General features: G+C 35.9%; 1 protein-coding gene across 1 annotated transcript; it reads left to right on the top strand.

Moving 5' to 3' along the window:
• The first annotated feature begins 34,278 nt into the window (after positions 1 to 34,278).
• LOC131851055 (organic cation transporter protein-like) lies at positions 34,279 to 54,905 on the top strand. Its single transcript, XM_059201476.1, has 10 exons — positions 34,279 to 34,314; positions 34,976 to 35,145; positions 36,019 to 36,265; positions 42,653 to 42,753; positions 47,472 to 47,620; positions 48,514 to 48,842; positions 50,241 to 50,395; positions 50,653 to 50,804; positions 51,737 to 51,918; positions 53,807 to 54,905. The coding sequence occupies exons 1-10, from the start codon at positions 34,279 to 34,281 to the stop codon at positions 54,020 to 54,022; spliced, it is 1,737 nt and encodes a 578-aa protein (XP_059057459.1). The 3' UTR covers positions 54,023 to 54,905.
• Positions 54,906 to 72,089: the final 17,184 nt, after the last annotated feature.

The following is a 72,089-nucleotide window of genomic DNA, read 5'->3' as shown; positions in this document are numbered from 1 at the left end:
ATTGAAGAATTCGTTAACGATAATAATGTTTTTATAGAAAAACTTTAAATCCATAGCACTGACAATATTATCTGATTACACTAATAATGTGTGCGTAGCGATTTCTATGTTGATTATCGCATGCCTCTTACTTGATATACTGTAATTATTTATATAAAAAAAACATCTATTAAATAGAGCAACACACAAGGAACTTGTCCTTGCTCATTCTTCTTGTGATGAATCTGCGGTGCGAATGAGTGGTAGAATCAAAATATGACTATTCAAAAGTGCTTGTAATGAGTTTATTTGAATAAAGATTATTTCTATTTCTGTTCCTCCTGGAAACCATCGTGATAAATTCGTCACGATGGGCTAACTGACCTGACCTCATGCTCATCTTTCATCCTCCACTGGTGCCCCGTCAGCGTAAACCGTTAGCGCAGGTGGTCCATTATCATCCATAAAAAAACTATCTGCCACGGCAGGCGCCTAGCTGCCACGAGAGAGCGATGTTTGCCCCTTGCACTAGTCGTGGCGTGTATGTCTGGCTTTATTTACATTATGCGTTCTATTATTGTATTGTGCGTAGTCACATCAGACGTAATAGTATGCAATTTAAATGCATTATTAATGATAACTGCATGTTAACGTTTCAGCGGTGGATAAATGCTACCATACATACATACATACATGGTGTTTACATACATCTGATGACCTCGGTGGTCTAGAGGTTTAGCACTCGATGATCGCGGGTTCGATTTCTCGCACGGTATAAACATTTGTATTAGTGAGCATATGAAAGTTAATTGCATTTACGTTAGTTACAAAAAAAAACAATTTTTTTTGTCTGTCTGTCTGTTCTTGCTAATTAAAAAGGAGGAGTATGAAATTTCGCACACGTATCGTTTATATATATGAAGAAAGAGTGCAGAATGCTAATCTATACATATAAATAAAATTGTAGTGTTTGTTTGTAATATTGTAATAACCGTTTTTTACTACATGCATATGAATATAAATACGGTACATACACCAAAATAACATTTCTTACAATTTTTGTCTGTCTGTCTGTCTGTATGTTCCGACTAATCTCTGAAATGGCTGGACCGATTTTGATAGGACTTTTTTGGCAGATAGCTGATGTAATAAGGAGTAATTTAGGTTACATTTATTTTAACAAAATAAAGTGAAATTCCACGCGGACGAAGTCGCGGGTACAGCTAGTATTTATATAAAATATGTATAAAAAATACATGAAATCCATTTATATTTATTATTATCCCATACTCTTTTGTTTATTGTTAAAGTCTGTGGTCAAATTGGTAATACTTGTGTGTTGCTATTTAAGAGCTCGATCGAATCCGAATTTAAGTCTATAATCACTTGAGGAATGATAATGGTTAATAACCCTATGAACCATTATCATTCCTCAAGTGAATCCTGAAGTGGACAGCAGATCCGAAGGGGAAACCAGAAGAGCAAAACGCAACAAGGGAGAATCGATCCCGGCTCTTCCAGGGGAATATACGACGATCCGGCTATGTGTAATAATAATAATAATAATATAATAGACATGTGGTTTCGGGTTGTTCAGCTCTTGCCAACACTGAGTACTTGCACAGATACAACCAGGTAGCCAAAATACTCCATCAAGAACTTGCTCTGAAGTACGGCCTCGCGAATGAGAGGTTGCCGTACTATAAGTACGAGCCCCAGCCGGTCCTCGAAAGCGACAGCGTCAGGCTCTACTGGGACCGATCTATCATCACGGACAGGACCGTTCTTGCGAACAAACCTGATATCGTGGTGATGGATCGGGCACTCTCGAGGGTGTTTTTGGTGGACATCACCATACCGCATGACAAGAACCTCGTGAAAGCCGAAACTGAGAAAAAGAAAAAATATCCCGACCTGGCTCACGAGGTGACCGCAATGTGGGGGGTGGTGTCCACCGAAATCATTCCAATCGTTATATCGGTGAACGGTCTTATCCCAACCAGTCTGGAACAACATCTCAGACGGTTGGGATTCCGAGGCGGCTCACTCCCGGGAAAGATGCAGAAAGCGGTGCTCTTAGATTCTGCCCGCATTGTACGCCGGTTTCTCTCCCTGGGGCCCTGAACCCCGGCCGACTGTGCTTCTGCCGGGGGTAAGTTGCCATCTCCTCTCCTTAAGAGGGGAGATGAGATTTCTTTTGGAAATATAAAAAAAAAAATATTAATAATAATCTTTATTTACTGCTCACAAGGAAACTTACAATATTGAACAAAGTAACAAAAGTATGTATTTAATCTTACAAGCTATTCCTTGTGAGAGTCTGGAGTCTGAACTAAGTCGAACACACCACCTGTACTACAGATCTCCAGGCTCTCTCCGAGAACTTACTGGTATTTAATAAATCTAATAAATGTTTTTGTATAATGTGTCGCTAGTTGCGGTATATAATATAGTTAATGATATGTGTGTGTGAAATGAATGTGAGTGTCTGTATGAGAGAGGGTGTGTATAGAATTTAGATACTACCGAAAATCTCTTGTCCACCCCACCAAAGTGATGTAAGTAGTGCTTGGTCTATATCCTTCTACAAAGACTGGCGTGTGTGATCGTGTTACATAAGGGTCTCCCAAAGTGTCATCGATTCTACCTAATTGATACAATTTTTCTATTTAGTCATAGTATGACTCGATATAATTAATAGGTAGTTATTACTGACTGCTGTCAATATTATCATTTCAAATAATTGTGGTATTTAGTTAATTAATTGTTATGTTAATGAATGCAAGCGATTTATAATTAACAATATAGGGCGAGCAAACAAATAAAGTAAAATATGTCAATTGTCCATGTATCATATTATATATATGTACCTAATTATACATATATTATATAGCTGTACGCGCGACTTCGTCCGCGTGGAATTACTTTATTTTCATGAATGATTTGAAAGATTTAAATGTCAAATATAACACTTCCTTTGAAAAAAGCTTACTATAAAATTGAAGAATTCGTTAACGATAATAATGTTTTTGTAGAAAAATTTTAAATACATAGCACTGATAATATTATCTGATTACACTAATAATGAGTGCGTAGCGATTTCTATGTTGATTATCGCATGCCTCTTACTTGTTACACTGTAATTATTTATATAAAAAAAAACATCTATTAAAAAGAGCAACACACAAGTTTCTTGCTCATTCTTCTTGTGATGAATCTGCATTCCGAATGAGTGGTAGAATCAAAATATGACTATTCAAAAGTGCTTGTAATGAGTTTATTTGAATAAAGATTATTTCTATTTCTATTTCTATTTCATTTTTAAAATAAAAGTAGGCTAAGTTACTCCTTATTACATCAGCTACCTGCCAATAAAAGTCCCGTCAATATCGGTTCAGCCATTTCAGAGATTAGCCGGAACAAACAGACAGACAGAAATTGTAAAAAATGTTATTTTGGTGTATGTTCCGTATTTATATTCATATGCATGTAGTATAAAACGGTACACTCAGAGCTCAGAGTCACTCAGATGAAAAGTTGCCAGTTTTTTTTCAGCCTATAAGGGGCTAACCCTTAAATAGGTAAAAAAATACAGGAATTTAGTTTTTTACCCTGGATAAATTGACGACCTCGGTGGTCTAGCGGTTAGCGCTTTATGACCAATGGTCGCGGGTTCGGTTCCTCGCACGGCACAACAATTTGTATTCATAAATATGATTGTTTGTATTGGTCTGGGTGTTTTCTATGTATAATATGTATTTACAAAAAAAAAATTATGTGTATATATCAGGTATCAGTGGTCTAGTACCCATAACACAAGCTTTAGCTAGCTTAACTTGGGTATAGATGGCGCTGTGTGAATTATCCTGAGATTATTATTATTATTACAAATAAAAAACAATATTATATAGTGACATTGTTTATTTTTTTATACATATTTTCTGAGGAGCAAGTAAGTTTTAACAAGTACGGAAGTACGGGACGTCAGGCAATGCTACTCAGAGGGCAACGGAGAGGATATCCCTCTCCCTCTCGGAGTTTCTCTGCGTGATGGAATCAGAAATTAGGAGATCCACAGAAGAACTAAAGTGACCGACATAGCACAAAGAATTGCGAAACTGAAGTGGCAATGGGCAGGGCACATAGCTCGTAGGACAGATGGCCGTTGGGGCAGTAAAGTCCTCGAGTGGCGACCGTGGACCGGAAGACGCAGCGTGGGAAGGCCTCCAGCAAGGTGGACCGACGATCTGGTTAAGATCGCTGGAAGGCATTGCATGCGAGCGGCGCAGGACTGATCGTCGTGGAGATCTTTGAGGGTCTTATTGTTCAGCAGTGGACGTCTTCCGGGCTGAGATGATGATGATGATGAAGCAGGGTGACGACTTTATACAAAGTCTAGTCTCGATTTAATCGGTTTGACACGTGTCGCATAATTTGCAAGTTTTAATGTTGTTGCTTTCATTGGAATTATAAACATCCCTGTAGTTGTGTGATTACATACAACACATGTATGTATGAATGTATGTATGTATGTGTGTTGTACGCGTACAGTACGCAGGGTTGCCAATCGATTTCTAGATTCTTAATAGAGTACGAGATTTTTATCTTGTCTACGAACTACGAGATCATTGCCCTCATATAATTTGATAAGAGATTTTAGAATGACGGCCTCGGTGGTCCAGTGGTTTAGCACAACTATTTACTTCTAACGGTCGCGGGTTGGATTCCTTCCAAAATGCAAACATTTTCGAGTAAGATTGCTTGTATCAGTCTTAATTTCCTTCCGATGATCGCGGGTTCCATTCCTCACAATAAACATTTGTATTCATGAGTAAAATTGTTTATATCAGTCTGTGGGATTACAACTGATATAAATACATAGATATATATTCTTTACAAAAAATATTGATTTTTTTATATCAGTTGTATATATGTAATACCCATAACACAAGCTCTGCTTAGCTTAGGATTAGATGGTGCTGTGTTAATTGTCTTGCCTTATTATTATTCACTTTTTACTAATTAATATATTTGGCGATTACTTAGCAACAATTTACACAAAGCAATATAGTCCCTAATTAAAATTCAAAACTCCTTTATTAGGACTAATTAGTCGCTTATGAACGTAAATTTTTTTATATTAAATTTTTTCCCTACCGTCCAGTTCAGTATATAGATCCAATTGAGAAGAACTGGCAAGAAACTCAATTGAATATTTTCTTTATTCTTCTAGTCCAGTCCCTAGTTATTTGTATCGGTCTGGATGTTTTCTATGTATATTAAATATATATTTACATTAAAAAAACAATATATTTATATTAGTTGTCTAGTACCCGTAACACAAGCTCTGCTCAGCTAATGCCTATACCCATAACACAAGCTTTGCTCAGCTTGGGATTAGATGGCGCTGTATGAACTGTCCTGGGTCATTATCATTACATAGTATAAAACAAAGTCGCTGTCGCTGTCTGTCCGTCCATATGTTTGCTTAAATCTTTAAAACTACGCAACGGATTTTGAAGCGGTTTTTTTAACAGAGTGCTTCTAGAAGAAGGTTTAAGTATATAATACTTGTACACTTAGGAGAAGGCGGGGCAAGTAGCTAGTTATTACTATATAAGAAAAAAATATATTTTCTTCGATAGGTATCTTAAAACCCTTCAACATTTCATGATTAAAGGTATTTTTTCATTCAAGAACTAAACTTATATCTTGAAACCCTTAACAATTTTACTAAGACTTTAAAATCATTTCATGACAAACGGGGATTTTTTCAGTCGCGAATTAAACTTATAAAGCTGGTAACCCTGACACTGTTCACACGCAGTCGAGTCCACAGATCAGTGTTCTGTGGTCGTTCAAACACCCGTATAGTCGGGACGCGGCGCACGCGCAGCCGACTGTCGTAGCCAGTCGAGTACCGCGCCATCCAATATTAGAATTTAAATCAAACATATATATAGGGATTCGTTTTTATTAATCAAAAATTATATCTAATAATATTATATATATTGTCATTAGTCCGATCGTGACCACGGCTAGTGCAACCTAGTTCAAACATCGGGAGAGGTTTATCTTTATTTACCACAAAATTGTACGTGTTAAGATCCAATTAATAATATAAATAATGTGCAATAAACACGTAAATTTAAAAATAAATATCTAATAATAACTAATTAAAATTTATTTGGTAAAGTGTGAAGCAAATATCATAAAAAGTGTAAACAAAGTAACTCTAAATTTGAAGGAATAAAACGAGTTTATTGTTAACATATATACCGTTATATACTTGTATAAAAGTGATGAATTAATTGTGATGAAATTCAAATGTGATATCGATTTGATTATTAGAAATTGTAATTAAAATTATTAATTGTATATAACATTAATTACTTAATTAACAAAAATATTACTTCTATTCTACGAAGCTAATTGGACAGTACAAGTGAATGATCATGAATTGAAAATAGTTAAATCTTCTAGCTTTAATATCAAGTAAGTAATACATTTTTTTATACCACAACAGTGGGAAACTAGCATACGGCATATCTGATGGTAAACGGTTACTGTAGCCTATAGATGCCTGAAACTGATGGAGATATTCAGTCATTCATATACAGCAGTATATATAATTTATTCTCGTTCCGATCAGTTCTACGTTACATATAAACTGTTACTTAACAACATGATTACTTATTTTAAATGTGATGGATAAGACCCTTTCTACAATCAATGTGCCTAATAGAAACACCAGGTGTGTAGAAACCTTATAAGAAACCTCAATATACCCTTGGTAAACAGACATCAGAAGTGAATTACAAGGGTAGTAATCATGAATTGAAAACAGTTAAATCTTCTATCTTTAAGATCAAGTAAGTAATACACAATATTTTTTATAATATAACAGTGGGAAACTAGCATACGGCCCATCTGATGGTAAACGGTTACGGTAGCCTATAGATGCCTGAAACACCAGTGGATCACGTGCGCGTTGCTGACCTTTAAAAAACCTTAATATACTCTTCTTGAAAAACCTCAAGTAGTCTCGTGAGAAAACCTCGGCAGGTAGTTCATTCCACAATGTAAGTGTACGCGGGAGGAAGCTCCTCTGAAACCGCACTGTCCGAGATCACTTAGGCGTCGTTTTGATTTACAAATTGACTTTTAAAATTGTCGCTTTTAAAAAATTGAAGTTCATGGTCTGATGGTATTCCGGGTAGGCCATACTTATCATTTAGATGTATACTAGATAACAATCTGTTCTCAGACCTACCGAGCATATATATAAAATATAATCAAATTCAAATTATTTATTTATACCAGTTGTCTAGTACCCATAATACAAACTCTGCTTAGCTTGGGATTTGATGGCGTTGTGAAATTGAAGGAAATTGAAGTTCATGGTATGATGGTATTTGAGATTGGCCATCCTTATCATTTAGGTGTATAATAGACAACAATCTGTTCTCAGACCTACTGAGCACGAATATAAAATTTAATCAAAATCGGTTAAGCCGTTTCAGAGAGGTATGGCAACTAACATTCGAGAATTTTTCAGTTACGAGCACTGATTAGACCATTTTCTTTAGCAATAGCATATGCTGGTGGTCACTCTATTCTACTAAATTTGTTTTTAAAAATGACTCTGTATTATTGTAAACATGTACAACATTTATTTGAAAAGAATACGAGCTGAGTTTCTTGTCAGTTCTTCTCATTTCGAAATCATTCCGAACTGACGGTTGATATATCATAATAGTCTGTAACAGACCTACATGAATTTTGAATTTAAACTTGAATTTTATATATGTATATATAAACAATGCATGTTATATTTATAATTAGCTGTACCCGCGACTTCGTCCACGTGGAATTTAACTTTATTTATTAAAATAAAAGAATTTTCTAAAATAAAAGTTACTCCTTATTACATCCGCTACCTGCCAATAAAAGTCCCATCAAAATCGGTCCAGCCATTTCAGAGATTAGCCGGAACAAACAGACCGACAGACAAACACTGTAAAAAATTGTTATTTTGGTGTATTCACCGTGTTTATATTCATATGGATGTAGTAAAAAACGGTTATTTCAATATTACAAATAGTTACTCCAATTTTATTTATATGTATAGACTAGCCATCAGCCCTGACTTCACACGGGCAGTAGAACATTATATTATACACTTAAACCTTCGTTACAAATTACTCTATTTATAGATTCGGTAGTTTTTGAGATTATCGCGAATATACACACAGATGCGGAGGCTTAGCTTTATGATATTTATAAATAGATATAATTATTATCCAAGTGGTAATAATTTCAGAATAACAGTTGGTTAAGCCTTACATTTTTTTAATTTACCATTTCTATATTATTTACATTTATATATTATACTATAACAGATGTTTATGTATGTATGTAAATGATTCATAAATGTCAATGACCTTAATCCAACGATTTATTATATTTATACAGATGTCTCTAATCTCTAATATTTATCACACTTTTGTGGTTTATTGTTTGATGCAAGTAATTAATTATTCCAAGAATAATAATATCTCTGGACAATTCACACAGCGCCATCTAGACCCAAGTTAAGCTAGATGAAGCTTGTGTTATGGGTTCTAGACAACTGATACAAATACGTAGATTTTTTTTCGTAAATACATACATATTATACATAGAAAACACCCAGACCGATACAATCATTCGTACCGGACGAGGAATCGAACCCGCGACCATCAGATAGTAAAGCGATATGCTAAACCACTAGACCACCGAGACTGTCAATACTGTTATATATAAATACTAGCTGTTTCCGCGACTTCGTCCGCGTGTAATTTAACTTTATTTTTCTAAAATAAAAGTAAATTAACTAACCCAAGTTACTTATTATTAGATCACCTACCTGTGAATAAAAGTCCTATCAAAAATCGGTCCAGACATTTCAGTGATTAGCCGGAACAAACAGAACGACAGACAAAAATAGTAAAAAATGTTATTTTGGTGTATGTACCGTATTTATATTCATATGCATGTAGTAAAAAACGGTTATTTCAATATTACAAACAGACACTCCAATTTTATTTATATATATGTTTAGATATAAATAATAATTACTTTGTAATCTTAATATTACTCAGACTTTAATTAAAAATGCGTATTTTACTGCAATTTTACAACACATTTTCGTATCTTAAGTTTAAAACCGATTTTGGTTTCTGTTGTGGTCATACAGCTTGCTTTTTAAATCAAATATCACTAATTTATTCATGTAGGACATTTTAGCTGCTTATAAATGTTATTTTTTTTGCCAGAAAGAAAATTCAAATGTGTTATAAAATATTTTCTTTCTAAAAAAGCTTATTATAAAATTGAAGAATTTATAAATGATAATAATGTTTTTGTAGAAAATATCTAACTTAAAATTCATAGCGCTGACAATGTTATCTGATTGAACAGAGATTAAGTGCGTAGCGGTTTCTATGTTGATTGTCGCATGCCTAATCCTTGTTGTTAATTAAATATAAGTAAATCAATATTTATTCAAAAGAGCAACACACAAGTTTTTTGGTCAATCTTCTTGTGTGCATTCCGAATGAGCGGTAGAATCAAAAACTTGACTATACAAAAGTGCTTATATTAAGTTTATTTGAATAAAGATTATTTCTATTTCTATTTTTGTATTAATATTTTTCCCTAACATCCAGTTCAGTACACTGATCCAATTGAAATGAACTGTCAAGAAACTCAAAGATTTTTTTAAGTCATTGGGCACCCTAAAATATGGTCGAGCGCAATGAATAGAAAATCCTTGTGAAATGAATAGAATAGAATAGAAAATCCTTTATTCAAATAAACTTAATTTAAGCACTTTAGAATAGTCATAACATGTTTTTTAATCTACCGCTCATTCGGAAAGCTGTCTCATGACAGGAAGAACGAGCAAGAAACTTGTGTGTTGCTCTTTTAAATAATCATTGTAAGTTTACATTTACAAGTCGCAACGTGTGAATACAAACTACCAACCAGCACTAATTTACTAGGGTCAAATATAACACAATAAGATTAAATCAGTCGTAGTGATAAGAGCAGACCAGTCCCTACAAGCAGCACTCGTTCACGAGTATGACGGATGAGCCAGCCATCACTGCGCTGACTATACTGACTGAATATATTTTAAGGAGCTCAATGACTATGCCCATTGCCCAGTGACATGCAGTCATGTTCATCGACACCATAAAGAGAAACGTTTTCTGTCAGTTTTTCTATCACCTCTTCATCTTCTGTTTCTTTCTTATCCCATTCTTTTTTCGTCGGCGTTTTAATATATGTAAAAGGAAATAAAGCAAAGTAATTTTAAGAAAAAAGTCACTGTAGCAAAGTAATGTAATGTAGGTTGGACTCCATTTTCCGCAATTGGCCTCTCATTTGGGCTGTTGTGCGTGTAGAGCCAGGCTACTGAAGTGGCCAGCCAAGCTCCTCTCAGAAGAGCAGAAGTCTCCTGGTATCTTCGCAGGCTTCACGGAGCGACCTCACCGTTCCGAGGATTTGATTACGTTGTGTGGCCACTGCAAGCACTCCAGGATTACGTGAGCAGCCGTTTCCTCGGCTACAAAGCAGCACCACATAGGGGACTGTCTGTAGCACCTATTGAGTACAGATGTTTGTTTAAGGGACAGTGGCCCGTCATTGTCCCTATCATTATTTTTATGTTGTGCCTGTCCAGATTTAGTAGGCGTTTTGTCATTCATTGGTTTGTTCTAGGAATTGCCACGTTTGATTGTTTGCAAAGTCACTGTAGCACATTGAACTTCAAATGTGGTCCATAAACATATTTATAACTAATACTCTAGTGGGGGGGAAAAGCAAGGGCGGATCCGGAAATTGTGAGGCCCTGGGCTAAATCTACTTAGGGACCTACCTAATTATATTACTCAACTAAAAAAATACATTGACCAAAAACAAGCGACCAGAAATTCCTCGTTCCTTTCGATAGACGCGCACTTGCATGTGTTTATGGATCTCAGGGTTGCCAACCTTATGATAAGTTTTTGAACATTCTAGATATTTTTTTATACTCTATCTTTTGTATCCTTGGGGCCCTGGGCTGCAGCCCAAAAAGCCCTTAGGTAGATCCGCCCCTGGGGAAAAGGGATTGTTATTAATGTAGTCCACATGACCCCATTACTAGCAATGTACCATGTCAGCTTGACCTCTACGCGGTTCCCCCTGGAAACCATCATGATAAATTCCTTGAGAATTTGTCACGATGGATCAACTGATCTGACCTCATGTTCATCTTATCATCCTCCACTGGTGCCCCGCCAGCGTAAACTATTTGCGCAGGCGGGAGCACCATTCCATTATCATCCATTAAAAAAACTAATACTCTGGTGATGGTAATATCGTTAACAAACCAAATAAATCCGCGGTAAGTTGGCCTATTACTACATTAGATTTGAAATACCCAGCTCGTGGTCTGGGGAAGATACCTTGGCATTTGATATGGCCAGGTGTGAGGCTGCCGCAGGTTCTTCAAGGTTTATTATGGGTGTTCCCATCGTGAAAGTGTTAGTCACAATTATTGCCTATTTGTGCTATTTTCGTCGATAATGGGCTGGCACAGTGGAGGTCACAAGCTCACGTCGATCGTTAGCATGGCTATTTTAGTTACATTGAGAGATCGTTCACCCAAACATTATATCTATTTATATAACACCAACAAATTACACATTTTGTAGGTAGAAATAATAATAATCTAAGGACAATTCACACAGCGCCATCTAGACCCAAGTTAAGCTAGCTGAACTTTGTGTTATGGGTACTAGATAACTGATACAAATAAATAGATTTTTTTCGTAAATAAAAAATATTATACATAGAAAACACCCAGACCGATACAAACAATCATATTCAAGAATGCAAATGTTTGTGCCGTGCGAGAATCGAACCCGCGACCATCGGACGTAAAGCGGTGTGCTAGACCGCTAGACCACCGAGGTCCTCTAATAAAAAATATGTTTTGATTTTCTTTTATTATTAAAATATTTTCCATACTGATTAGGAAGAATTGTTATTGTTTGCTTTACATGAAACAATCTACACGTAAATTTTTTTTTAGTCTTTAAATATATATATGTATAAAACTATATAGTAGCTGTTAAATATCCCACTTTGAGTATTGTCTTAATATTATAACTGTTTGGGTTTTGTTCCGTTGCCTATAGTCCGTTTTAAAAAGGTGAAATAACTTTAGCGCCAAAATGTAAAAGGAAACTGTAGAGAAAATATATATATTGCCATATTTATTACTGAAATACATTATACAAGTTTTTTAAAGTGATGTAATAGTTGGAAGTACAGTACAAGTATATTTAAGGCTTCAAAATAAAGATGTATATTGATTACAGTTTTCATTGTTATTATAGAAGATTCCCTAACTAAACAATATAATAAATATAAATAAATAAAAAGTTATTATAATGATTTATTTTCAGACATGATCCATTTTGTAAGCAACAACTTAATAATATAACTTATCCTATGTTAGTAGTACAATATAAGATAGAAATACAAACAAAAAAACATTATAAAAAAAAGAAACACAAAAAACATACTTTGATTAAATAAATATATTATATTTTGAAAAAAATCTACCTTAAGTTACTCTCTTACAAAACGCCAATTTCATATGTTAGGACCTAACATATCTAATATAGTATGAGGATATAAAACGACCGTGTAATGCCGTTTCAACACGTGTAACAAAGCAGGCCAGAGCAGAACAAAAATAAACAACACAATCGACTACGCATACAATTAATACCTTTAAATGTTTCTTTGTATTATAGTCTATTTATACAAAACCGATGGCCCACCTCGACAAGTATTCAGTATTGAAACTTTTTATAAGAGACTAGCTGTTTGCGTGAATATGTCCACGTGGAGTTTAACTTTATTTTCTAGATTTAAACTAGCCTAAGTTACTCCCTATTACATCAGGTACCTGCCAAAAAAGTCCCGTCAAAATCGGTCCAGCCATTTCAGAGATTAGCCGGAACAAATAGAGAGACAGACGGAAATTGTAAAAAATATTATTTTGGTGTATGTACCGTGTTTATATTCATATGCATGTAGTAAAAAACGGTTATTTCAATTTTACAAACAGACACTCACAATTTTATTTATATGTATAGATCATGACTGCGACAAATTTGAAATACATATGATGTGTAGTAGCGTTTCCTCTTCAGTTTGGTAAAATCTGCAGATTTTTTGGTACATCTAATAAATATAACTCAAAGGTGACTGACATAGTGTTCTATCAACGCACAGCCCAAACCAGTGGACGGATCGGGCTGAAATTTGGCATGCAGGTAGATGTTATAACGTAGGCATCCGCTAAGAAAGGATTTTGATTAATTCTACCCCCAAAGGGATAAAATAGGGGATGAAAGTTTACATGAAACTATCAATTTTAAACCAATCGGGCTGTGACTTTGCATGCATAAAACTACTATAACGTAGGCATCCCCTAAAAAGGATTTTGATAAATTCCACCCCTAAGGGGATAAATTAACTCTAGCGAAGCCGCGCGCAAAAGCTAGTATAATATATAATAATATATTTATTGGTATAAAGTATGACAAACCTGGGCCTACGCACAACAAAAATCTGCAGATTTTGCCAAACTGAAGAGAAAATCGACAACCAACACATCACTACGCATACAATTAATACTCTTAATTGTATGTATATGTATTGTACCGATGACCCACCTCGTCGTAGGAAGTCGTGAGTGATTCGAAAGTACAGTGGGGTGATCTTCTATGTTATTAATATTACTAGCTACTTGTCAGGGAGTACAATGTACATGTATTATACTTATAAACGTTCCTCTTGAATCAGTCTATCTATTAAAAAAAAACCGCATCAAAATCCGTTGCGTAGTTTTAAAGATTTATGCATACATAGGGATATATAGAGACAGAGAGAAAGCGATAGCTGCTTCAATTTATACTATGAGACTAGCTACTCGCCCCGGCTTCACAGTGTATATGTATTATACATATAAACCTTCCTCTTGAATCACTCGATCTATTAAAAAAAACCGTTTCAAAATCTGTTGCGTAGTTTTAAAGATTTAAGCATACATAGGGACGGACAGCGACAACGACTTTAATTTATACTAGCTACTCGCCCCGACTTCGCCCGGGTGTATATTATACGTATAAACTTTCCTCTTGAATTCTATCTATTAAAAAAAACCGCGTAGTTTTAAAGATTTATGCATACATAGGGACAGACAGCGACAGCGACTTTGTTGTATACTATGTAAATAGCTACTTGCCCCGGCTTCGCACGGGTGTACATGAATTATATATATGAAACTTCCTCTTGAATCAGTCTACCTATTAAAAAAATCCGACCCGCCCCGGCTTCGCACGAGTGCATTGCTGATACTAAATATACCTACCTACAGAATGTACTTATAAACAACGTTTCCAGCTTTTTTGTCATTAGACAGTACAAACATGTTTTGTTTAGCGCCGCTGGACGGGCCTGTACCGTCGCAACGCTAGGCCCCTGCATTTTAAATCTGTAATATCTTCGGAAATATTCATTTAAATTACATGATGTAAAGCTCCATATTGATCTATATTAAACAGAGAATGTATTTAATGATAAAAATTAAAGCTGTATTGCTTAAAAACACTTCGTAAATAAGCCATTTTTCTCCGTAAAATGTAAAGGATAAAAAATGGTTATTGTGGGTAACCTTAAGAGATAGACATATACCATCCCGGACTTTTTTGTTGACCTTTTTAAGGTGTACAATACTGTAGTACATTATTTTGATTTATCTCGTGGGGTTCAGCCAGCGTTTGCAATGTAAGCGCAAAAAAATGTGTTCATTTACGACATCACATTAGAAACCTCTAAATTTATCTGTGTGTATGTGTTTCTCTACAATATTATGCTTATATTATACATATAAACCTTCCTCTTGAATCACTCTACCTATTAAAAAAATTTAAGCATACATAGGGACAGACAGCGACAGCGACTACGCCACTAAGGAGCAGGACATTGTCGACTACATATGGACCAAAAGTTACCTGACATTGAGGGTGACGCGTCTGTTACTGTTATAATCTTACATATATAATTTTCTCGTGTCACTGTTTTCGTTCCCATACTCCTCCGAAACGGCTTGACCGATTCTCATGAAATTTTGTGAGCGTATTGAGTAGGTCTGAGAATCGGCCAACATCTAATTTTCATCCCCCTAAATGTTAGGGGTAGTCCACCCCTAAATTTTTTTTTATTTTAATTCAAAACAACGTTTGCCGGGACAGCTAGTATTTTATATTAGTTACCACAGTTTATCTTAAATTTATCTATATACTGCGGGATAGTAATTAATATAATTTAATGTGCACTTTATTTACTTTCTAAAGCGATAAAGTGACAGCTACTGCATCGTAAATTGCAGCATTTTACTGCAATAATTAATTGTACGTTATTAGGTATTGTTTGGTTTTTATGAGCTTCAAGATTTGCGCTGTGACGTTACTCCATACATAACTTGACAAACAACAGTATCATTACATAGTATAAAACAAAGTCTCTGTCGGTGTCTGTCCGTCCCTATATATGCTTAAATCTGAACTACACAATTTTGACGCGGTAAAAATACAATGGCAAGTCGAAACTGCACATATTGTAATTTCTTCTACGGGTATTGTACCCAAAATACTTAAAAATAGTTCGCAAACACTAAATATTAATCCTAGTACAATATATCTTTTACAAAAAGCCACTATGCTGATTATCTATTGCATTACTATAAAAATTGTATCTTCCATAATAATAACATCTTCGCATAGCACAACCTCTCCTTGGCTAAGGCCCGTATGGATGAGTATTACCTTCATTTAAACCAGATAAAAGAAGAAAAAAGAAAAGAAACAATAATAATAACAATTTTAAATCTTTATTAATTTCATTTTAGTTTTACAATCGTTACAAAGATATATTTTTCTAAACAATAATAAACACAGAGCTCAAGGAAGAAGTGATCAGAATATGAAATAGGCGCTGTGCGTACTTGTCCCTCTAGTGATCTCTAATGTAGATGTAATACCAATAACCCTACAATACAGCCTGCATGTCTTAAATCTACCGTCGAATACATCATATTACCAAAAGCTGCAATATTAAATACCTGTCGTATAGTACGTAAGTTTTTACAGGAAGATACAGGAAACGCCTAAAGATATTTAGAATGACTTTGTCAGAGTGACCCTAAACTCTAAATTAACCGAATAACTTCGAGAATTAAAAAAATCATAAAAAATAATAACCCTGGACAATCACAACACACAGCGCCATCTAGTCCCAAGCTATGTACACTTATGTTAATAATACATATGCCAATATTGTTATCAATGTTACACCTGTACCAGATGCAGTTCTAATCGCTCCTCTCCATTCTAAGGCTGCCTGGTAGAGATCGCACAGTTAGCTTACGATCATTAATTTATTTCACCAAAGAAACTGATCGCGTTTAGTTCGAACTGAACGCCATTAAAACGTTTAAACGTGTTCAAAGCTTCATTTTGAATTTCACCACTACAAATTTCGCTAAACACGTTTATAAATTCTGAACGCCCTTTCCTCTCCGATCGAAAATCCCTTTCCCCCTGTCCAATTCAAACGGGGATCAATATTACGATGGCCTGAGCTGAAGTTCGAACCCCTAGTGGTGCCCTCAGACTAAAGTCGTATCCATCAGGCGGGAGTTGGCCTTCAGCTGCTCCATAAGTCTTTTCTTTGGTTTGGTGTGCCTGCACTCGCCCCCTAACGTCTGGTGAAGCTGTCGCCAGCTGCGGCCAACAGCATTCTCTAATGCTGTTGGCCGCAGCTGGCGACAGTAGTCCGAAAAAAAAAATAATCGTCCTTGATTGAATTACAAATATTTCTTAAAATTATTTTAGTTAAATTACCTACTGCATCAAATATTATTATATGATTTACTAAACTAAACTTTATTTTGGTAAACGCGATCTGTATAACGCTGGTGAATTCCATTTAAAGTAAAACGAGATCAACGTCGTTCTTTTTTTCGAGTTCACGCTGAACTCCGTTTCCTTGAACGTGTTTATACTACGATTGGTGAAATCCATCCTAAGTTACACTCTCTGGAAACTATCGCGGTTAATTCCCGGTTAATTTACCTCAATATGCTAACTGACCTCACTTCATTCAGTAACTCATTGACCTCACCCTCGTGACCTGATTTCTACCAGATTTTATAATTAATAAAGCATCTGTTTATTAAATTGATAAAAACATGTGGGCGTTGTACATGATATGACTAGCTGTTACCCGCGAGTTCGTTCGCGTGGCATTTAACTTCTTTTATTGTGGAGTAATAACCCCGTTGCTAGCAATGTACGGGTTACCTCCACGCAGTTTCTCTTAGTAAATATTGTGATAAGTTCCAGGAGCATTTTTCCCCATATCATCCACTGGTCCCGACAAAGTTAATGGTTAACACTTTTCAAAATTCCATATTCAAAATATCTTTATTCATGTAGGTCTATTACAGACTCTTATGATATGTCAAATTTACCGTCAGTTCGGAATGATTTCGAGATGAGAAGAACTGACAAGAACTCGGCTTATATTCATTTCATAAATTTCGTAATCAATAATATTATGGATGTTTACAATAATACAGATTAATTTTTAAATTCAAACTTGGGAGAATTGAGTGACCACTGGTCAAGCACCTACTTAGGCTTACTCCCATATTATCATCGAATAAAAAACACAATTATCATCATCTGCTTCTTCCTTATCCCATTTATTTGTGGTCGTCGTAATATGTTTTTCGCTTCCATTCATCCCTGTTCGCAGTCATCGCGTTATTTACTTCCTTTCTTACCATATCATCTTTCACACAGTCCATCCATCTCTTTTTCGGCCTTCCTCTACCCATATAACCATCCACATTCATATGTAACACCTTTCTTAAAATATTATCCTCGTTCCTACGCATTACATGTCCATACCATGATAGACGATTACTCTTCAACCTCTCTGACACCGGCGCCACTTTCATACTTCCTCTAATGTATTCATTCTTTATCTTATCCATTCCTATCTAATCTTAACTTGGGACCAGATGGCGCTGCGTGAATTGTCTAGACTTACTATTTTTTTTCTTATGGATGATAATAGTATGGTGCACACGCCTACGCAAACTGTTTACGCTGGCGGGGTACCAGTTGAGGATGATAAGATGAGAATGAAGTCAGTTAGCCCACCGTGGTAATTTCACCAGGAATTTATCACGACGGTCTCCAGCGGGAACCGCGTGGAAGTCAATCTGATTAGTTATTAGGCAATGGGACCTATAGCCCTCATAAGTGACCCTAGTAACAATTCACTTGAGTTTCTTGCCAGTTCTTCTCAATTGCTGTATACTTAACGGTAGGGAAGAAATATTAATAATTACAAATGTCCTACATGAATAAATTATTTGATATGACCAGTAGAGGGTGGTAGTATCCCGAGTCAAGGACGTAGAAAAAGAGGACGATCAAATTGAAGATGGGAAGATGAAATAGTTAGAACAGCAGAGAAGATATGGAGAGAGAGAGAGAGAGTCACCCAAGACAGAAAAGAGTGGAAATGATTAGAGAAGACGATGAAGAACCACTACTAGATACAGTATGAACAGCAGAAAAGAAAAATAAAGGGATTTAATAAAAAAAAAGATTAGTAGAAAGAACTCGCAATTCCCCTAGAAACCGTCGTGCTAAGTTTCTTAGTGTAATCAGTTAGAGCTAGTAGTTATCGTACACAGTTGTAAGTAATAATAATGTATGTACGTTACTGTTAGGGCGATAACCTATAAATTGTGATTTGAAGTACTGACCAGGGTTGTCAACACAAACTTTTTATTTTTTTACTAGCTTTTGCCCGCGGCTTCGCATGCGTTAATTTATCCCCTTAGGGGTGGAATTTATCAAAATCCTTTCTTAAGGAATGCCTACGTCATAGTAGATAGCTTTATGCATGCAAAGTCTCAGCCCGATCGGTTTAAAATTGACAAACTTTCATACAAACTTTCATCCCCAATTGTAAGTAGCTTTGACGTGGTCTAGTGTTTTGAGTAGTCATGCTCACTAAAATGTCCAGACTTGTGGCGGCGTGGTGGGCCGGGTCATTGGGCTCCCTAAAATATGGTCGAGCGCAGTGATGGCTGACTATGACTGATTTCCTCTTATTAATTGTTTAACCAGTTGGTTATATATTAAATATTTTTCTATTTGAGTATTTAATTGAATTAGTGCTAATTGGTGGTTTGTATTCACACACTTAAACTTAAAAATGTAAAGTAATAATAAAATTATTTAAAAGAGCAACACGCAAGTTTCTTGCTCGTTCTTATTGTGATGAGACAGATTTCCGAACGAGCGGTAGATTAAAAAAAATGTAATGTTTATTCAAAAGTGCTTCAATGTAAGTTTATTTGAATAAATGATTTTCTATTCTATTCTATTCCCTATTTTGTTCCCTTGGGGGTAGATTGTGCGTTGATAGATCACTATGTCATTCACCTTTGAGTTATATATATTTAGATAGTATAACAATGAGCTTGCGGCTCACCTAATGGTAAATGATTATCACTGCCCATAAACACCCGCAATAACAGGGTAATTGCAAGTGCATGTTGCTCTTTTTAATAGATGGCGTGTAATAACTACACATTATAAATCATATTTACTGAGCAAAGCCTATTACACACTAAACGATTACTTGAATGACGAGCGTGCATGGCAATAGTTGTTCATGCACGGGATTTTCATTTAATGTTAGACATAGACACCTATATAAATATACATTGTAAATAAACTGGCTTTTAAAAAAAAGTAATTCAATTGAATCTCTGTTCAATTAGATAACAATTCAGCGCTATGAATTTTAAGTTAGATATTTTCTACAAAAACATTATTATCATTTATAATTTCTTCAATTTTATAATAAGCTATTTTACAAAGAAAATATTTTATAACACATTTGAATTTTTTTTTCTGGCAAATTGACTACAGACTCTTGCAGTTTGTTGTAAAACCTTACGCAATTTCCATAAAACGAATTACTAACTTTCGTCAAACGGTACTTGGGTAAATACTTAAAAAGTGTATTCATGTACAACTGGTAGCCCTGCCAGTGACCTATATACAGACAAGTAGACGGCACAGCTGATATATTTAAACGTATGGAATAAGGTCAAGATGCATTGTAACTGAACTAGTCACTCACCCCGGCTTCACCTCATTGTGGCTTGTTTACATTAACATCATTACATATTATAAAATAAAGTCGCTGTCGCTGTCTGTCCGTCCCTATCTATGTTTAAATCTTTTAAACTACGCAACGGATTTTGAAGCGGTTTTTTTAATAGATAGAGTGATTCTAAGGGAAGCTTTATATATTATAATACATGCTTTGCACGTGTGTAACGTGCAAAGCCGGGACGAATAGCTAGTTAATACTATAATTAATATTAGTACTATAAAACAAAGTCACTGTTGCCGTCTGTTCCTATGTATGCTTTAATCTTTAAAACTACGCAACGGATTTTGAAGAGGTTTTTTTTTTAATAGATAGAGTAATTCAAGAGGAAGGTTTATATATATAATACATGTACACTCGTGCGAAGCCGGGGCGAGTAACTAGTAATATATATAGTATACTAGCTACTCGCCGGGCTTCGCACGGGTGTACATGTATTATAATATATAAACCTTCCCTTAAAATCACTCTATCTATTAAAAGAACCGCTTCAAAATCCTTTGAGTAGTTTAAAAGATTTAAACATACATAGGGACAGACAGCGACAGCGACTTTGTTTTATAGTATGTAATGATGTTAATGACGTACTCTCGAACAGGAAAGGATTTCTGTAATTTGTTTGGTGGTAGTTTCCTGATAACAAAATCTAAAATAAAAGATTTTTCCTAAAATAAATGTAGTCTAAGTTACTCCTTATTACATCAGCTACCTGCCAATAAAAGTCCCTTCAAAATCGGCCAGCCATTACAGAGATTAGCCGGAACGAACAGACGGACAGACAATAACTGTAGAAAATGTTATTTTGGTGTATGTACCGTATTTATATTCATATGCATGTAGTAAGAAACGGTTATTTCAATATTACAAACAGACACTCCAATTTTATTTATATGTATAGATTACATGTATCTCTTACAATTCCGGCTTCTATATAATGGAGCTCACGTGTCAATTTGGCAAATGCATCTGGCAAGTTGAAACTATTACTACTGCTCCTAACACGTGTCTACGTAGTATTATAGTCATATTTCATCATCATCATCATCATCATCATCACTACATAGTATAAAACAAAGTCGCTGTCGCTGTCTATCCGTCCCAGAAAATCATTTATTCAAATAAACTAACATTGCAGCACTTTTGAATAGTCATCACATTTTTTTTAATCTACCGCTCGTTCGGAAAGCTGTCTCATCACAAGAAGAACGAGCAAGAAACTTGTGTGTTGCTCTTTTAAATAATTTTATTATAATATAAACCTACTCAGCGGATTTTGAAGCGGATCTTTTAATACACAGAGTGATTCAAGAGGAAGGTTTATATGTATAACACATTTACACCCGTGCGAAGCCGGGGCGAGTAGCTGGTTACATACTATAAAACAAAGTCGCTGTCGCTGTCTGTCCCTATGTATGCTTAAATCTTTAAAACTACGCAACGGATTTTGAAGCGGTTCTTTTAATAGATAGAGTGATTCAAGAGGAAGGTTTATATGTAATATGTGTGCACCCGTGCGAAGCCAGGGCGAATATATATACATATCTATAAAATAAATTAAAAATCGCATTAATATTATGTCATAATTTTACATTTGACTTCAGATATTCAGTCACATTGTATAAAGTGACATACCGACGGTTATTAGTTATATATGTACATACCTTAATGTATACGGAACTATTGTTTTTCTAATCCGACTCGCTCACTTCGATTCGATTTACCTGATAATTGTTAACCAGTTGTGAACAATGCACATGTTCTACCAAATAGAAGTAAAACATCGCGGCGAGCAGTGGCGTAGTTAGGTAACCAAGGGCCCTGTGGAAAATAAAAAAATGGGGCCCCACTGCTGAGCAGTGAGGTCATACATTACAGTTTTATTAAAACGCATATCGCTATCCGTCAAACTGGCAACACTGCCAACCGACAGGAAGAATTTAGGGGAATTCCGAAGGTTTAACTTTCGAATTTCTCTCAACTGGCAACTCATGTCATGATTAAAGTCGGGGTTTTTTTTTATTGATGATAATGGAATGTTGCACCCGCCTGCGCTAACTGTTTACGCTGGCGGGGCACCAGTGGAGGATGATAAGATGAGTATGAGGTCAGGTTAGTTAGCCCATCGTGACAAATTCACCAGGAATTTAGCACGATGGTTTCCAGGGGGAACCGCGTGGAGGTCGATCTGACATGGTACATTACTAGCAATGGGTTTTTTTTTTATGTATGATAATGGAATTATGCACCCGCCTGCGCTAACTGTTTACGCTGGCGGGGCACCAGTAGAGGATGATAAGAACATGAGGTCAGGTCAGTTAGCCCATCGTGACAAATTCTCCAGGAATTTGTCACGATGGTTTCCAGGGGGTACCGCGTGGAGGTCAACCTGACATGGTACATTGCTAGCAATAGGTATAGGTCATCAGTCCACATTACTAACAATCCCCTTTCCCCCCCTTAAAGTCGGCTTGCAACCTATCATATTTATTTTAAAAATGGGAGAAATTTTGAAATGTTCAGTTCGCTCGAGGTTTTCTGGTAAGGGTTCGAGGGCCCCGGGGCACTGCCCCGCCTAGGTAGCTACGCCACTGGATTGTGTGACGCGCTGCTAGTGGTAACAATGGACTTGTTGACATTACTAGACGGTAACTACAGCTGTAGGGGGGAAAGGGAACTGTTAGTAATGTGGTAGTAGCTAGCAATAAGGTAATCACATTACCGAACCGTGTGGAGGTCTTTTTTGTGGATGATAATGGAATGGTGCACCCGCCTGCGCTAACTGTTTACGCTGGCGGGGCACCAGTGGAGGATGATAAGATGAACATTAGGTCAGGTCAGTTAGCCCATCGTGACAACTTCACCAGGAATTTAGCACGATGGTTATATAATGGAATGGTGCACCCGCCTGCGCTGTTTACGCTGGCGGGGCACCAGTGGAGGATGATAAGATGAACATTAGGTCAGGTCAGTTAGCCCATCGTGACAACTTCACCAGGAATTTAGCACGATGGTTATATATACATACATATATACTACATATTGGAAGAAATGAAAAAAAAAAAAAATGTACTATGAAGAGCGATAATGAGATCTTAGTCTATTTTTAAATGATGCACGTGTTTGAACTGATCGAATGGAGAGTGGTAGAGTTCCAGAGGCGAATGGCTTGGACAGTGAAGGAGTTGGAATAATATGTGGAGGAGTGAGCAGGGATCGTCAAACATAAGCTTCTGGTACTACGCAAAGCAGAACCGGGGGATTTAGTATGAAATTGGAACTTGGTTTTTAGATATTCAGGGGTGGAGGGATGGAAAAGAATAGAGTAAAGGAGGGATAATGTATGAAAATTCCTGGAAGCCACTTGAGTGCATGTTCGTTGACAAATACCCACATATATTTAAGAGAAACTGTGACATTCCAGAAAGTAGAAGTAGACATAAATACAAGCTATATGTCCCTAAACAAAGATTGGCACTTTTTTCAAATAACGTATATTGTATGGCCATAAAAATTTTTAATCATCTTCCAGACAATTATAGAAATTTGAATAATAAACAATTTAAAAGTAAATTATTTAAAGAATTATTAAATAAATGTTATTATTCCACAAATGATTATTTAAATGATAATAATGGATTGTATTAATAGTTTGAAATAAAATAATTTCATAATAATGTATTGTAATAATAATTTTAAATATAAAAATGTGATAATAATGTAAATGTAATAAATATTATTGTAAGATTTTACACGCCGGAAACGGCAGGGCATGTTTGGAACTATTATAATCTTAAGACCATTATGTATACACTACACATGTTCCAGTAAATAAATTGAATTGAATTGAATTGAATTGAGTTGACTGCGAAAATTAGAAATGTGGTCATACTTACGGAGACCAAAAATGAATCGTATGCACATATTTTGGAGTCGCTCAAGTTTATAAGTGGTAGTGTATACCATACCACAAAGCGCAGAAAATAAGCTGTGAAAATGAGGCAATAGGTAATAAAAAATAATATATTTATTTTTCCCCACAGAAACATATACATAACCAGCTGTACCCGCGACTCCGTCTGCGTGGAATTTAACTTTATTTTTCGAAAATAAAAGTATCTTAAGTTATTCCTTACTACATCACCTACTTGCCAATAAAAGCCCCGTCAAAATCGCCAGCCATTTCAAAGATTAGCTGGAACAAATAGACAGACAAAAATTGTAAAAAATGTTAAATTAGTGTGTTTATCGTATTTACATTTATATGCATGTAGTAAAAAACGGTTATTTAAATATTACAAACAGACACACCAATTTTATTTATATGTATAGATATAAAATGAAACGGTGTCTTTGAGATATGTATAATACCATGCTAAAATACAGATTTGTGGAGAAGTGGTGCCTGTACTAGGTTACGAAGAACCTGTGTCACGGGTCATCAGGTCTCCCCACTAGATCTTACGTGTTAAGATGAAACGAAATTGTATTATAATTAATTGTAATCAAACAACGAAGTATTTAGTCGCACACGGTTTTATGCAGTCTTTCTTGAGTTTATATTATAAAGTGTAAAAATTAAACAAAAGTTTTGAACAGTTTAATTTACAAAATAACACTCGATCGGCACGAGAGCGAGACAAAATATTATAGTGGTGCGTGACGATACATATGTTAAATGTAAATCATAGCTAATATTTAACTATAAACATAGAATTCCAGGGTACTCTACTATATACATGCAATAGTCTGCAAATTACACCTATAGATATATCTATACATCATCATCATCATCTGCTTCTTCCTTATCCCATTTATTTGTAGTCGTCGTAATATGTTTTTCTCTTCCATTCATCCCTGTTCGCAGTCATCGCGTTATTTACTCCCTTTCTTACCATATCATCTTTCACACAGTCCATCCATCTCTTTTTCGGCCTTCCTCTGCCCTTATAACCATCCACATTCATATGTAACACCTTTCTTAAAATATTATCCTCGTTCCTACGCATTACATGTCCATACCATGATAGACGATTACTCTTCAACCTCTCTGACACCGGTGCCACTTTCATACTTCCTCTAATGTATTCATTCTTTATCTTCTCCATTCTTGTCACACCACACATCCACCTCAACATTCTCATTTCAGTTGCATGCAGTCGTCTTTCATCCGTCGCCAGCACTCTGATCGATACAAGACAGCAGGTCGAATCATGGTCTGGTAAATTTTCCCCTTAAGCTTAAGGGGAACACGCGAGTCACACGTCGTTGCCGTAACCTGCCGCCACTTCATCCATCCTGCGTTAATTCTATGCTTTATGGTCCTGTCTAATTCACCATTGCTTTGGAGGAGAGAACCTAGATACCGGAAAAACATGCTACCTTAGGTAAACATTAAGCAAAATATTTTTAATATATCCAGACAAATTAACCAACTATTTATGTATAGTGGCCGAGGTAAATTTATACATATAAATAAAATTGGAGTGTCTGTTTGTAATATTGAAATAACCGTTTTTTACTACATGCATATGAATATAAATATGGTACATTCCTCAAAATAACATTTTTTACAATTTTTCCTGTCTGTCAGTTTGTTCTGGGTAATCTCTGAAATGGCTGGACCGATTTTGACGGGACTCTTTTTGGCAGGTAGCCGATGTAATAAAAAGTTATTTAAGTGACTTTATTATAGAAAAATAAAGTTAAATTCCACGGGGTCGAAGTTACGGGTACAGCTAAGTCACTCCTATAACACGGTACTCTGCAACGCGACGTCATGTTCCTCATATAACACGTGATCCCCCCTCCATGGGGGATATAACATGGGGATTTCCCACATTATATTTCTCTACTGCGAAATATATAAATAGACAAGTGAAACTTGATCATTATACTAAAAACTGATTCGGTTAAAAGTTATTTCAGGACCAACAGCAGATGAACGTGTAATAAACTGATTTTGGAATTATTTGACCTATTTCTTCTTCTTCTCTTTTCTTCTTCTCAGGACAATTCACACAGCACCATCTAAACCCAAGTTAAACTAGCTAAAGCTTGTGTTATGGGTACTAGATAACTGATACATATACATAGATATTTTTTTTGTAAATACATACATATTATACATAGAAGACACCCAGACCGATACAAACAGTCATACTCATGAATACAAATGTTTGTGCCGTGCAAGGAATCGAACCCGCGACCATCGGTAGTAAGGCGGTGTGCTACACCGCTAGACCACCGAGGTCGTCAAAATTATTTGAAAATAATGTTCTTAGTTAGAAATAGAAATAATCTTTATTCAAATAAACTCATTACAAGCACTTTTGAATAGACATATTTTGATTCTACCACTCATTCGGAATGTAGATTCATCACAAGAAGAATGAGCAAGAAACTTGTGTGTTGCTCTTTTGAATAATCATATAGAAATCGCTACGCACTCATTATCAGTGTAATCAGATAATATTATCAGTGCTATGGATTTTAAGATTTTCTATGAAAACATTGTTATCGTTAACGAATTCTTCAATTATATAGTAAGCTTTTTTGCAAAGGAACTGTTTTATATGATATTTAAATCTTTTTTCAGGCAGATTTATAACAGACTCTAGTATTTTGTTGTATAACCTTATGCAATTGCCATAAAACGAATTACTAACTTTAGTTAAACGACATTTCGGTAAAATCAGTTTGTTATTGTTACGTAATCTTTTGTTAGAGTAATTAAATGATATTTATTCAGTAGAAGAAAAAACTAACTCACATATTAAACAAACATAATAAACAGTGCGACAATTACAAAAAAAAGTACACAAATTACATGTTTGCGCGTGTGTATGTATGTGTATGTATGTCGAAGCATCTACTGAATAGGTTCGTGCTCAGCATAATGCTGCAGCGGCTGGTTTTTCAGCACGAGACCTGGGGTGGTATACACGATTTATGATATGATATATATAATAAATTGATATAAATTAATATACATAAATACACATTTAGCTAAAATAGATATAGTACACAAATGACAAGGCGATAATAGATATAAAATCACTAAATTCCTAAAATATGGTCGAGCGCAGTGATGGCTGGCTCATCCGTCATACTCGTGAACTGGTCTGCTCTAATCACTATGACTGATTTCCTCTTATTAATTATTTAACCAGTTGGTCATATATTCAATATGTTTTCTATTTGAGTATTTAATTGAATTAGTGCTACTTAGTGGTTTGTATTCACACACTTAAACTTAAAAATGTAAAGTAAGAATAAAATAATTTAAAAGAGCAACACACAAGTTTCTTGCTTGATCTTCTTGTGATGAGACAGCTTTCCGCATCAGTGGTAGATTAAAAAAATGTGATGACTGTTCAAAAGTGCTTCAATGTAAGTTTATTTGAATAAATGATTTTCTATTCTATTCTAACTCTGTTGAAATTGTCTATATTCTTGCTGGCATACATGATATTTTCATATATGTATTGATGTTTGATTTTAATAAAACGTTATTATTTCGATTGTAATGTAGTTTTTCCTTCTCCATTAAATAGAAAGACATAACGCGTTATAAGAGAATGTTAGTGTGAACATTTTTAGAATATTAGTGGAACATTCATCCTGTTATATGGAGATTACTGTACATATAGCCCGTTCGAATATCTATACATATAAATAAAATTGGAGTGTCTGTTTGTAATATTGAAATAACAGTTTTTTCCTACATGCATATGAATATAAATACGGTACATACACCAAAATATTTTTTTTTACAATTTTTGTCTGTCTGTTTGTTTCGTCTAATCTCTGAAATGGCTGGAACGATTTTGACGGGTCTTTTATTGGAAGGTAGCTGATGCAATAAGGAGGATAAGTTACTCCTTATTACTCCTTATTGCATCAGCTACCTTTACTTTAGAAAAATAAAGTTAAACTCCACGTGGACGAAATCTTTTAATGTAGAAAAATAAAGTTACTTTCCACGCGGACGAAATCTTTTAATGTAGAAAAATAAAGTTACTTTCCACGCGGACGAAATCTTTTAATGTAGAAAAATAAAGTTACTTTCCACGCGGACGAAATCTTTTAATGTAGAAAAATAAAGTTACTTTCCACGCGGATGAAATCTTTTAATGTAGAAAAATAAAGTTACTTTCCACGCGGACGAAATCTTTTAATGTAGAAAAATAAAGTTACTTTCCACGCGGACGAAATCTTTTAATGTAGAAAAATAAAGTTACTTTCCACGCGGACGAAATCTTTTAATGTAGAAAAATAAAGTTAAATTCCACGCGGACGAAATCTTTTAATGTAGAAAAATAAAGTTAAATTCCACGCGGACGAAATCTTTTATTTTAGAAAAATAAAGCTAAATTCCACGCGAAATCTTTTAATTTAGAAAAATAAAGTTAAATTCCACGCGGACGAAATCTTTTAATGTAGAAAAATAAAGTTACTTTCCACGCGGACGAAATCTTTTAATGTAGAAAAATAAAGTTACTTTCCACGCGGACGAAATCTTTTAATGTAGAAAAATAAAGTTACTTTCCACGCGGATGAAGTCGTGTGTACAGCTAGTTAGTAATATAAACAATTTGTGAACAATTGTTATCGTAGTGTAACAGTCATATAGCTGCCAACTGCAACGACTCTACCTGCCAAATGTGATGTATGAACAAACGTACAACAACTTATATAAGTAATTACGTGCAATAAATGTATGTTTGTTTGAATTGTCCCGTCGAGCATTACCAACACTTATATATTGATACATTCCATACGCAGTGGAAAAGCTGTGATACACAGTTTTTAGTTTATATATAAATATTTGATTGTTTAATACGTTCTGTGTACTGTTTTGAAGGTGAGCTGATGATTGAAGTGAACAGAAAATCGTGAGTAGTTTTTTGTTTGGGACAAACGAACATGCGGCTCACCTGATGGTAAGTGAGCACCCGCAACACCAGGGCAATTGCAAGTACGTTGTCGGCCTTTTAGAAAGGAATTAGATATTTTGGCTTTTTAAAAAAAAGTAATTCTATTGATTCTCAATTGGATCTATATTTTTAATGTTACGGTTTTCAGTAAGTTTTTATTTTTTAGGTTTTTTTTGTTTTCAGTAGGTCTTTTTTTTGGGATAAACGAGTATGCCGCTCACCTGATGGTAAGTGATTACCGTCGCCCATTAGCACCCGCAACACCAGGGGAAATGCAAGTACGTTGTCGGCCTTTTAAAAGGAATTAGATATTTTCTTGAAGGTTTCAATATCGTATCGGTTCGGTTCGGAGTTATCATTACAGGAAAGTGATTCGACAATGATTTTTTTTTATAACACAGGGGACAATTGAGCATGCTGCTCACCTGATGGTAAGTGATTACCGTCGCTCATGAGCACCTGCAACACTATGGGAATTGCAAGTACGTTGTCGGCCTTTTAAAAAGGAATTAGATTTTTTGGCTTTTTAAAAAAAAGTAATTCAATTGAGTTTCTTATCAACTGGATCTATATTTTTAATGTTACGGTTACGTTTACATTCAGCCGCTTCCCCTGCCACTCGCGCTGCCGGAAATATTGCGTTAGGCTGGTGCATCGACAGGAGTCGTTTACACTCAGCCCTCATACATACTTATTTACCGGGCGACTTTTCCTTACCTTCCGCTTAAAATGCCTGGCGACAACTGAGTGAGAGGGCTGAATGTAAAAACACGCTGCCACTCGCGCTGCCAGTCCTTTGACTCGCGCACGAAAAACCGACAATCGAGGGAGCGCCGGGCAGCGCGAGTGGCAGCGCCAATGGCATGGGAAGTATCGTGTTTTATGACCAATTTACACTCAGCCCGAGTGGGCAGGGAAGTGAGCAGCACGAGAGTGTAAACACGAGTGGAAGCGTGTTTTTACATTCAGCCCTCTCGCTCAGTTGTCGCCCGACAATATTTCCGGCAGCGCCAGTGGCAGGGGAAGCGGCTGAATGTAAACGTAGCATAATAGATGTATAAGGAATATTAAAACTTTAAAAAACGACGTGCGGGACTAATTTTAATAATTATAATTTGTTTTTTAACTGCGAATATTACTTAAAACATTTAAATGCTTAACACATTAAAATACTCTTCTTACCGGTGTCCTTCCTATCTTGATGTAGCGTTGCTCAAAAAGTTTTTTAAAGTAATAGCAAATGAGTCGCCCATTTGATGGAAAATGGTATACGTCTATCGTATGTCGCCCGACAATATTTCCGGCAGCGCGAGTGGCAGAGGAAGTGGCTGAATGTAAACGTAGCATACCTCTCGCGCTGCTCACCCCTGTGCTTACTTCCCTGCCCACTGGGGCTGAGTGTAAATTGATCTTTAAACATATTTGGAAAAAAATGTAATATAAAAAAATTTACGTTCATAAACGGCTAAAATGTTACATGAATAAATGATTTCTGAATTTGAAAGAGCTCGTCCCTTTTGCTGCTTGCGATTGCCCTTGCGATGTCAACTGCAATAAAATATGTAATTAGTTTTGATTTATTTATATTTAAGACTTTCCTTATTGAATCTGTTTAGTCTATAATCTTGCCACGTGTATATATGTACATAAACATAATGTTATTTAATCTTGCTTATCGATAGTATTACCACAGATAACATAATATTACATAGTATTACAGTTCGTGATAACAGGAACGTGTTGTAATATTTAACACGCTTGTAGCTTAAAATTAATGGATACTATGATTATCATCATTACATGGTATAAAACAAAGTCACTGTCCCTGTATGTCCGTCCCTATGTATGCTTACATTTTTAAAACTACGCAACGGATTTTGAAACGGTTTTTTTATACATACATAGAGTGATTTAAGAGGAAGGTTTATATATATAGTGTAATACATGTACACCCGTGCAAAGCCGGGGCAAGTAGCTAGTTATCATTACATAGTATAAAATAAAGTCGCTGTCGCTGTCTGTCCGTCCCTATGTATGCTTAAATCTTTAAAAGTACGCAACGGATTTTGAAGCGGATAGAATTGGAATCGTGCCTTATCAAGGCATAAGGAGTACGATGCAAGAGCTCCACCGACAAGAGCGTTGCTCTTAAGTTTATGAATCAATGAAATGATTGTGTAATTTCTGTACTATTGATATTTTGTACTATTGTACAGATCAATAGATCAGAGTTTGAAATTTGCTGCCAGTATCTTCGGAACGTTGCCTAAAGGGACCCCTTTTAATAATATATTTTAGTCATCACATTATATTTTTTAAGCTTTTTAATTTTAGGTTATGTAAATAATTATAATCAGATTTAATAATAATGAATCATTTTTACAGTTTTGTAGTCTATTTATCGAGAAATGTTACAGAATATATAATCTCTCGGTATAACCAATAGGAGCGGAGCTGGCTGATTTATTACAAAATTAAAATCTCTTACTGTTACTATATTTATTCTAAAGTTTAGAATGTGGGGTCGGTAGTAATTATAATGTAAGTAAAATAGACCCTCAGCAAATGATAAAATGTATATTAAGGAAATTATATAAATCGATACTAGAAAATATTATTACAATTATAGTTGTATGTAGCGAGTGACGGATGACGTGAGAATATTTTATAGGTGAAAATATGGAACGTGTCTGTCTTGTCTGTAAGCGGCCAGTTGTCATGAAAAGAGGTAATGATGTGAAATGATTATAATACAAATATATACAGTACACCATAAGAACATTAACTGTACTTTAGTATTAACAAACCTTTAGTTTAGAAACAGTACCTACAATACACTCTACCAAGCACTGTTACGCATTCATAATTAACACCAGACGAATGTCAAAGACTGCCGCCGGCGGCTGGTCCCAGCGGCATCTGGAGACAAAAGCACGCGACCTGTTTTCAAATATATTTGGCACTTGCTGTTCCCGCGACTTCGTCCGCGTGGAATTTAACTTTATTTTTCTAATATAATAAAAAATCTAAAATAATTAGCCTAAGTTACTCCTTATTACATCAGATACCTGCCAAAAAGTCCCGTTAAAATCGGTAAAGCCATTTCAGAGGTTATCGGGAACAAACAGACAGACAGGCAGACAGATAAAAATTGTAAAAAATGTTATTTTGGTGTATGTACCGTATTTATATTGATATATATGTTGCCGCGACTACGTCCGCGTGGAATACAACTTTATTTTTCTAAAATAAAAGTAGCCTAAGTTACTCCTTATTACATCAGCTACCTGCCAAAAAAAGTCCCGTCAAAATCGATCCAACCATTTCAGAGATTAACCAGAACAAGCAAACAGACAGACAGACAGACAAAAATTGGAAAAAAAATTTTTTGTTGTATGTACCGTATTATATTGATATGCATGTAGTAAAAAACGGTTATTTCAATATTACAAACAGACACTCTAATTTTATTTATATGTATAGATTTGTATTAGACAGGTGCCAGAAACATGTATCTGTAAAACAAAAGACATGTTTTTAATTTCATGATCGCTAGATAGATGACTTTGTTAAGTTTTGTTATCTTTTCTGCTGTACTGATAAGAGCTCCACCGAGAAGAGTGAGGCTGTTAAATTATGAATGTTATTCATCTATGCATATAAATAAAATTGGAGTATCTGTTTGTAAGATTGAAATAACCGTTTTTTACTACTTGCATATGAATATAAATACGGTACATACACCAAAATAATATTTTTTACAATTTTTGTCTGTCGGTCTGTTTGTTCCGGCTAATCTCTGAAATGGCTGGACCGATTTTGACGGGACTTTTATTGGCAGGTAGCTGATGTAATAAAGAGTAACTTAAACTACTTTTATTTTAGAAAAATAAAGTTAAATTCCACGTGGACGTATTCACGCAAACAGCTAGTCTTTTATAAAAAGTTCCAATACTGAATACTTGTCGAGGTGGGCCATCGGTTTTGTAAAAATAAACTATAATACAAAGAAACAATAAGGGTATTAATTGTATGCGTAGTTAGTTAAGTTAGGCTACTTTTATTTTAGAAACATAAAGTTAAATTCCACGCAGAGGAAGTCGCGGATACAGTTTGTATAACAATAAAAATCCACTACTCATAATACTAATTAATTGAAATCGTATTGTTTCAGAAATAATATGTGGAGTCATCAGGGACAGCAAGTGATTGTCAAACTATAGAAATGGGGGTCGAAACTACAATTAAAGTGAGTTTTAGAATACGTTCTAATCTATACAAATAAATTACACAAAACTATCTGTTTGTAATTTCATTTTTGCAAATTGTCACTAAATCATAATCATCTTCTTCCTTATCCCATTTATTTGATCGTCGTAATATGTTCTTCTCTTCTCTTCATCCCTGTTCGCAGTCATCTTGTTATTTACTTCCTTTCTCACCGAAAACTCGATCGGCACGAGAGCGAGACAAAATATCATAGTGGTGCGTGACCATACGTGTGTTAAATGTAAATCATAGCCAGCTGTACTCAGTTGTAGCTAATATTTAACTATAAACATAGAATTCCAGGGTACTCTACTATATACATGCAATAGTCTGCAAATTACACCTATATATATATCTATATATCATCATCATCATCTGTTTCTTCCTTATCCCATTTATTTGTGGTCGTCGTAATATGTTTTTCTCTTCCATTCATCCCTGTTCGCAGTCATCTCGTTATTTACTCCCTTTCTTACCATATCATCCATCTCTTTTTCGGCCTTCCTCTGCCCTTACAACCATCCACATTCGTATGTATCACCTTCCTTAAAATATTATCTTCATTCCTACGCATTACATGTCCATACCATGATAGACGATTACTCTTCAACCTCTCCGACACCGGCGCCACTTTCATACTTCCTCTAATGTATTCATTCTTTATCTTATCCATTCTTGTCACACCACACATCCACCTCAACATTCGCATTTCAGTTGCATGCAGTCGTCTTTCATCCATCGCCTGTACGGGCCAGCACTCTGATCCATACAAGGCAATAGGCCGGATCATGGTCTTGTAATTTTTTTCCTTAAGCTTAAGAAAAATACGTGAGTCACACGTTGTTGCCGTAACTTGCCGTCATTTCATCCAAATTTTCACTAAATAAATACATAAAAAAAATCTATATAAAACAGCAACACACAAGTTTCTTGTTCGTTTTTATTGTGATGAGTCTCCATGCCTAATGAGCGGTAGAATAAAAAAAATGTGTCTATTCAAAAGTTCTTGTAGAAAGAAAGAAAGAAGAAAAAAATAATCTTCATTGAATAAAATTAATATAAGCACTTTTGAATAGTCACATTTTTTTATTCTATCGCTCATTCGGAATGCACATTCATCACAAGAAGAATGAGCAAGAAACTTGTGTGTTGCTCTTTTGAATAAGTATTGTTTTAGTTAGATTATAATTCATCATCATCATCATTATCGCAGCCCGGAAGACGTCCACTGCTGGACATAGGCCTCCCCTAAAACTCTCCACGACGATCGGTCCTGCGCTGCTCGCATCCAACGCCTTCCAGCGATCTTGACCAGATCGTCGGTTATATCAGATTATAATTAAGTGAATAAAATGAATAAAGATATATATTTCTATGGATTTTATGAAAGTAAATAAATCCATTATTGTTCAAAGGTGCCGGAGGAGTCGTCCGACGGTCAGTTCAACGTGGACAGCATCCTGAACGAACTGGGCAGCTTTGGGAAGTACCAAGTGTTGTTGCTGTTACTCCTGGCCTTCAGGGACTCCTTCCTCGCTATGTGCAACTTCAATTACGTCTTCACAGCGGCTGATGTACCCTACAGGTATACTAACAAAAACTATGTTGTTCTGGTGAGAGAGCGCAATAGTATTTTCCTTTTCCTTAAAACATTTACACGTTTTTCACTTCTTACATGACTATTATTATCTTTTTTACACGTTTTCATTCATATTTATAGTATTCATATATCTCAAACTAGCTTTTGCCCGCGGCTTCGCTCGCGTTAATTTATCCCCTTAGGGGTGGAATTTATCAAAATCCTTTCTTAGCGGATGCCTACGTCATAATATCTACCTGCATGCCAAATTTCAGCCCGATCCGTCCAGTGGTTTGGGCTGTGCGTTGATAGATCACTATGTCAGTCACCTTTGAGTTATATATATTTGGATTAAATTATAGTATCTCGTCATTATATAGTATAAAATAAAGTCGCTATCGCTGTCTGTCCGTCCCTATGTATGCTTAAATCTTTAAAACTACGCAACTGATTTTGAAGCGATATTTTTTTAATAGATAGATTGATTCAAGAGGAAGATTTATATATAATACATGTACACCCGTGCGAAGCCGAGGCAGCTGACTGTAATTTCTACTTTCCAAGTTCCTTTGTTATTCTCTTAGACTTCGTACGCGTGGAATTTAACTTCATTTTTCTAAAATAAAATAAAAGTAGCCTAAGTTACTCCTTATTATATCAGCTACCTGCCAAAAAAGTCCCGTCAAAATCGGACCAGCCATTTCAAAGATAAACCGGACCAAACAGACAGACAGACAAAACTTGTAAAGAATTTTATTTTGGTGTATTTATATTTATATGCATGTAGTAAAAAACGGTTATTTCAATATTACAAACAGACACTCCAATTTTATTTATATATATAGATTTCCATGTAACTTTCTCTCCTATTTTCCACAGATGCGTAGTCCCAGAATGTGATCTCTCCGATGACAGATTCAACGCAAGCTGGACATCATTCGCCCTTATGAACGACACCAGAAGCTGCCAAAGACCTCAACTGTATGACTCGATGTTCCACTCGAATGTAGTTGAAGACTGGACTATAGCTAACAACGGGACCTGCTCTCCAGAGAGGTTCAACTTTAACAGAACGATGCCATGCGAGAAGATAGTGTATGAAGATTACAATAGCATCGTAGCTGAGGTAATAACAAATCATTTTTATTTTCTTTCCAACACACTCTTAAAGTGGATCTAATTTCACCGGATTTCTTAAAAATAGCAATAATCTTTATTCAATTAAACTTGATAGAAGAACTTTTGAATAGTCACATTTTTATTCTACCACTCCTTCGAAGGCCAGCGCTCTGATTTATAAAAGTAAAACGGCGGGAAAGCAACAGTATGCATCACAGTTTTATGGTTGAGTTTATTTAAAATGAAGTTTGTTTTTTTTCGGACTACTCTAATACTGTTGGTCGCAGCTGGCCTTTACAGCTTCACCGGACCGTAGGGGGCGAGTGCAGATGGCACTCCAAACCCGCGGGAGAACTTATGGATCGGCTGAAGGCTAGCTCCTGCCTGATGGATACGACTTTAGTCTGAGGGCACCACTAGGGGTTCGAACCTCGGCTCAGGCCGTCGTAATTTCGATCCCCGTTTGAATTGGATGGGAGATTGATCAGAGGGATAAAATGAAGTGTGTTGAAAAACGTAATATAACCATATGTATAGAACTCAGCTCTATTACGCCCTCGCTTTCGGCTCTGGCTGAAATTTTGTCTCGTGTGTTATAACCACTCAAGACAAACTGCAAACCTTTAAAATGTGATGTTGGAGAAGGATGGAAAGAATTATCTGGAAAGATAAAATAAGGAATGAAGAAGTGCTTGAAAGAGTTAAAGAAAAGAGACAGATCATAGATATTATTGAGAATAGATGGGAAAAATGTTGGGGCACTTGATACGACACGACGAACTAATTAATAACATTATTGAAGGAAAAATAGATGGAAAGAGAGGAAGGGGAAGACCGAGACACAGCTATATCAAGCAAGTTACAGAAAAAGTTGGAGTCGTGTCGTATCAACAGCTGGAAAGACTGATAGAAGATCGTGGAAGGTGGCGGGAGCTCCACCGACAAGAGCACAGCTCTTAAATTATGAATGAATGTGTTATAACCATCACGACGTACTAATACCATTATGTAATTGAAATAGCAAAGAAAGTGACCCACCTGATGGTGATGATGATGAAATCCCGGCCAATTTCGGCCACGGCGACTGTCTTCAACTCTGGTTCTACCGTTGATGTGTTCGCATGTGACTTATGTAGCCAATTTTGTTTGTAAAATTCCTCGCACATTGCGGGCATGAGAGCACACCGTTCACATAATTATAGCTGACAGCCGCAGGTGGTCGGGCTTTCAGCTCGTCGCGTTTGGTATCCAGCTCAAGGAGCCGCCGGATTTCAGATACTTTGACGCTAGATTTAGCAAGCGCTCTCCGGCCGTCCAGCAGCCTGCTCCCACAGCGAAGGATCGATGGCGCACTGCTTTATGTGTCGCTTCAGCACATCTTTATACCTGAGGAGTTGTCCGCCATGCTTCCGCTTGCCTTCCTCGAGTTCTGAGTAAAAGATGCGCTTAGCCGTTCTTTCCACCGTCATACGCGTCACATGTCCGCACCATTGTTGCTGGCGCCGCAAGTGGTGGCCGTCGCCCGAACAGCACTACAGACATGTAACCCGTGACACCATTTTTCAGGACTAAAATGTTATCCCTTTCATCCTGTAATACCTACAACCAAAACACAGCTTAGAATTCAAGCTGGTTGATGAGATAGAAAGACCTTTTTTTACATCAGGAAAATTAGTCTTACATCTCTGCTATAAGGGATAAAGGGGTACTACCAGTCTCCTACCGGCTAAAACCTTGATGGTATACCTCTTAGATCTTTGCTGGTGGGGTGATGGGAGCAATTTTCAGTCTACCATTTCCTCGCCCAGAATACGTACGTAGGTAACTTTTTGATCTGCTTCTGCTAAAGGTATTTCTTTACGGCTTCTTTCCTTTTTATGAATAACTTTATTCTTTTTACATATCATAAAATCCCTAAATAGTGACGGAGTGAAAACTATATATATATCTGATTCAATGTGAATGTATTTATAATGGATGATAATGGAATAGTGCACTCATATGATAACGATATACGCTGGCGAGGCACCAGTGGAGGATGATAAGATGAGCATGAGGTCAGGTCAGTTAGCTCGTGACAAATTTACCAGGAATTTATTATGATGGTTTCCTGACACGATACATCGCTAGCAATGGTGTCATCAGTCCACATTACAAACAATCCACTTCCTCCCTCTGTTTATGTGTTATTGTTCCACAAACGAACTGGCAAACTCTCAGGAGGAAGTACTATACATTTTTCATACAATATGTTGTTAAATATAGAAAATAAAATATAGCTAAAGAAAGTTGGGACATATACTCCCCAAATGGGGGAATATTTCTTTTTCTGAACATTTTCAGTATGCCACCTATAATGTTGTTTAATATATCGCACAAGTTGCAACAAGTTTGCACAAACTTTCATCCCCTACTTCACCCCCACCAAGTTATTTTATTAAATAAAACACGTTTTTGCATTCCCGAGATATAAACATGTAAATTTACATAATACATTCACATATTTATAATATTACTATGAATATGGAACTAAACTGCACAAACTTTCATCCCCTACTTCACCCCCACCAAGTTATTTTATTAAATAAACCAAGTCTTTGCATCCGCGAGTTACAATCATCAATTTTGGTTCAGCCGTTCAGTAGTAATAAAATAACAAACATACAGAAAGATAAAAATACATATTTATAATATTAGTATAAATATTTATAACTAAACAATAGTCCAGTATCCATTGAAGTTATACTAAAAGCGGATCGTGACAGTCTGTTTACATATATGTACATATAATGTAGTGACAATAATTGTAGCTGTGCAGAGACATATAGTTATATAGTATTATTCCATACATCTCGTTATTAACATAGTAATGTAATAACATTGTAATAGAGCGAACAATAAATCAAGATTATTAATTGTTACAAATACTCCACGTCATTCTATGTCGAACAATTACTGTGATATTGCACTGTAATGTAACATAACATAAATTATAATAGAGATGTTTCAACTCGTTACTAACTCGAGTTAACTCGAGTTGCGTTGGACTCGAGTTGGAAGAATTCAACTGGTAAATGAACGAATCAAGTGAAAGATCGAGAGCATGATTCTGTCATCGAACTGACAATGACATGAAATTTTCCGATCATTTCATATCATACAATTTTCACTCGTCACAAATGTTTCAATATTGATTTGAGGTTGTTATTTTTTTAGCATGTTCGTCCGGTTAATTGTATTAGAAATGGGTTTATCCCGGTCTTAGTTGGGTCTTGCCGTGCGTAAGGTTAGATAGTAGACTGATACTGATACTGCTAGATTGGTCTATTTTAGTTATTTTCATAGTTTACTCTCTTATGGGATACTCTAATATGAGGAAAAGCGGCAGATATTAAAAATATATTCTTATTACAAAAACGTGCCATTCGAGCGATCTACTGTATGAAGAGTCGTGACTCATTAAGAGAGAAATTCAAAGAGGCAAATATTCTCACCGTTGCTTCTCAATTTATATATTCAAATATCCTATATGTTCATAAAAATCTTGACTTATTTCCAAAAAACAGCAATATTCATAATATTAATACTAGATTTAAAGACAAACTTGCTGTCCCCAAGTATCGTTTAGAAAAAGTCAATAGGTATTTTATGGGAATAGGTATAAAAATTTACAATAAGATACCAAAGGATATTGGAATTACCCTTAAATAAATTCAAAACATCTGTTAAATTATTTACTGAGCAAGGCCTATTACTCACTAAACGATTACTTGAATGACGAGTGTGCATGGCAATAGTTTTCATGTTCGGGATTTTCATTTAATGTTAGACATAGACACCTATATAAATGCATTGTAAATAAACTGGATTTAAAAAAAAAAAGTAATTCAATTGAGTTTCTTGTCAGTTCTTCTCAATTGGATCTATATACCGAACTGGACGGTAGGGAAAAAAAATTATAATGTAAAACTTGACGTTCATAAGCGGCTAAAATATCCTACACGAATAAATGATTTTTGAATTTGAATTTGTCTGGGGGGAAGCTGCGAGGTGAGTGTTAATGCATTCTAAAAGGGCCTTTTAAACCTACACCCGTGTCACAAGTCACGGGCGCTACTTGGAGTTTCCCTTGCGGTAGCCAGCTTCAAAGTCTAAGTCATCATCATTTAGAATAGAATAGAATAGAAAATCATTTATTCAAATAAACTTACATTGAAGCACTTTTGAATAGTCATTACATTTTTTTTAATCTACCGCTCGTTCGGAAAGCTGTCTCATCACAAGAAGAACGAGCAACAAACTTGCGTGTTGCTCTTTTAAATAATTTTATTGTTATTACTTTACATTTTTAAGTTTAAATGTCACACATTATACAAACCACCAATTAGCACTAATTCAATTAAATACTCAAAAAGAAAAAATAATGAATACATAACCAACTGGTTAAACAATTAATAAGAGGAAATCAGTCATAGTGATTAGAGCAGACCAGTCCCTACAAGCAGCACCCGTTCACGAGTATGACGGATGAGCCCGCCATCACTGCGCTCGACCATATTTTAGGGAGCCCAATGACCCGGCCCACCACGCCGCCACAAGTCTGGACATTTTAGTGAGCATGACTACTCAAAACACTAGACCACGTCAAAGCTACTCGCAATTGCCATCTGATAGTTATAGTATTCACATTTTACATAAGAATGCATGCGGCAATTAATACAAAAACCGCTACGCTTTCATATTTCTAAAATCAATCAATTAAATCAAGAATGCAATGCAAGCATTTAATTAGTACCTATTACACTAGTAATAATAAACAGCCTATACTATGGACGGCCCGACAAACCCTTGTTGTGAGTGAGTAGCGGCCGATGGTCGCGCAGTCCAAGTTCAAGGTTCAAACACTAAACTGTTGTGAGCGGATGTGTAAATTGCTATTTAATATACTGAAATCACAGTATTTGATACACCTTTTAATTCCCAACTTGTAAAGTTAATATCATATTATGACGGCCACGGTAGTTTAGTGGTTTAGCACACCATTTTGCTTCTATGGTCATGTGTTCGATTCCTCGCACGGCACAAAAAATTGTATTCATGAGTATGATTGTTTGTATCGGTCTGGGTGTTTTCTATGTATAATATGTATGTATTTGCGAAAAAAAAATATTTATGTATATGTATCAGTTATCTAGTACCCATAACAAAAGCTTTAGCTAGCTTAACTTGGGTCTAGATGGCGATGTGTGAATTGTCCTGAGATTATTATTATATTAGGATGGCCTCGGTGATCTAGTGGTTTAGGACACCACTTTGCTTCGATGGTCGCTGGTTCGATTCCTCGCACAGTACAAACATTTGCCTTAATGTGTATGATTGTTTGTGTCGGTCTGGGTGTTTTCTATGTATATTATTACATCGACAAGGAATTCATCCCCACACGCTGGAACCTAAATGGTCTCGGACAGTGCGGTTTCAGAGGAGCTTCCTCCCGCGTACACTTACATTGTGGAATGAACTACCTGCCGAGGTTTTCTCACGAGACTACAGCATGGGGTGTTTCTAGAAGTTTTTTTATGGTTCGACATAGTCCATGAGATTCCCTTGCTGTTTTAAGCGTCCATGGGCTACGGTAACCGTTTACTATCAGATGGGCCGTATGCTTGTTTGCCATTTACATAGTATAAAAAAATATTTATATAATTATATATTTATTAAATAATTTATTTATTATAATTAGTGCCCGCGGTTTGATCCGCGTGAAACTTATAGCCTATATGTTATTCTGATGCATAAGCTATGTCACTGTAAAGTTTCATCAAAATCCGTTCAGTAGCTTCTGCAAGATAGAGTAACAAACATCCATACACACAAACTTTCGCGTTTATAATATTAACTAGTTACCCTCCCTGGTTTCGCACGGGTGTACATATATTATATATATAAACCTTCCTCTTGAATTACTCTATCTACTAAAATCAACTGCTTCAAAATCCGTTGCGTAGTTTTAAAGATTTAAGCATACATAAGGACGGACATACAGCGACAGCGACTTTGTTTTATACTATGTGTTAAATATCCCACTGTTTTGAATATTGTCTCATTATTATAGCTGTTTGGGTTTGTTCCGTTGCTTTTAAAAAGGTGAAATAACTTTGGCGCCAAAATGTAAAAAATATAATATTATAGAGATCAGATGGGAACTGTAGAGAAAATATATATATTGTCATATTTATTACATAAATACGTTATAAGAGTTTTCAAAGTGATGTAATGTACAAATATATTTGAGGCTACAAATTAAAGATATATATTTAGTGATTACAGTTTTAATTGTTAGTATAGAAGATTCCCTACTAAACACTATGTAATGATAAAATTGTATTTGTTCCAGTTCGACCTGGGCTGCCAACCCTGGAAGAGGACGATGATCGGATCAGTTCACAACCTGGGGCTGGTGGTCTCATTCTTACTATCAGGATTTATATCGGACAGGTATATATTGTGATTTAGTTATATTTTATTTTATTTATTTATTCATTTATTTCAGGCAACTAGGCCCATATTATAAATACCTTATAGACTAACATACATATGAAATAATATTTAAAAACTAATACAATGATATTGTCTGTGTGATCACGGCACTGAAGACGGCAATCTGCCACGGTAGCGCCGATATACCACACCTTTCGGCCAGTAGTCCTCTTTCATGAAGGTGGGCAGCAAGTCGGTGGGGATCAGGGCCACAAACGCTATATATTTGAACTGTAGTGTTGTTTGTGAGTGTAACAAGATCACCGCATCCAGTTTTTCAGCCGAAACCTTTCACGTCTAAACTGAATAAAAAATTAAAACTGTAAGACGAAAATTGTATGTTGAAAATTATTTAAAAGTAGTAGAGACAATTTTTTATAAGGGTTATAAGGGCAGAGGAAGGCCGAAAAAGAGATGGATGGACTGTGTGAAAGATGATATGGTGAGAAAGGAAGTAAATAACGAGATGACTGCGAACAGAGATGAATGGAAGAGAAAAACATATTACGACGACCACAAATAAATGGGATAAGGAAGAAGCAGATGATGATGTTCCCGCGACTTTGTCCGCGTGGAATTTAACTTTATTTTTCTAAAATAAAAGTAGCCTAAAGAACTAAAAATTATTTTGTTCGTCTTAATTTATTCGCTCCATTAGGTACTGATAGGTTCAAACTAATACATTTACATCCTGCATCATCCCTTATTTTATCCCCATGGGGGTTGAATTTATCAAAATCCTATTTAAGCGAACGTCTTCATCATAGTAGCTCCAATCTTTAATTTCAGTTCAATCAGTCAAAAATCTAAGAAGATTTATACAAACTTTCATCCCCTATTTTATCCCCTTGGGGGTAGAATTAATCAAAATCCTTTCTTAGCGGATGTCTACGTCATAACATCTACCTGCATGCCAAATTTCAGCCCGATCCGTCCAGTGGTTTGGGCTGTGCGTTGATAGATCACTATGTCAGTCAGTCACCTTTGAGTTATATATATATATTTAGATTTTCCCCGATTTTGCAATATTTTTCACTGATGTTCCGATTCTATTGGTCGTATCATAATGTTATATAGCTTAAAGCCTTCCTCGACATATGCACTATCCGAAACAAAAGAAATTTTCAATTCGAACTTGTAGTTCCTAAGTTTAGCGCGTTCAAACAAACAAACTCTTCAGCTTTATAATATTAATTAATAATTAATTAACTTGCTACTCGCCCCGGCTTCGCACGCGTACACGAGTTTACAAGTTTTGTCTGTCTGTCTGTTTGGTCCGGTTTATCTTTGAAATGGCTGGACCGATTTTGACGGGACTTTTTTTGGCAGGTAGCTGATATAATAAGGAGTAACTTAGGCTACTTTTATTTTAGAAAAAATATTATTTTAGAAAAATAAAGTTAAATTCCACGCGTACGAAGTCTAAGAGAATAACAAAGAAACTTGGAAAGTAGAAATTACAGTTAGAGTACCAGAACTTTATAAATAACTAGCTACTTGCCTCGGCTTCGCACGGGTGTACATGTATTATATATATGAACTTTCCTCTTGAATCACTAATAAAAAAAACCGCTTCGAAATTCGTTACGTAGTTTTAAAGATTTAAACATACATAGGGACGGACAGACAGCGACAGCGACTTAGTTTTATAGTATGTAATGATAGATATATACTTACATATATATAAACGACTGTCCGGACGGGTGTCACGCCGGTGAACACTAACTGCCGTTTAGTTATTGTGGTTCGTGAAGATTATTAGTGAAATTATTCACAATCATTTCCATATTAAGTTATTACGATTCTATTAAGTACTAGCTGTACAGGCGACTTCGTCTGCGTGGAATTTAACTTTATTTTTCTAAAATAAAAGTAGCCTAAGTTACTCCTTATTACATTGGCTACCTGCCAATAAAAGTCCCGTCAAAATCGGTCCAGCCATTTCAGAGATTAGCCAGAACAAACAGACAGACAGACAAAAATAGTAAAAAATGTTATTTTGGTATATGTACCGTATTTATATTAATATGCATGTTGTAAAAAACGGATATTTCAGTATTACAAACAGACACTCCAATTTTATTTATATGTATAGGTTAACTTTATTTTTCTAAAATGAAAGTAGCCTAAGTTACTCCTTATTACATCGGCTACTTGCCAAAAAAAGTTCCGTCAATATCGGTCCAGCCGTTTCAGAGATTAGCCAGAACAAACGAACAGACAAAAATAGTAAAAAATGTTATTTTGGTATATGTACCGTATTTATATTCATATGCATGTTGTAAACTGTTATTTCAATATTACAAACAGACACTCCAATTATATTTATATGTATAGATGTACACGAATCACATGTAGACACTAATGATGGGTTATTACAGTAGACATACAAATAATGTTTGTATGTAAGATTTTTTTTTAATGAATGACTATGCTATCCATTTGCCTGCGCAAACTTTATGAATCAAGACAGGCGGTAGCAAATCAAATCAAAACATCTTTATACATGTAGGTCTATTACAGACTCTTATGATGTACTGGAATATATATATATATATATATATATATATACATGAGCTACAACCACATAGGATGTGTACCATAAGTGTCGTTTCCTCTTTAGCTTGGCAAGCATCTTTTTACAATAAAATATAGCGTGAAATAAATAATTTAAAAACTCAATGAGTCTTTTATGGGAACAGGTATATAAAAAATTACAATAAGATACCAAACGATATAATGAAATTACCCTTAAATAAATTCAAAACATCTGTTCAATCATATTTACTGAACAAAGCCTATTACTCACTAAACGATTACTTGAATGACGAGCGTGCATGGCAATAGTTGTTCATGCACGGGATTTTCATTTAATGTTAGACATAGACACCTATATAAATATACATTGTAAATAAATTGGCTTTAAAAAAAAGTAATTCAATTGAGTTTCTTGCCAGTTCTTCTTGGATCTATGTACCGAACTGGATCGTAGGGAAAGATTATAATATAATAAATTTGACGTTCATAAGCAGCTAAAATGTCCTTTTTTTTATACTACTATGGTGGAAATCAAGCATACGGCCCATCTGATGGTAAATGGTTACCGTAGCCTATGAACGCCTGAAACACCAGGGTATCACTTGCGCGTTGCCGACCCTTAAGAAACCTTAATATACCCTACTTGAAAAACCCCATGCTGTAGTCTCGTGGGAAAACCTCGGCAGGAAGTTCATTCCACAATCTAAGTGTACGCGGGAGGAAACTCCTCTGAAACTGTCCTACATGAATAAATGATTTTTTAATTTGAATTATAATTTGTCAAGTCTACCATCAGTTCGGATTGCTGTTGAACTAAGAACTGACAAAATATTCAGCTGTTATCCTTTTCAAAAGTCCTTCTATTGTATTTTTACAAAAATGCTATACTAATAAACACTGCAGATTAATTTTTAAATTAAAAATTAGTGAGAAATGCTCGCCAATTTTGTCAAAAGGAAATTGTCTAATCTGTGACTGTAAATTAGTAGACCTGTCCACACACGCAGCATCCGTTCACGAGTATGATCAGCCAGCCATCATTGACAACCTAGAATAAGATTGAGTGTAATGATGGCTGGATTCATCTTACTATCTGTACCCACTGAATTGTCTTTATACATGTAGGTCCATTACAGACTCTTATAATATGTCAAATCTACCGTCAGTTCGGGATGATTTCGAGATGAGAAGAACTGACAAGAAACTCAGCTCGTATTCTTTTCAAATGTCCTTGTATAAGATGAGCGGAACTGATTATTATATACTGAAAAAAATTATTAAAAATCATTACGTAAGATTGCAACCGTTAGCCAAGAAATTTCTGTAGAATGCCTATTATTTGTTTTTCTACTAAGTATTCTTAGTGATGTTTTTTAAAACTATGTACGGCAGTCAGATTCCTAAATGGTGGCGGGATGTTATTCCAAAAAAGTTGTTTTAAAAAAGTGTAAACATGTATATAGTACATTCAGTTTATTATCATCATCTGCTTCTTCCTTATCCCATTTATTTGATCGTCGTAATATGTTTTTCTCTTCCATTCATCTCTGTTCGCAGTCATCTCATTATTCACTCCCTTTCTCACCATATCATCTTTCACACAGTCCATCCATACCTTTTTCGGTCTTCCTCTACCCTTATAACCATCCACATTCATATGTAACACCGTCCTTAGGATATGATCTTCATTCCTACGCATTACATGCCCATACCACGATAGACGATTACTCTTTAACCTCTCCGACATTTATTCAGTTATCAATTCAGTCTACTAATGGCCCATATTATAAATACTTTACAGACTAACATACATATAAATGAATAATATAATAAGTAAAAAATTGTCTGTGTGATCACTGCACTGATGATGGTAATCTGCCACGGTAGCGCCGATACACACCCTTCGGCCAGTAGTCCTCCTTCATGAGCATGTTGGTGGGAACATGTGCACAAGAAAAGTTCAGATTCATTTTTAAATTTTCAATTAAGGAAAATGGAGTAACCATAATCATATGCTATTGCAATTTTGTTATAAATATTAATGATCGCGCCGTGCGAGGAATAGAACCCGCAACTATCGGCCACACCGCTATACCGCAGAGATTGCTGTATTTTCAGGACATCTAATAATGTTTCAGATACGGTCGCAAGGTGATAATAATAATGACACCTCTGGCTGTGGCTATTGCTGGTCTCATCAAGTCCTTCTCTGTCAACTACTGGATGCTGCTCGTGTTCGAGTTTCTAGAAACTGCTTTGGGATACGGCAACGCTTCTATGGTACTATGTAAGTAACATGTTTATAACTGTAAGATTATCTACATGTATAACTATATAACTAACTAACTAATAAATATAACTAAAACACATTATCTACATATAAAAAATAGTAATATTTTTTATATGTAGATAATGTGTTTTAGTTATATTTACCACTATTTCGACAATCTCGGTTGTCTAGTGGTTTAGCACACTGCTTTACTATCCGATGGTCGTAGGTTCGATTCCTCGCACGGTACAAACATTACAAATTCTTGTACCGTGCGAGAAGCACCGACGACCTCGGTGGTCGGTGGTGGTGGTCTAGCACACCGCTTTTTTCCGATGGTCGCAGGTTCGATTCCTCGCAAGGTACAAACATTTGTATTCATGAGTATGATTGTTTGTATCGGTTTGGGTGTTTTCTATGTATAATATGTATTTATTTACAAAAATAATGATCCTATGTATTTATATAAGTTGTCTAGTACCCATAACACAAGCTCTGTTTAGCTTAGGACTAGATGGCGCTGTGTGAATTGTCCTGCGGTTATTATTATTATTATTATTATTATTATTAAAATAACCAAGTTACACTGAACAGTTCAAAGTTTTATATAATTCATTACATTATTGATACAACGCTATACTAATTTTTAAATACATATATAAAAATATATCTTATGGTCCATAGACTGACAAACAAATCAGTTGAGAAAAAATATTTTGAGTGTATAATTATAATAGACTAGCTATCCACCCCGGCTTCGCACGGGTATACATGTATTATATAAACCTTCCTCTAGAATCACTCTATCTGTTAAAAAAAATCCGTTGCGTAGTTTTAAAGATTTAAGCATATATAGTGAGGGACAGACAGCGACATCGTCTTTGTTTTATACTATGTAATGATATTTTTAGCACTGGAAACGGTCAGTCATAAGCGGCGTGTCATGTTCTCGTGCATAGCTGATATAATGGCCAGTTTCGGGAGCAGTTTCTTCGGCCTGATAGCCTGGAGGATACCGTACTGGAGGGACCTGATGAGGGCTATCTACGCCCCGCTACTGGTGGTGGTGTTTTACATCTTCCTGATGGACGAAGGTGTGAGATGGTTGCTCGCCCATAACAAAAATGATGAAGCCGTGAGGGTGCTGAATAAAGTCGCAAAAATCAACAATATCACTTTATCAAACAAAGCTAAGGAAACTTTGACGAAGATTTCTCATCAGAAAACTAAAAGCGACCAGGTAGGTTGACATTTTTGTTTGAGAAGACCTTCTTACTAATCCACCTTCTTAGGATTCACCGTGCGGGTGACGAAACCATCGTGTGGCCGAATTTATAAAAATATAAATTACTAGCTATTCACCCCGGCTCCGCACGGGTGTACATGTATTATATATATAAACCTTCCTCTAGAATCACTCTGTCTATTAATACATAGGGACGGACAGAAAGCGACAGCGACTTTATTTTATACTACGTAATGATAACTAGCTACTTGCCCCGGCTTTGCACGGGGGCACATATATTACACTATATATATAAACCTTCCTCTTGAATCACTTTATGTATAAAAAAACCGCTTCAAAATCCGTTGCGTAGTTTTAGAGATTTAAGCATACATAGAGACGGATAGACAGCGACAGCGATTTTATTTTATACTATGTAATGACTAGCTGTACCTGCGGTTTCACTCGCGTGAAATTTATAGTCTATTATGTTATTCTGATGTATAAGCTATATTACTATAAAGTTACATCAAAATCCGTTTATTAGTTTTTGCGTGAAAGATTAACAAACATCCATTCAAACTCATACACTTTCGCGTTTATAATATTAGTAAAATGTGTTCGTAAGGATTAATAAATATTTTATTCATAATCATCTTCTTCCTTATCCCATTTATTTGTGGTCGTCGTAATATGTTTTTCTCCTCCATTCATCCCTGTTCGCAGTCATCTCGTTAAGTACCCCCTTTCTTATCATATCATCTTTCACATAGTTCATCTCTTTTTTGGCCTTCCTCACTTTTGAATAGTCAACAGTTTTTTTTAAATCTACCGCACATTCGGAAAGTTGTCTCATCACAAGAAGAATAAGCAAGAAACTTGTGTGTTGCTCTTTTAAACACTCCTTGTAAGTAGTTCACATTTTGCAAGTTGAACCGTGTTCACATTTTACAAGTAACCATATCGAATACAAACTACCAACCAGCACTAATTTATTTAGGCTCAAATATAAAAACACAATAAGATTAAATCAGTCGTAGTGATAAGAGCAGACCACTTACAAGCAGCACTCGTACACGAGTATGACGGATGAGACAGCCATCACTGCGCTCGACCATATTTTAGGGAGCCCAATGACCCGGCCCACCACGCCGCCACTAGACATTTTAGTGAGCATGACTACTCATTCCACTCGACCACGTCACAGCTACTTAAAATTACTATATGGTAGTTACAGTATTCGCACTTTACATGAGGATGCATGCGGCAATCAATACAGAAGCCGCTACGCTATCATATTTCAAGAAAGCAGTAGCTCGTAGTAGAGCTGTTCTCTTGTCGGTGGAGCTCTCGTCACCTTCCGAACATGAATAAATTAGTTTTGATATGATTTCTGTTTCTTCCCTCTTTCAGGCCGGTGGTGATAACAACCAGAAGTCGCATCTTCTCTCTGTGCTGCGATCAAAGAAAATATTGCTGCGCGTAGTTCTAATGGCGGCATGCTTCTTCTGCGGGATTTTCGTGTACATCGGCACAGTTATTAACTCTACAAGCCTCTTGGGCAACAAGTAAGGTTCAATTCCAATAAATAGGTATTTTAGTAGATGATTTTGCGCTGGTGTACCACTTGAGAAAGAGGGGCGGGGGGATTGCATCAGTGAAGATGAAGTCACGACATAAATTAAGAATGGAAGATTGGCGTTGATAGCAGATCGCCTTATCTCCGATAGTTGCGGGTTCAATTACCACCACCACCACCATCCAATAAACTCTGTTATGTAATATTCTACGCTCTTCTATTCTTCATTCTCCGCCATGATTGCAGGTACTTCAACTTCTCCATGGTGCTGCTGGTGGCGGTGCCCACCAGAGTCATCACGGCGCTCACGTTGACCAAGTTCGGCAGGAAGGCCCCGATCTGCGCTGCGTACTGCTTGTGCGCTATATTCTTCATCGCTTCTGTATTCGTACCCAAATGTAAGAGTTTAATCATTTCTTGCTCATTCTTCTTGTGATGCAATTGCTGTCCCGAATGAGTGGAAGTATTAAAAAAAATACTAGCTTTTGCCCGCGACTTCGCCCGCGTTATTTTGCCCCGTTACGGGTGGAATTTATCAAAATCCTTTCTTAGGGGATGCTTACGTCATAGTAGCTTTATGCATGCAAAGTCTCAGCCCGATCGGTTTAAAATTGACAAAGTTTCATACAAACTTTCATTTCCTATTTTATTCCCTTGGGGGTAGAATTAATCAAAACTCGAGTTGACTCGAGTTACCTGGATAATTTTTTTTTATTTCAATTCTAATGCTTTTGGGCGCAGCTAGCCTTGAAAGCTTCACCGAACTATAGGGAGCGAGTAGAAATGGCACTTTAAAGCCGCGGAAGGACTTATAGAGCGCATAATAAATTTAATGATAACATAATCGGACGAATATGCGAAATAATAATAACAACCTCAAATCAATACTGAATGAAATATTTGAGACGAGTGAAAATTGTATGATTGGAAAATTTCATGTCATTGTCAGTTCGATGACAGAATCATGCTCTCGCTCTTTCACTTGATCCATTCATTTACCAGTTGAATTCTTCCAACTCGAGTTGGCTGAACTCAACTCGAGTTAACTCGAGTCAAGTTTATTACGAGTTAGCACATCGCAACTCGAGTTAGTAACTCGAGTTGACACATCTCCAAATCGATAAAAATATAAATAAAGCATTATTTAATAGTTTTATTTGCTATTCTAGTAACTCGAGTTAACTCGAGTCAAGTTTATTACGAGTTAGCACATCGCAACTCGAGTTAGTAACTCGAGTTGACACATCTCCAAATCGAGAAAAATATAAATAAAGCATTATTTAATAGTTTTATTTGCTATTCCAGTAACGTAATTATAATTTACTTGCAGCCGTGTGGTGGGCATCAGTTCTGCTGTACGTGATGGCGAAGATGTGCACCAGCTACGGGCTGTTCTCTTTAACAGTGGTTGCCATGGAGGTGTTCCCCACGACATCTCGCAACTCTCTCACCAATGCTGCCAACACCGTCGGCAGACTGGGCTCTGCACTTGCGCCACAAGCACCATTACTGGTAAATATTTTATAGTAGCTGACCCCGCGAACTTTTGAAGTTTCATTATTTCATCATCATCTTTCCTTATGCGAGCAGCTAAGGAGTGGAACTCTCTACCAGCGTCTATTTTTCCTGCCTCTTACAACATTGGGTCTTTTAAGTCAAGAGTGAATAGGCATTATTTGAGCTTGCGTGTAACAGCTTAGACCACATCATCACTTAACATCAGCTGAGATTGCGGTCAAACGCGCTCAAATTATGATATAAAAAAAAAAGTTTCATTACGCAATAAATTTTTGTATGCACTCTGTTTGACAGGTGTCAGCCATTTGTATGGGGAAATAAAATAGTTGGTTTTACTATTTTATATGCAATTTCTTCATATTTTATCACCGTTTATACCTTCCCTGGACTTCCATGAATATTTCAAAGATAAAATTAGGCAAATTGCTTCAGCCGTTCTTGAGTTTTAGCGAGAGTAACGAACAGCAATTAATTTATATATATATGGTCGCGGGTTCGATTCCTCGCACGATACAAACATTTGTAATCATGAGTATGATTGTTTGTATCGGTCTGGATGTTTTCTATGTATAATATGTATGTATTTACAATTTATTACAAAAAAAAATGTATCCATGTATTTATATCAGTTGTCTAGTACCCATAACACAAGCTCTGCTTAGCTTGGGACTAGATGGCTCTGTGTGAATTGTCCTAAAAAAAAATTGTCACCTATCCCAGCTTCGCACAAATGCATTAGAAATCTTGGAATTTCTCGGCTTGTTATACACCATAATACGCATGTATTATACATTTAATCTTCCTCTTGAATCACTCTATCTCTGGCTCAAAACTGCATTAAAATCCGTGTGTAGTTTACAGGATATAAGCTAACAGACAGCGGAAGATAAATTTTATGCTATGTAAAGATTACTAACAATTTAAAAAAAGTTAGTTTCTTGACTTATACAATTAAGTAATTTTGAATAGTCCTACTCACCATGAGAAGAACGAGGAAGAATCTTACGTGTTGCTCTTTTAAATCCCGGGTCATTGGGCTCCCTAAAATATGGTCGAGCGCAGAGATGGCTGGCTCATCCGTCATACTCGTGAACGAGTGCTGCTTGTAGGGACTGGTCTGCTCTTATCACTAGACTGATTTAATCTTATTGTGTTTTTATATTTGAGACTAAATAAATTAGTGCTGGTTGGTAGTTTGTATTCACACGTTTCGACTTGTAAAATATGAACTTACAAGGATTGTTTAAAAGAGCAACACACAAGTTTCTTGCTTATTCTTCATGTGATGAGACAGCTTTCCGAATAAGCGGTAGATTTAAAAAAAATGTTGACTATTCAAAAGTGCTTAAATTAAGTTTATTTGAATAAATGATTTCCTATTCTATTCTATTCTAAATAGTTTAGTTGTAACTTAACAGACATTGGCGATGATTTTTTTTATACTATGTAAAGATATAGTTAAACTATCTGTCCCGGCAAACGTTGTTTTGCCATATAAATTAATAACGCTATAAAAAATAGGGGTTGGTGATAGAAGGGTGAAAATTTAGGGTTATATGTGTTTTTTAATAACACACAATAAAAAAATATATATAAAAAATTTTGCTCAAAAAAAAAATATAGTGGAATGAAAAATAGATAGTAGCCGATTCTCAGACCTACTGAATGCTGCATATAAAATTTTATACAAATCGGTCAAGCTGTTTCATAGGAGTATGGTAACTAACATTGTGACACGAGAATTTTATATATGAGATTAACCAGTTGCTATAACCCCTACACGACACGTTCAACTAACGGACTTACGGCTAACCTGATGGTAAGTTAGCCGCAAGCTCGTTTATTCCTTATGCTATAAAAAAAGTTACATGTAAATTTTCAGGAACAGTACATGACTGGTCTAACGAGTATAGTGTTCGGGCTGGTGTCCCTTGGGCCTGCGGTGCTGGCCCTCATGTTCCCTGACACCAGCGAAGCGGACCTGCCTGACCACGTGACCGACGCCGAGAGGCTGGGCGAGGTGCACGCTCAAGAGAGCTCTGAACTGCAGCACAGATCTGATGTCGACTTTATAGCAACATGCAAAGAACAGCGATGACCTGACAAGACACATAACGACCTCGATGGTCTAGCGGTTTAACACCACTTTACTTCAGTCGCGGGTTCGATTTCTTGTACGATTGCAATTAATGAGTATGATTTTTTGTCGGTTGAGGTGTTTTCTATGTATTTTATATACGTTTTAAAAATACATATTTAAGTATTTATATCAGTTGTCTACCCATAACATAAGCTCTGCTTACCGTGGGACTAGATGGCGCTGTGTTAATTGTCTAGTATTATAAGTAATAATAATAATAATAATATTAATACCTCAGGACAATTCACACAACGCCATCTAGTTCCAAGCTAAGCAGAGGGAGACAAAAGTCACTCTATATTTAGATTATGTGCCAAAGACATAAATTTAGATAATTTTAAAGGTGGACGTTAAAAAACATTTTATTAATAAGTCGGAAATATAGGTAAAATTAAATAGTTTTAAAATAAACGTGGTCATTATTTATACGTATAATTACTTAGAGCCCACGCTCACAGAGAGCGGTCAGGAGTTCCGAGTTCCGAGTTCCGAGTTCCGAGTTCCGAGTTCCGAGTTCCGCGTTCCGAGTTCCGAGTTCCGAGTTCCGAGTTCCGAGTTCCGAGTTCCGAGTTCCGAGTTCCGAGTTCCGAGTTCCGAGTTCCGAGTTCCGAGTTCCGAGTTCCGAGTTCCGAGTTCCGAGTTCCGAGTTCCGAGTTCCGAGTTCCGCGTTCCGCGTTCAGCGTTTATTAGAATCTACCGAGTCTATAACAACGCACACAGCGGGCAGTCTGACCGCGGCGGTCAAAGTGGAACTTCGTGTTTCAAGAGTTCTTTTACTGCCAAGACAAAGACCGCCGGAACGCCGCGATATCCGAGTTTGGAAGCACGGAAAAGTTAATTGAATTAGGGAAAGGAGTTTATTATACGACTAGCTTTTTGCCTGCGGCTTCGCTCGCGTTAATTTATCCCCTTAGGGGTGGAATTTATCAAAATCCATTCTTAGGGGACGCCTACGTCGTAGTAGCTTTATGCATGCAAAGTCTCAGCCCGATCGGTTTAAAATTGACAAAGTTTCATACAAACTTTCATCCCCTATTTTATCCTCTTGGGGATAGAATTAATCTAAATTCTGTCTTATCCATTCTTAACGGATGCCTGCGTCATAACATCTTCCTGCATGCCAAATTTCAGCCCGATCCGTCCAGTGGTTTGGGCTGTTGGGCTGTGCGTTGAGTTGGAGTTATATAAATATATTTAGATAATAATTGCTTAGGTATTAAGGTTTAAATTAAGTTTATCTGAATGAAGGATTTTCTATTCTATTCTATTCTAAACTACCTTACTCATGAGGATCGTCATTGCGCACTTGAAGCCTTTGGCGTTTCAGTCGTTTACAGGTTACGGTAACTATTTACAATCAGATGGGTAAATAGGTAAAATACAGGTGAAATTGGATTCTACGCCGACTATTTTTCAGTCTACCTCGATAAAGAGAAATTTAAAAATTAACTAACTTAAATGTTATAAGAAATTAATTAAGTTTTTTCCCTTTGTATTACTTTAAATAAATAAATAAATATTATTATTAAATAATTAATTAAGTTTTTCCTCTTTGTATTACTTTAAATGAATTGTCCTAACTTCTACATTAGTTTTTTTTTATTATTAATTGTATAATGAAATTGTAAGCAATATAGTACTTAATAGCTGTTCCCGCGAATTTAACTTTATTTTTCTAAAATAAAAGTGCCTAAAGAACTAGAAATTATTTTGTTAGTTTTAATTTATTCGTTCCATTAGGTACTGATAGGTTCATACTAATACATTTACATCCTGCATCATCCATTATCCTCTTGAGGGTAGAATAAACAAAATCCTTTCTTAGCGGATGCCTACGTCATAACATCTACCTGCATGCCAAATTTCAGCCCGATCCGTCCAGTGGTTTGGGCTGTGCGTTGATAGATCACTATGTCAGTCACCTTTGAGTTATATATTTTTAGTTTATAAGGTGTATTAGTTATAATAATAATTAAAAAGACATAGTTAAGACATGTCTTCAATTATTGCATCTGTGATTTTAGATAATTTAATTCTAGTGATATCGCCTCGAATTTAATATGTAACTATATCGATTTAATTATAAGAATTAACTTCAACTAGATTTTGCACGCAGCTACGCTCGCGTATTAGTAAGTATTATTATTAATTAGGGGTAGTTTTTGAGGCTTTACTTTTGTTTAGCGTGTGTAAAAAATTAGGGCCTACAAAATCTAATATTTATACAAACTTTCATCCCCTATATTATCCCCTTAGCATGCCAAATTTCAGCCGGATACGTTCAGTTGTTTGGGCTGTGCGTTGATAGATCACTATGTCGGTCAGTCACCTTTGAGTTGCATATATTTTAGCTTTTGTAACGAATTGTTAAAATAAAATAAACATTCTTTATTTATTAAACACCCCGGCTTTGCATGGATCTACATGTATTATACATATAAGTCTTCCTCTATAATCACTCTATCTATTAAAAAAAACCGCTTCAAAAATCGTTGCGTAGTTTTAAAGATTTAGGTAGTAAAGTCCTCGAGTGGCGACCGCAGACCGGAAGACGTAGCGTGGGAAGGCCTCCAGCAATGTGGACCGACGATCTGGTCAAGATCGTTGGAAGGCATTGGCTGCGATGCAGCGCAGGACCGATCTTTGGGGGAGGCCTTTGTTCAGCAGTGGACGTCTGGGCTGAGATGATGTTGAGTTTTAAAGATTTAAGCATACATAGGGACAGACAGCGACAGCAACTTTGTTTTATACTATGTAATGTTAATGAAGTCAATAGGTGAAGTTAAAAAAAAAATGTTTTATTTTGTACATTACGTTATGTTAATTATTAATTAATTGTAATATATAAATATATAATAACAGAGCATTTGATATTTTATGTATAAACGTGTGCATTTGTTGGTACTAAATAATAAATTAATATCGTAAAGTGTGCTTATTTATTTTAACTAAATATAGTTAAGTTTATCTTAATAATATTATAAACCCGAAAGTTTATGAGTATGCTTGTTACCTACTATTACACGTAAATACTACTGAATGGATTTCATTTGATGAAACTTTACAGTAATATAAGTAATGTTTTAGAATGACATATAGACTATATTTTTTATTGAAATTTAACGCGAGTGAAATCGCGCGCACAGGTAGTATTGATATAAATTAATCTATAATAATTACACTACTATCAAAATCAGAGGTGGTTACCTTTCATGCAGAGGTAGTGGTAACTACCTTTCATGCCCACTCAAGTATAAACGAAATATATCCTTTGGAAAGTTTACACTCTTTCCCGAGGAGATAAAAACCATCGCTCCAAAGAATATCCTTCAATTCTTGTCCCTGACAGGTCTAGGTAGCGAACTTTGAAAAAGGGCGAGCACAATAGATCTATGTAGGTCGTAGTGCTACAGGTCCAAGCACCTGACAATAGCCCAAACAACCAATAACTACCTTTAGTAACAAAATGACATTCAAACTGAAAACCAAAATAATATTCGTCCTATATTTTAAGGTACATATGAATGTGGATCGTTATAATGGCAGAGGAAAGCCCAAAAAGAGATGGATGTACTGTGTGAAAGATGATATGGTAAGAAAGGGAGTAAATAACGAGATAACTGCTGTTGCGAATAAATGATACGATGTTCTTGGTCGAGATGATGTATATTATAGATGATTATAGACTGACAATATGTATATAGAAATATTGTTCTTATATGTCTGACTCACGGCGCGTTTAGCCAGCGACCTTGTATTGTAGCATCGCTAAATATACAAATATGATAGTTATTGCGTTCGTCAAGCAGGTACTTGTTGTCTATTGTATTGCAACGCTCGACAACCGGTCCGTGGTCCGTTTGCTGCCCCCTGCCTCACCTCACCAGCACTCACTTCTATGATAGACTTACGAGCGCATATACGTCGCCGTTCTTAACGCTAATAGTACCTACCTACTACAACCAGTGTGCAATTATTTTCTTCGGGTGAATTTAAATTCACTATAAATATTTATATAAATTGAAAATAGAATCTTAAAGTGTTCCCATACTGGGTAAGTTGTGCATATAATATTTGTTGCTAATTTATTTTGGACTTAAGACTTGTTGTAAATTTGATGTGTCATAGTAGCTAAGTAAGTTAAAATTTTAACTGATAGTGTCACTATACTAGTGTCATTGTGTGGCTTGCCCTATATAATATTATTATAATATTGTTTTCTTGCATAATGAATAATAGTTGATTATAATGCGCAGTGCTTTTGTTAACCGCCTAGTAACCGTTCTGATTTAAAATTATAACTGCCGCCTTGATTTTCTTCCTCCTTCTGCTGGCTAATTAAGTAGCTATAGAATACCCATAATCCGTAGGTCTGACTATATCTTGCTATTATAAGATCATAATGCAATGATTCGGTATATTACAGGAACACCGTAGATATTGATATAATATAACCACCTACCCGACGACTGGAAACTATATACATATATATACTCGTGAGACTGCATACCGACTTAGCCGCTTTGCTGGAGAGGATTGCTGGAAAACCGAGGAGACCGAGGATAGTGGTGTTTATTCTTGGACTGAGCGGACTATATGTTTTGTGACCCAAGGCTTACCCAACCCTGACTCTAAACAACTATTTTTTTATTTTTTTTACTATGAATACATTTTTTATAAACTTAATTTGCCGTATTTGTTTTTTTTAACAATAACAAACGCGACAGTGGCGCCCATGTCCGTGGTCAAAGGTCATAAATCATATTGTTCCGTCACAGTTCACTACTTATCTTAGTTTAGTAAGTAGGTGTGAAGTTGCTCGGTGAGCTAGAATTGTGAAGTTGATTGTTTTGCAGAACTAGGGTGAATATATGAATTGTAAAATAATATATAATTACTACATAATTTAATAGCAATAACTTGAACATCATCAATCGAATTAATTATTTCTTATATTTGAAATAAGTTTAAGGTATATTCATACTAGTAGTTGCAGTAACTTTTATATATATATATATATGCAATTTGTTTTTACCTTTTTTTTTTTTTTTTTTTTGCATTACACTATCGATCGTTCTGTAACAACAGCTATATATTGTAACAGAACGGCAAATAGGCTTGGGCTATTTTATTTGCGCTTTTATTATTTTTTCTTTTTTTTTTTTCTATGCTTGTATTTTTTATATTTTATTTTTGCCATTTGTATTTAATTTTTTTCATCTTTTACTGTGTATTTTATTATTATTATTATTTGCACAACATACCTAGTGTTAATTCTTCTATTATTTAAAAAAAAAAAATATGTCTTACCCAATAAAATTTTTACTTTTACAAAAATCTGAACTAAGCTATGAAGTTGCTATACGAGGAGAATCCCCCTTAGACAATGTGGAGGGATTGCGACGACAAGTCACAAAATTGACTCAACTATATCCAGCGGATGAAATTCTTGACTCGGTCTTGGATTTTTCGCTGGATATTAAAGGCTGCGCTGAGACATTAGACAAAATAAAAGTTAATATAGAATCTCTTAAATCAAATTATAATGACTCCCTTTTTAATAGAACAAAATCGTTAATAAATCACTTGTACTATAGAATACAAAGAATACAAAAAACGGAAAAGTCTGAAGATTCTGTTTTATTGTCAAAAATTACTAAGAGCTTTGATAAATATAACACTATCTTGTTAAGTCTTTCAAAATCATCCAATATAAGTGAACATACGACTTCTACTTGCGAGATTGAACCGGCGGATAAACCAAGTACTTCAGATTTAAACATATCAGTCACTTGTGACCGCGGTATAAATAGCGAGTTGTCGAAATTGAAATACGATGGAAAGTCATGTGTCCGTGCTTTTATTCAACGAGTAGAGGAGTTTCGTCTATCTAAGGGAGTTTCGGAAGCTAAGATGCTCCAGTCCGCTATCGATATTTTTACCGGTGACGCTTTACACTGGTATCGTAGTGTTACAGACAAATATAAAGATTGGTCTACCTTAATTGCACATCTTAAAGATGATTTCGATATATTAGATTATGATTATCGTATGATATCTGAAATTCGGGATCGAACGCAGGGAGAAAATGAGACTATAATAGTCTATTTGTCCATTATGGACGGCATGTTCTCACGACTAAGTAAAACTGTATCTGACGAAGAGAAACTAGAAATCATTCTTCATAACATACACCCCTGTTACTCCACTATTATTGCTGCTAGCCCTTATATTAAATCAATTGATGACTTACGTACCGTCTGTAAAAACTACGAACGTATTAAGGTTCGCTCGGATAATTATAGACAACCGCCAGTGTTTAACTCAAAAATGTTAGCACCTGAATTTTGCTACCAACCACACAAGCATAAGGACAATCTAAAAAATCTTCAGTGTCAAAACAATCAAATTAAGTCTTTTGAAAATCAAAATAAATCCACAAATTATTATAGTTATCCGATTTCCACTCCATATTGCGTTCGATGCCGCGTCAACACCCACTCTATGAGAGACTGTACAGCTGAACGAACAATTTTCTGTTTTGGCTGTGGACAAAAAGATGTCCGTAAGCCTGACTGTCAAAAATGTAACACAGGCCTTGGAAGTCCAAATTCAGGTCCAAGTTCAAAAAACTAAAATTTGAAAATTGTGGAAAATCAGCAAGTTATTTCAACTACTCGGAGTGGAATGACTGGCTGCTCTTTCTTAAAAAATTTTTTTCTAATTATTCTGGTTCTGTTTCTACAATTTTCAACACAAAACCGAGTGGTGATCCTCGTCCCTATGTTAAAATTTTTATTAATAATGATAGTTCATTAGGAATGTACGGATTGCTCGACTCTGGGTCTTCCGTTACTATATTAGGAAATAATTCACATAAACGACTGCTTGACCTTGATCTCACATTATGTAGTGATGATAAAATTACAGTTACTGCCGCGGGTGGTCAGAAAATAGGTTCAATCGGTTACATACTTTTGCCAGTCATGTTTGAGGATACGTTTTCTGTATTAAAAGCATATGCCATTCCGGAGATCGAAACCACACTGATTCTGGGTATCGACTTCTGGAACAACTTTCAAATTTGTCCAAAGTATTTAACAGATGCTGATAATTTGTTTACTACTGATCCAGGTGTATCTGAAATTCTTAATACTCCTAATATTCATTTACATGCATATGAAAATCTTAGTCATTCTCAGAGAATTATTGCTAATGATATTATTGGCAAATATCAAAACATTTCTTACGCGGAAAAAGGATTAGGTAGAACGCAATTAATTAGGCATCGTATAAATACTGGCGATGCTGAACCAATACGACAGCGTTACTACCGAATGTCTCCTGATAAACAAAGAATTATTAATGAACAAGTGGATGAGATGTTAAACTTAGATGTTATTGTACCTTGCGAAAGTCCGTGGTCGTCCCCTGTGTTAGTGGTTGGCAAGAAAGATGGGAACCCACGATTCTGCTTAGATAGTCGTAAATTAAACTCCGTAACAAAAAAAGATGCTTACAGTTTACCGTATGTTTCCGAGATTCTTGACAATTTGAAAGATGCTAGATTTCTTTCTAGCATTGATTTATCTAAAGCATTCTGGCAAATATTGATCGATGAGCCAGACCGTGAGAAGACCGCATTCTATGTACCAGGTCGGGGCACGTTTATGTTCAAGACAACTGCCTTTGGATTGACTAATGCTCCAGCTACTCAGCAGAGATTAGTAGATCTTTTGTTTGGTCCTGAATTTGAGTGCAAAGTATTTGCATATCTCGATGACATTATTATTATTAGTCAAACATTCGAGGAACATGTACAACTTCTCCAACGCGTTCTTGAAAAGTTGCGGTTGGCAAATCTCACGATCAATCTCGATAAATGCAAATTTTTCAGTAATAAACTACGTTACTTAGGATATGTTATTGACGCTCAAGGTTTGCGCACTGACCCTGAAAAGGTGAGGGCAATTCTAGATTATCCTACACCAACTAATAAGAAAGAGGTAAAACGTTTTCTTGGTACTGCTTCATGGTATAGACGTTTTATACCTCAGTTCAGTACAGTCGCGGGTCCATTAAATAATTTAACATCCACAAAGGCAAATTCTCCACCCTTTCAATGGTGTACTGATGCCGAAAAAGCTTTTCTTGAATTAAAATCTCGCTTAGTTCAAGCACCGGTGTTAGCTTGTCCCGATTTTGAGCGCCCATTTGAAGTACATACTGATGCTAGTAGCTTTGGCGTAGGTGCAATGCTGGCACAGACTATTGATGGTGTTGAACACCCAATAGCATATATGAGTAGATCTCTAACAAAGCCAGAAAGAAATTACAGCACGACTGAACGCGAAGCTCTTGCTGTGTTGACTGCCCTTGAGCATTGGCGCTGTTATCTAGAAAATGGAAAAGTATTTAAAGTTTTTACTGATCATTCGTCTCTTAAGTGGTTCATGTCCCTTACAAATCCAACTGGCCGACTGGCTAGATGGGGCATCCGACTATCATCTTTTAATTTTGAGATCGAACATCGACGTGGAAAAGATAATATTGTCCCCGATGCTCTTTCTAGATGTGTACCAGTTGCATCGATTTCTGACGCCATCAGTATTTCTTATCCTATCACTCAGGATAACTGGTACTTAAATATTTTCAAGGGCTGTCAAGAATCACCAATTAGTTTTCCAAATTATAGAATAGAAAACAATGTACTATATAGATACATGAAAAATAAAAATATTCTTACTTCAGAGTTTGATTGGAAACAAGTACTTCCTAAGGAATCTCGTGAGCAAACTATTGCTCAATGTCACTCGGAACCTACAGCCGGCCATTTTGGTGTGTTTAAGACATATAAGCGCTTGACACTTCGTTTTTACTGGCCGGGTATGTATACCAATGTTGTAAATTTTATATCCCGATGTGATACTTGTCTTGCATACAAACTACCTTCTCATACCGTTTTAGGAAAAATGGGTAGGCCTAAAGACGTTTCTCGACCTTTTCAAACTCTCTCGATCGACTTGATTGGACCTCTACCTAATACTAGGAGGCAAAACAAATACATATTCGTTGCAACTTGTTGTTTTTCCAAGTATTGTCAAATCTTTCCACTCCGTAAAGCTACTGCTGACCTTATTGCCAAGCATATGGAAAATGATATTTTTCTAGTGCATGGCATCCCACAGACTATAATCCTTGATAACGGTTGCCAGTTTATAAGTCACGAAATGAATAGATTATTTAAAAAATACAAGGTACCTAAAATATATTTCACGCCTAAATATACTCCTCAGATGAATACAGTGGAAAGATACAATAAAACCATTGTCACAGCTATATCTGGTTTTGTAAATGACGATCACAGGTCCTGGGATCTTAATTTGCCTCAAATTCAGTTCGCAATGAACAACTCCGTTAATGAGAGTACTGGTTTTACGCCCGCATTTCTGGTTCATGGCAGGGAGCTAGTAACTTGTGGTTCGCATTACGTGGAAAATGACTGTGACGAGTTTATTTTCCTACCTCGTGACGCTTACGCTGAAAATTTAGGCTACTTATCTCAAATTTTCGATAAAGTCCAAGAAACACTGTGGCATGCTCACGAGAGGAATACTCAACGTTATAATTTACGTCGGAAGGAATTTGAATTTAACGTGGGAGATGTTGTTTGGAAACGCTGTTACTTCCAGAGTGACAAAGATGCTCATTTTAGTAAAAAATTAGCGCCTAAATATCAAAAATGTCGTATCATAAATAAGCGTTCTCCGTTGATTTATGTCCTAGAAGACATGAAGGGGCGCGATATAGGTGTCTGGCATATTAAGGATCTAAAAATCACAGGTAGTCAATTAAATAGTTAAAACCCACTACGTTAATCCTCAAATTGTTATATTATTCTATTTAAACGACTTCTTATACTTAGTGAATAGTAAATGAGTTGACGACTCCAATTTTTTTATTTTTTTTTTTGTATTTCACGTAATCTGACTTGTACATTATTAGTATACGGATTTCTTTAAGAGAAATCCTTCAGTAAGGTAGGGGGTACTGTAGCATCGCTAAATATACAAATATGATAGTTATTGCGTTCGTCAAGCAGGTACTTGTTGTCTATTGTATTGCAACGCTCGACAACCGGTCCGTGGTCCGTTTGCTGCCCCCTGCCTCACCTCACCAGCACTCACTTCTATGATAGACTTACGAGCGCATATACGTCGCCGTTCTTAACGCTAATAGTACCTACCTACTACAACCAGTGTGCAATTATTTTCTTCGGGTGAATTTAAATTCACTATAAATATTTATATAAATTGAAAATAGAATCTTAAAGTGTTCCCATACTGGGTAAGTTGTGCATATAATATTTGTTGCTAATTTATTTTGGACTTAAGACTTGTTGTAAATTTGATGTGTCATAGTAGCTAAGTAAGTTAAAATTTTAACTGATAGTGTCACTATACTAGTGTCATTGTGTGGCTTGCCCTATATAATATTATTATAATATTGTTTTCTTGCATAATGAATAATAGTTGATTATAATGCGCAGTGCTTTTGTTAACCGCCTAGTAACCGTTCTGATTTAAAATTATAACTGCCGCCTTGATTTTCTTCCTCCTTCTGCTGGCTAATTAAGTAGCTATAGAATACCCATAATCCGTAGGTCTGACTATATCTTGCTATTATAAGATCATAATGCAATGATTCGGTATATTACAGGAACACCGTAGATATTGATATAATATAACCACCTACCCGACGACTGGAAACTATATACATATATATACTCGTGAGACTGCATACCGACTTAGCCGCTTTGCTGGAGAGGATTGCTGGAAAACCGAGGAGACCGAGGATAGTGGTGTTTATTCTTGGACTGAGCGGACTATATGTTTTGTGACCCAAGGCTTACCCAACCCTGACTCTAAACAACTATTTTTTTATTTTTTTTACTATGAATACATTTTTTATAAACTTAATTTGCCGTATTTGTTTTTTTTAACAATAACAAACGCGACAGTATATGCTAACAACAACTATTATTTATGTACGTAGTATGTATCTATAGGTTAACAATATATGTATACATAACACACCACTTCATTTTTAATCTATTTGTATATTGTATAATGTTTTGTAATAGTATAATTTTTTAAGAGCTCGAAGTGTAATATATAATCATTCACGTATATATGTATGTAAGTATGTATTTAATTATAGGAGCCAACAGAATATCAGCGCTGCAGACTTATCTGTAGCTTCATGCTGAGTTGGTTGCCTCTTCATCATTGCGACACATAAAGCCACCTCCATTTTTATTTTATTTTATTTTGTAATATCATATTTCTGTAGTATTTAATCTGTAAACTTTATTTCTATTTATAAAATGTATCTCATGTATGCTATGTGTTTGTAATGGCTGAATAAAGAACTTATCTATCTATCTATCTATCTATATACTAATTCACAATAGGAAAATGTAAGGTGGGTGACACAGTTTGGACACAGCAGTGCTTAGTAGACAATATTGAATTTGTCTCAATATTGAACAGCGAGGAATGGAAGAGAAAATCTATTACGCCGACCATAAATAAATGGGATAAGGAAGAAGCAGATCGATGTGCTTCCTCAAATATGGTTGAGTGTGTTGTAGTTTTTTTTTTATAACACAGGGGACAAACGAGCATGCGGCTCACCTGATGGTAAGTGATTACCGCCGCCCATGAGCACCCGCAACACCAGGGGAATTGCAAGTACGTTGTCGACCTTTTAAAAAGGAATAAGCTCTTTTCTTGAAGGTGTCAATATCGTATCGGTTCGGAAATACCACTGCTGGAAGGTGATTCCAAAATGTGGTTGTGCGAGGCAAAAAGTTTCTAGAAAACCGCACTGTGGAAGACCGCCATTCATCCAAATGATCAGGATGGTATTTCAGTTTCTGGCGGGTGATACGGTGGTGAAACTCAGCAGCTGGTATTAATCCGAACAATTCCTCAGAACACTCCCCGTGATATATGCGGTAGAAAATGCACAGAGATGCAATATCTCGCCGCAAAGCCAATGAGTCGAGTCTGTCACATAGACGTTGATTACCAAAGATTCTGGCTGCTCAGTTCTGAATGCGGTCAAATGGAAGTAGCTGGTATTGTGGTGCTCCCGCCCAGAGATGAGAACAGTATTCCATGTGCGGCCGGATCTGCGCCTTGTATAATTGCAAGCGATGGGCCGCCGTAAAATACCGTCTCACTCTACTGAGCACACCAAGCTTTTTTGAGGCTATTTTAGCCTTGTCCTCCAAATGACCGCAAAACTGAACGTCACTGGATATATCAACGCCAAGGACCTCGAGATTTGGCTTCACATCAAGAAGAGTGTCTTGAAACTGAGGAGATACGATAAATGGATTCGTGTACAGGTAATAGGAAAAAAAACTAGGTAAACGGAGAAAAATATATATTTGAATAAACTACTGACATATTACAAAATAGAAGTAACAAAACAAAAATGTAATATAAAGGAACTATAAATTTAAATACAAATTTAGAATATCAAAAACATTTCTTATTAGAGAGTGCAATGATGGCTGGCTCATCCGTCATACTCGTGAACGGGTGCTGCTTGTGGAGACTGGTCTGTTCAGGTTACGATTATATTATTATGTACACAAATATTATATATATGAGTAGTTTTTTTTTTAGTTCTTTAGTACCCATAAGACGAGCTTTGCTTAGCTTGGCACTAGGTGGCGCTATGTGAGTTGTTCTGGGTAATGATCATTATTATAGAGATTTCATACTCGTGAACGGGTGCTGTGGGGTCTGGTCTGTTCAGGTTGCGAACACTGATTAGATTTTTTGTTTTTTGCAATAGCATATGTTGGTGGTCACTCTATTCTCCCAAATTTGAACTTTAGTGACTGTGTATTATTGTAAACATGTACATTTATTTGAAAAGAATACGAGCTGAGTTTCTTGTCAGTTCTCATCTCGAAATCATTCCGAACTGACGGTAGATTTGACACAATATAAAAGTCTGTAATAGACCTACATGAATATAGATACTTTGTATTTTGAATTAAAAAAAAAAATACTAGCTGAGTTTCTTATTAGTTCTTCTCATCTCGAAATCATTCCGAACTGACGGTAGATTTGATATATCATAAGAGTCTGTAATAGACCTACATGAATAAAGATATTTTGAATTTTGAATAAGCTATATTACTGTAAAGTTTCATCAAAATCCGTGTAGTTTTTGCGTGAAATAGTAAGAAACATCTATCCATACTCACAAACTTTCGCGTTTATAATATTACTAGCTGTTCCCGCGACATCGTCCGCGTGGAATTTATTTTTATACTTTTTTTTCTAAAATAATAAATAAATCTAAAATAAAAGTAGCCTAGTTACTCCTTATTACATCATCATCATCATCATCATCATCGCAGCTACAGAACATAGGCCTCCCCAAAGATCTCCACGACGATCTTATTACATCAGCTACCTGCCAATAAAAGTCCCGTTAAAATCGGTCCAGCCATTTTAGAGATTAGCCGGAATAAACAGACCAACAGACAGACAGACAATAATTATAAAAAATATTATTTTGATATATGTACCGTATATATATTCATATGTATGTAGTAAAAAACGGTTATTTCAATATTACAAACAGACACTCCAATTTTATTTATATGTATAGATGTACATATTAATATTAATGAATGGAATCTATCCATCCTGTACAGTATCAGTGTCGTTATCATATATACATATTTTGTTGTATTCTTATCTTATCATATAATAAGATATTATCCGGATGTAATTACCGGCAATCATTTTCACCTGATTATTAATATCAGGATTAGAATATAGAGCTCATTAGAATAATTATTGAACCGGGTACGGGTCGTCGTACTGGATAGAAAGAATTATGCCGCGTAGTAATTATCCTCATCAACTGCTTCTTCCTTATCCCATTTATTTGATCGTCGTAATATGTTTTTCGCTTCCGATTACGATGATGCAGGATGTAAATGTATTAGTTTGAACCTATCAGTACCTAATGGAGCGAATAAATTAAGACGAACAAAATAATTTTTAGTTCTTTAGGCTACTTTTATTTTAGAAAAATAAAGTTAAATACCACGCGGACGAAGTCGCGGACACAGCTAGTTATTCATAAAAAAATTGTCTCTACTCATCATCATCTGCTTCTTCCTTATCCCATTTATTTGTGGTCGTCGTAATATGTTTTTCTCTTCCATTCATCCCTGTTCGCAGTCATCTCGTTATTTACTCCCTTTCTCACCATATCATCTTTCACACAGTCCATCCATCTCTTTTTCGGTCTTCCTCTACCCTTATAACCATCCACATTCATATGTAACATCGTCCTTAGGATATGATCTTCATTCCTACGCATTACATGCCCATACCACGATAGACGATTACTCTTTAACCTCTCCGACAGGGGGGAAAGAGATTGTTAGCAATGAGAACTAGCGTCTCCTATTGCTAGCAATGTACCATGTTAGGTCGACCTCCACGCGGTTCTCCCTGGAAACCATCGTGAAGAATTCTTGGTGAATTTGTCACGATGGGCTAACTGACCTGACCTCATGCTCTTGTCATCCTCCACTGGTGCCCCTGCAGCTGCAGTTGTCATGTCATTGCGTTCCCGAGGTAATCCTTGAGCTGCAGCTATCATGTCATTGAGTTCTCGAAGTAGTCCTCGAGCTGCAGTTGTCATATCTCAGTTTCGATAACTTTACTGCCATATCTCACCAATTGTACCACAGCTTATAAAACAAGCTACTCGGCTTGGTTGGTACGTCTTCTAGTCGGCACTTGAAATATGTAAGACTAGTTGTACGGCCGACTTCATCCGTGTGGAATTTCACTTGTAAAATCTTTTCCAATATAAAAGTAGCCTAAATTACTTGCCAAGTCCCGTCAAAATGGCTCCAGCCATTTCAGAGATTAGCCGGAACAAACAGACAGACAGACAGACAAAAATTGTAAAGTGTTAATTTTGGTTAAATTGTAAAGTGGTTATTTCAATATTACAAACAGACACTCCAATTTTATTTATATGTATAGATTGAGCTATCTGAGCAGATGACTTTATATTTAAGTCTACCTAAGTAATATTGAGTGCATTAATTAATCTTCAATTTATTATGATTATTCTCTGCAATACACTACATTACACTTACTATCAGGTAGGCAATATAATAAAATATACGTCAATGCGTCATTTTTGTTATCACCAAATATATGTTTTATTTTGTTTATTTATTTACTCTTTATTGCACCAGAAGTATATTACAAAGTACATAATCTAAATATATATAACTCAAAGGTGACTGACTGAGTGACATAGTGATCTATCAACGCACAGCCCAAACCACTGGACGGATCGGGCTGAAATTTGTCATGCAGATAGATGTTATGACGTAGACATCCGCTAAGAAAGGATTTTGATTAAGTCTACCCCCAAGGGGATAAAATAGGGGATGAAACTTTGTCACTTTTAAACCGATCGGGCTGAGACTTTGCTACGACTATAAATTCAAAAATCATTTATTCATGTAGGACATTTTAGCCGCTTATGAACGTCAAGTTTTTACATTAGAATTTTTTTTTCCTACCGTCTATAATAATAAATATATAATAAATCTACTACGACTTAGGCATCCCCTCAAGGATTTTGATAAATTCCACCCCTAAGGGGATAAATTAATGCGAGCGAAGCCGCGGCCAAAAGCTAGTAAGTAATAAGGCACAAAAGAAGCTCTTATCGCGTAAGCAATCTCTTCCAGATAACCTTTGGGTAGAGGAGAGAAGATGGAAAGTGGTAGATGGCGCAGGAATGGTAAAGTTACAGTAACAATTAATGAAAATAGGTAGATGTTTGAACAGCCGTCTTTTATTGCAGAGCGCAGTGACAGAAGTATAATAAAATAAAAATTATTTAAAGAACATCATATTTTGAATATGGATAAAAAGAATATAAAAACTGCCAGTGACTCTCATTGTAGGTCTAATAGTTACCTATAACTATTAACTTAAATAAATTCGCGTTAGTAGAGCTATTCAGAAATATTTCCTTTAAATTTTTATTCAAAATTACAATAGCATATGCTGTTTGTTATAACTATATTCTCACTTAATTGAAATTTAAATGAATCTGTATTTTTGTAACGTGTACAAGCTTATTTGAAAAGAATAAGAGTTGAGTTTCTTGTCAGTTCTTCTCATCTCGAAAGCACTCCGACCTGATAGTAGATGTGACATATCATAAATCTGTGATAGATCTAAATGATGATTTGATTTGAATCACTTACAATTCGACAGCGACTTCAGCGCCACACGGTCTAACGCGGGATTAAGGTAAAACTGGTACAAGCGATTTTTCTAGCGTTTTGCATTGAAAGGGCTTATTTTTTATCTATAGATAATAGATATACTAGCTGTCCCGGCAAACGTTGTTTTGCCTTAAAATAAAAAAAAATTAGAGGTGGACTACCCTTAACATTTAGGGGGATGAAAAATAGATGTTGGCCGATTCTCAGACCTACTCAATACACTCACAAAATTTCATGAGAATCGGTCAAGCCGTTTCGGAGGAGTATGGGAACGAAAACTGTGACACGAGAATTTTATATATAAGATAATGCTGTTGACTGCTGCTGGCCTTTACAGCTTCACTGAACAATAGAGCACGAGTGCAGATGGCACTCCAAACTTGCGGAAGTACTTATGAGCGGTTGAAGGCCAACACTTATAATTTGTTTATCTCATTGCTTTCTTGATTCAATTATTTTAGAAATATGAAAGCGTAGCGGTTTTTGTATTGATTGCCGCATGCATTCTTATGTGAAATGTGAATACTATAAACATCAGATTACAATTGTGAGTAGCTATGACGTGGTCTGGTGTTTTGAGTAGTCATGCTCATTAAAATGTCCAGACTTGTGGCGGCGTGGTGGGCCGGGTCATTGGGCTCCCTAAAATATGGTCGAGCGCAGTGGTGGCTGGCTCATCCGTCATACTCGTGAACGGGTGCTGCTTGTGTGGACTGGTCTGCTCTAATCAGTATGACTTATTTTCTCTTATTAATTGTTTAACCAGTTGTTGTATATTGAATGTTTTTTTTCTATTTTATTATTTCATTGAATTAGTGCTTATCGGTGGTTTGTATTCACACACTTAAACTTAAATTGTAAGTAAGAATAAATTATTTAAAAGAGCAACACACAAGTTTCTTGCTTGTTCTTCTTGTGATGAGACAGCATTCCGAATGAGCGGTAGATTAAAAAAAAATTTTATGACTATTCAAAAGTGCTTCAATGTAAGTTTATTTGAATAAATGATTTTCTATTCTATTCTATTCTATTCTATTCTATTCTAATCTGAGGGCACCGCTAGGGGTTCGACCTTGGCTGTCGTAATCTTTCGCGCGCATGTCCCCGCGCGCCTTCCCCAAGGATGACTGGGGAAGTGGTGGGTTCCATAGGGAACCGCAGAGATGGGGCCCGCTATAGAGTGGGCCACTGCTGTCGGAATCGCGGTGGATTGATTTTGATCCCGCGACTCCGGCACATGGGGTTGGGTGAGGGACATCTTGGAGTTTTTAGTGAGTAGGACTCTCACAGTATCCTCTTGCCTCCCCCGGGGCGAGCGGGTCTCCGTGAGGGATTTTCTCCAAGTAAAAAAAAAGCTGACGTAATCTAAGTCCCCATTTGAATTGGATCAATTAAAGGGATTTATAAGATCTCATTATCAGTCTGTACAGAATATTCTCTACTCAAATAGGCAAAGCAGATTCTTATCCACTTGTTAATTAATTAATTTATTCATTTATTTTGGGCAACTAGGTCCATATTATAAATACCTTATAGACTAACAAACATATAACATAATATTTAAAAACTAATACAATGATATTGTCTGTGTGATCACGGCACTGAAGACGGCAATCTGCCACGGTAGCGCCGATATACCACACATTTCAGTAGTCCTCT

Source organism: Achroia grisella, unplaced genomic scaffold (assembly GCF_030625045.1).
Source record: "Achroia grisella isolate CSIRO2021 unplaced genomic scaffold, CSIRO_AGI_Agris_v1 utg780, whole genome shotgun sequence".
Taxonomy (NCBI): domain Eukaryota; kingdom Metazoa; phylum Arthropoda; class Insecta; order Lepidoptera; family Pyralidae; genus Achroia; species Achroia grisella.
The sequence above is the reverse complement of the archived record's forward strand: the minus strand, read 5'-3'. Positions and strand labels throughout refer to the sequence as shown.

Excerpts from the sequence above, each read along its gene's own strand:
- LOC131851055 (XM_059201476.1), top strand. The coding sequence starts at position 34,279 with ATGCAGTCGTCTTTCATCCATCGCCTGTACGGGCCA. Across the intron at positions 34,315-34,975 it reads TCCATCGCCTGTACGGGCCA|GTGCCGGAGGAGTCGTCCGA; the intron begins GCACTCTGATCC and ends TATTGTTCAAAG. Across the intron at positions 50,396-50,652 it reads ACAAGCCTCTTGGGCAACAA|GTACTTCAACTTCTCCATGG; the intron begins GTAAGGTTCAAT and ends CCATGATTGCAG.